General features: G+C 30.9%; 6 protein-coding genes across 6 annotated transcripts; all 6 read right to left on the minus strand.

Annotated features, from left to right (window-relative positions):
• Positions 1–1,044: 1,044 nt before the first annotated feature.
• Positions 1,045–1,979, minus strand: LOC117910069. Its single transcript, XM_034824125.1, has 2 exons — positions 1,891–1,979; positions 1,045–1,546 (listed from the first exon to the last, which is right to left on the minus strand). Exons 1-2 carry the CDS (start codon positions 1,977–1,979, stop codon positions 1,045–1,047), a joined length of 591 nt encoding a protein of 196 aa, XP_034680016.1.
• Positions 1,980–19,988: 18,009 nt separating this feature from the next.
• LOC117910070 (probable disease resistance protein At1g61300) lies at positions 19,989–22,682 on the minus strand. Its single transcript, XM_034824126.1, has one exon. It carries the CDS (start codon positions 22,680–22,682, stop codon positions 19,989–19,991), a length of 2,694 nt encoding a protein of 897 aa, XP_034680017.1.
• Positions 22,683–22,873: 191 nt separating this feature from the next.
• LOC117910073 (probable polygalacturonase At3g15720) lies at positions 22,874–26,128 on the minus strand. The gene is made up of 7 exons (XM_034824127.1): positions 26,099–26,128; positions 25,868–25,999; positions 25,500–25,634; positions 25,229–25,381; positions 23,321–23,528; positions 23,097–23,152; positions 22,874–22,960 (listed from the first exon to the last, which is right to left on the minus strand). The coding sequence occupies exons 1-7, from the start codon at positions 26,126–26,128 to the stop codon at positions 22,874–22,876; spliced, it is 801 nt and encodes a 266-aa protein (XP_034680018.1).
• A 12,072-nt stretch (positions 26,129–38,200) lies between these two features.
• LOC117910074 (probable disease resistance protein At5g63020) lies at positions 38,201–38,740 on the minus strand. The gene has a single exon (XM_034824128.1). It carries the CDS (start codon positions 38,738–38,740, stop codon positions 38,201–38,203), a length of 540 nt encoding a protein of 179 aa, XP_034680019.1.
• Positions 38,741–38,982: 242 nt separating this feature from the next.
• LOC117910065 (probable disease resistance protein At1g52660) lies at positions 38,983–41,070 on the minus strand. Its single transcript, XM_034824122.1, has 2 exons — positions 39,735–41,070; positions 38,983–39,632 (listed from the first exon to the last, which is right to left on the minus strand). Exons 1-2 carry the CDS (start codon positions 40,888–40,890, stop codon positions 39,004–39,006), a joined length of 1,785 nt encoding a protein of 594 aa, XP_034680013.1. The 5' UTR covers positions 40,891–41,070; the 3' UTR covers positions 38,983–39,003.
• A 14,185-nt stretch (positions 41,071–55,255) lies between these two features.
• On the minus strand, positions 55,256–57,332 carry LOC117910075 (probable polygalacturonase At3g15720). Its single transcript, XM_034824129.1, has 7 exons — positions 57,228–57,332; positions 56,919–57,053; positions 56,628–56,780; positions 56,294–56,501; positions 55,980–56,061; positions 55,789–55,906; positions 55,256–55,495 (listed from the first exon to the last, which is right to left on the minus strand). Exons 1-7 carry the CDS (start codon positions 57,330–57,332, stop codon positions 55,256–55,258), a joined length of 1,041 nt encoding a protein of 346 aa, XP_034680020.1.
• Positions 57,333–72,089: the final 14,757 nt, after the last annotated feature.

Raw genomic sequence — 72,089 nt, forward strand, 5'->3', positions numbered from 1 at the left:
TGGAATTACGAAATTGAATTCTTGCTTATTTTAAAACTTTTTAGAAAATAAGAAAATTATTAAAAATCGACGAAGGTTTATAAAAGATGTTTGCCGGAAATAAATGTGGCAGCCAAATTTATTAAGGAGTGGAAAATATTTAAAATCAATGAAAGAAAAAAATAAAAGTAAAATAAAAATTTGAAAATAAAATAAATAGAATAAAATAAAAGATAAAGATGAAAATAATAATAATAACAATAATATCAAATAAACAAATAAACAAAATGGAAGAGGACTGATTGGAAATGGCGAGAGTTGATTTGTTAAAATTAGATTTGTTTAAAAACGAAAAAGAAAATTGAAGAATTAAAAAAACATTTGAAAACAAGATTTTCGAAAATGAGTTTTGAAGGTATACGCGAAAATATAAGGGGTAAGACACATAGGTTTTACGTGTGACCCACCAAAGGTGGCCATGTAGTGTGACCCACCAAGGGTGGCCATGCAAGGGCAACTCCATCCAAGTAACCACCAGTTTGCCTCATACCACGTCCTATGATGACTGGGGCCCGCACAGAGGAGTTTGATGCATCATCAATGCCTGATGTAAGATGTAGGACGTCCTCAATCAGCAACCCAGAGCTTGATGTATTTTCAGAGTAGTAGTTTATAGTGTAAGGGCATAGCTGCTTAGGACTATCACAGTTTGGGCTTGATTCTCATAACTGATGGCTACAAGATAGGTGTTTGCTAGTGCTTGAACCAAATGGACTCTACTGATTTAGATCTCTACCCTGCATAACAGATGTCCCGAATATGAGAGAGCACCAGACTACCATAATAGCTAGCGGATAAAGGAGCGCATTGTATGCAATCACACGGAATCCATAGTAGATCACTCCCAGCATCCAATGCAACAAGAAAAGAAATATTGGGTGTCCCTATATCGATCCAAGCATAACGCAACCATCCATAGTCGTTACCGAACAACATCGTTTTGCTTCCCTCGGACGGGAACAGAAACTGATACTTGGACCGAGCATCACCTTCTGCCTCTCCAAATCACTCCTCACCAGCATTTTGTAGTACTCCATAGTCCTCCACTCCTTCATGTCCAGTAGCAAGGAATAGATTTGAGAAGCCAGGAACAGGTCCAATCAATGGTTTGCCATCAGGCATGTAAGGGCGTAATCCTACTCTCACTTCTCTGCTTCTAGTGATATCATTCAGAGGCAGCTCTTTTAAAGAGAGGAAGAACACCCTAGCCCGTTCCCATATGTGATCAAGTATGTACTCATTTACACTTGTATCAAATCCAGAAAATTGGCGGCTGCTCCCCAGAACAAGGTTTCCCGTTGTGTCCATGGTGGCTGTCATTGAAATAGACAAGGCTTGCCCTTGATCTCCTGATGCTGAACTGGTGGTATGCTGAGCTGTAACTTCATGATCAGTATATCCCACCTCCATCAGACCACGTTTCAGTTGGAGGAAATTGAAATTCTCTAGCACAAGCAGGTGACCCTTCCGGGGCTTTACAGGGACATCCAACACAACTTCTGAATTTCTAATCAAATCATGTATTAAAAAAACCACTCCAACAGCCAGCTGCCACAATAATGGCCTTCATCTTTTTGGAACCAATACCAGTAACTCACCAGCAAATCCCACTATTCATTCTCCGCAATTCTACCTTGTACGTCTTCTTCAAGTTATCGAGTTTGTTCTTGCATTGTATGGAAATAGCCTTTTTTTTTTTTTATATTCAATTTCCTCAAACTCTTCACGGCGGCCACTTGATGAATCCATGATGGAAAAACAGCTTCTATCGCAATATTTGGTGTCTTGTTCTTTACCCAGGGAGCTTCATTAACCCGGGCAACGAGGCGATCGAAAACTGTTCATGATTACGGAGATGAAACGGTGCTGTTTGGAGAGAATTTAGCAGAGAAAATGATGGGACCATCAGCAACTGGGATAACTGAAGCGAGTGCATTCATGTATGCATCTAGCCACTGATATTTAATACATCAGCAGGCTGCACCCTGAACTGTTGGGTCAATTACGCTGAACGACGAATGCTTGAAAACACACTTGAGGTTCCCAGGTTCGTCCTTGTAAGTTTCAACGATCGCCTGGACGTTACAAATCAGCCAGCAAGAGTGGCAGAAACGCCACGGGAGCCAGCCAAATGGTCAACTAGAGAGCCGACGTTGACTGTGACGCGACATTACCATCCCCAAGTACATCTAGCCCACTGAATTGGCCAGCTTCTTCAGTGAACTCTCCATCATCGTCTACAGGAGAAAGAAATAGGCAGTCCATATTTCATGCCAGTTACATAATCTTCCTGACCATGACCTGGAGCTGTATGGACCAATCCAGTTCCCGATTCTGTAGTAATATAATCTCCTCCGATGGCAACAGGGCATTCCCTTCTCATTCTGTTTGGACTTTGAAACATCTTCCAAGGGTGAGTGTACTTCTACCATAGAGTATTGAAGCTTAGCATTCACTGCAATAGCAGCATTGACCGGAATAGTCCAAGGGAGACTCCCTATCAAAGTTTCTACAGCTCCATTATTTCAGTCTAAAAGCACACAATGGCTCTAGGTTCAAAGCATAATCTTCTATCTTCCAGAATCGGTTTATCCTTGTCAACCCATTTGCATTAACTTGTTATCTGCTCAAACCTCACTTGCAGAGATGCCACGAGTAGTTCAAAGAACCAGACTCATCAACCCAAACCAAACCGCACCACTCTCATGACCCATTCAATTAAGAACAGAGGAAAACGTGAAAGCATCATTTACAAAAACAGAGTATAAAGACAGAAAATCAATGAGTGAAGCCCTATTTCATTGTTCCATCCATGGGCTTGCAAGAGGGTTGACTGTTGAGAGACTACGGGTTCATAAAAAACAGGGGGAGTAAATTCTGAAATGTCTCACAATGAAGCTAAAAAACAATTCAAGTTACTCTTCAGCAAAGCCAAGAAGAAGAGAATGATAAAACAATGACAACAAACCCACAATTATTCCAGAGGTCTGTGGAAGCTAAACATACGGCCTAATGTTCATACCCAAGACAAGCAATAATATCGAGAAACAAGATGGAGAAGATAATGAAAAAAAGGGTTCATACCTGAAAAGCTTCCTCTGAAACCTCTCAGTTGCCCTTCCTCTCAAGCAACCAGCCACCGGAATACCTCTCTTTTACTAGCTCTCTCAAAAGCTCACCTCTTTCTCGCGAGCTTCTTCTCTGGTTCTCCTCCATCTCTCTCCCTCTGCTCCCTTGAAAACTGGTTCCCCCTCAAAATATCTCCTAACCAACACCTAAAAAGCATCCTTTCTGCTAACCCTCTCTCTCTCTCATCTGCTCCTCTGAAAAAAATCAGCAACCAAATCACCACCCCCCTCCACTCACTAACAGCCTGCAGCTTTTAGAATATCCTCTTGACAGGTGTCCTATTCTGATTGCTTCCACCAGGTCCCTCTCAATGGCAAGATGCATTACCTGGTGACCAATCTTCAAGCTCCACGTGGCTCCCTGAAATCTGGACATTTGGCAAAACAGGTTGCATGAAATGCACCCCAACATGGGGGTCTACGGTTAGTTTTTTTTAAAGTCGATACTTGGAGATTTTAAAATTTTGTCCTACTATTCTGAACATGAATTTAGTAATTGGTAAATTTTCAGTTACAATATGAATGTTAGTGTCATTTCCACTTTAAGTCTTTAGGTTTGAGGTGTGAAATGACCGTCATGCCCTTGGAGTGGGTTTTAGGGCATGATAGAGTGGTATTAGAGCACTAAGTTATGATCTTGTTGGGAACTTGAATCGGTTTAGATTGGGGATAAATGAGTGATGCATTAGTTTAAGTTTTGGTTTCATTTAATATAAGTTACAATGTTTGGAGATTGTCTTGTGATGATTCGTTATAGAAATATGTCAATTGACTTGGTACTCCCTAACCTTCAAGATTTTGGTGATAGATTTGTTAGCTTCCTGATATGTCTATGTTGATTGTTTTAGGCAAAGTGTGACTTCCCACATTTCCGGTAAGCTTGAGTTTAGTTTTGAGGGAAAACATGTGATTAGACCATTGTGTATGGTCTTAACTTTATGGGCTAGTTCCTAGCTTAGAAAGGGTTGTTAAGGGTTATATGCTTATGTGGTGCATGATAGAAAAAAAAAATCCAATCTATTATTGCCAAGTTGATAAAGGTTTAATGATGCAATCTTAGTATTCAAGAGGTCACTTAGGAATTAGAAAAGGAGATAAGAGAAAAGCATCCTCATTATTTGAAGATTTATGGACGTCAAGTTTAGAGGACTAAACTTTTGTTAAGGAGGGGAGGATGTAACACCCCAAAATAAACTTTAGGGGCAAAATAGTAAATTAAAAATTAATTAATTAAACTCATTGAAGGTAAAAGAGTCATTTTACAATTAAAAATCCTAAGTATAAATTATATTTTCCTCTTATCTTCTCTATTCAGAAAACTCTATTAACCAAAAATCAAAGAATTGGAGAACGAAGAGCTTAAAGTTTGGAGGTCTAGAGTTTGAAGTTCATATTTTTCCAAGTAAGATTCTAACCCTAGTTAATATATTATATTCGTTAGTTTGTTTTGAACACATTAGATATTCTTTAGAAAATTTTAATTTAGATTAGAGTTAGTTTAGTTAATCTATTTTAAGATCAAAAGATTGAAATTATGACTATAGGTTCTTTCGTTGATGAAAATAGGGAAATTTGAAATTTTTTTAGATGAATAGATCTAAACAATGAAATTTTAAAACTTAAATGAGAAAATAAATCTATGATTATATGTGGCTTAAGGGATTGGAAAATAATAAGAAAAAGAACTACATGTTTCCAGATTTTGGATTTGAGGCACTAAAGAAAGAAAGAAAGAAAATTAATATGTAATCGTGAGAGGTAAAGAGTGGTAGTGGAATAAATTAAAATAATAATAATGAGTAGAATTGGTGGGGTTGTTGGAGTTGTTGGAGTTGTTAAAAGTACATGGGGTATTTTGTTAAGTAAGAGGGGACATTGGGATTAATAAGAATAATGATAATAATAATAATAATATTAGTAGTAGTAGTAGTAATAATAATAATAATAATAGTTGGGATTAATAAGAATAATGATAATAATGATATTAATAATGATGATAATAATAATAATAATAGTAGTAAGAATTGTGTGATTTGGATGCTTGTGAGTGACTTACAGTAGGGCTGTTTGGATGTTATGGGGTATCGAAAAAATATAGTAATAATAATAGTAATTGTTTTTAATAAAAGTTTTAATTTAGTTTAAGTAAACAAAAGAAATAAATGGTTGAATAAGATTTGAAAGAAATATGAGTTTATAAAAAATTTGGAAATTCATTAAATTATATTATTATTGTTAAAGAAGTTGAAAATAATATTTGGTAGTAATAATATTAGCATGAAAAATTAATTAGGATTCCTAATACTAAATAAAATATTTTTAGGATTGTCAAATTTTTACCTTTAGATAATTGTGTATGATATTATGTTAGGTGAGGAGTAAATTCGTCAAGCTAAATATTTCAAGTTTTTTAACGCTTCTTCAAGGTAAGGGAAATTAATGCAAATTTTTACAAAAGAAAATAATTTCATTTTTATATTGTATTTTGAAATATGTAAAAATATTATTTTTTTATTTTTTCGCATGGATCAAATATGTGTTTTGTTTGGAAATTATAATTGAGAATTTTCTTTGTTTATGAAAAATGAAAAATTTTAAAGATATGATATTTTGTTTTGCAAGTTTGAATTAATAAAATAAAGTGTTTGACTCTGGTTTCTATGGCCCTAGTCAACGAGTTATTATTGTTGACATATTCAGCCCTAATCAACGGGTTATAATAGTTGATATTATATGGCCCTAGTCAACGGGTTATAATTGTTGACATTTGGTTTTTTTTTCACCATAACTAGAACAAATTTAAAACTAGCCACTCATTTGTGAAGTCCCACCTAATTGGGCCCCATTTGTTATTTGATAACCAGAGTAAAGATATTTTGAATGCATTCGATTTGATTTTGATGAGAAATTGTTTTGAAATGGATATGAGAAAGGTTGTTGAAAAGTTTGAATGTATTAGTATTTTGAACTCAAAAGTTTTTTTAACTCAAAAGTTTTTTGAAAATAAGTATATGTTATATCTCTTATTTGCAAACATGATTGAAAATGTTTGATCCATGAAACTGTATTGATGTTCCTTATTGATCTTTAAGCTCATGCCCCTTTGTTGATAATTTTTCAAGTACTCTCAATTCGGGCGAGGAGTGATGGCTAGGCTGGGGAATTTTTCTTTGTTAGGATTTTGGTTCAAACTTTATTTTGGACATTGTTTAGATGTTAAAATTTAATTCCTCATTTAAATTATTTGAATTTGGAGTTATTTGGAGAATAACACTCTGGTTGATGTGTTAGTTTTTTTTAAAGTCGATAATTGGAGATTTTAGAATTTTGTCCTACTACTCTGAACATAAATTTGGTAATTGGTAAATTTCCAATTACAATATGAATGTTTGCGTCGTTTCCACTTTGAGCCTTTGGGCTTGAGGTGTGAAATGACCGTCATGCCCTTAGAGTGGGTTTTGGGGCATGACACCATCACTCATATTCCTCTTCCTTTGTTGTTTCCTATATTGATGAAGCTCTTCATTATTTTTTTCTGCAATAAGGGCTTTGTCCACAATCTCTAAATAGATACCAAGTTTTAGAATAGATATCTTGTTCTTTAGGTAGGGTTTTAATCCATCCTAAAACTTTAATGTTTTTTCCTCCTCCATAGCAATCAACTGTGGGGCAAAACGTTACAATTTTGTAAATTTGTCCTCATACTGGGCCATAGTCATCTCCCCATGTTCCAAACGAACAAACTCTCCCACCTTTTGTCATCTAACACTATCAGGAAAGTACTTTTTGTAGAAGGCCTCCCTAAATTGACTCCAAGTTATAGGTCCCTAATCCTCTAAAAGCCTCTTAGTTATACGCCACCAAGGATCTGCTTCTTTCTCTAACATAAATGTTGTATAAGAGGCCTTTTGCTCCTCAGAGCAATCTATGACATCAAAGAATTTCTCCACCTTAAGAATCCAAGCCTCTACTTCTGTTGGATTTGAAGTGCTAGAAAAATAAGAAGGACCTAGTTTCTTAAAGTCATCAAAGGAGCTACTCCTAGAAGATGAGGATTGTCCTTGACCATTAGTCTCAGCAGCTCTAGCTTGACAATCAACCAAATCAGCGAAAGTTCCGAGATACTTATAATGCCCTTCTGCATTCATGGAAGGCAAACCCTCAAGTGAAGGAGGTACACCATCATTAGCCTGGCTGTTTTGGGAAGATGTGGTTCTTCTTGGTGGCATGATCTCCTATAAAGCATAAGGTATAGCTAAATTAGTCACTAAGAAACCAAGTAGACAATTTGGATTTATAAGGAAGAAAGAGTTTATAAAAGATGAAGTTAAAACTTAAACTAATGTGTCACTCATCTATCCCCAAATTAAACTAACACAAGTTCCCAACAAGATCATAACCTAGTGCTCGATACCACTCTGTCATGGCCCAAAACCCATTCCAAGGGCATGACGGTCATTTCACACTTAAAGCCCAAAGGCTCAAAGTGGAAACAACTCAAACATTCGTATTGTAACTAGAAAATTACCAATTACCAATTACCAATTACCAAATTCTTGTTCAAAGTAGTAGAACAAAAATTCTAAAATCTCCATATAATAATTTTTGAAACTAACACATCAAACCAAGTGTTGTTGTCCGAAAAACTCCCAACTCAAATAATTCTAATGGAAAATAAATTTTTAACATCTAAACAATGCTCAAAATAAAGGAAGTTTTGAAAAAAGTCCTAGCAAAGCCATATCTCCTCCTAACCGTCACTTCTCACTAAGGGTACCTGAAAAGTTATCAACAAAGAGAAGGGGGGGGGGGGGGGGGGGGGGGTGTGGAATGAGCTCAAAGCCCAATAAGGAATATTAATATAGTTTCATGGATCAAATATTTTCATCTATACTTACAAATAGGAGATATAACATATACTCTATTTATAAAACTTTTGAATTAAAACATGCTAATGCATTTAAACAGTTCAACAAACATTTTCATATATATAAAAATCATTTCATATTCATTCCAAATCAAATACATTTCAATTGTTTTTACTCTGGTTATCAAATAGTAAATAGTGCCCATTTAAGTGGGACTTTACAAATAGGTAGCTAGCCTCAAATGTTCCTTTTAAGGTGGACAGAACCAAACACTACTAGTACTAATAACCTCTAACCAAACTCCTAAAGGTTGGGGTCCAAATCAATTACATTTCCCGCCATAAAAATGTAAAGGTCAACTATTATATCCCATTGACAAGGGCTAGAAAGTCAACTATTATATCCCGTTGACAAGAGTCAAACAAACTAGAGTCAAATTCTTTATTTTATTTATTCCAACTTACAAAAGCAGAAAATCCCCAAGTATTTCGATATAAATAAAATAATTGTTATAACACATTTTTTTCCATACAAAAATATATTTGATCCATGCTTAAAAGCAAAATTAACAATTACACATTTCAAACAACATATATATATATATATATATAATTATTTTCCTTTGCAAAATTTGTATTAATTTCCCTTACCTCAAAAGAAGTCCTCAAAAACTTTGAAGAAAAATTGTCCTGAAAAAAATCTACTCTTCACCTAACAAAGTATAAGAGAAATAATCATTACTATTTATCTAAAATTATAGGTTTGACAATACTAAAATTTTAGGCATTCAAATTAATGTTTTTAATTATGAAAGATAATTTAATATATTCCAATTTTAGAAAAATTAATAAATTTCTAATTCATATAAAACTTAAATTTATTTTCAATTTATTTATTGGGACACAACATAATTTAATTAAATTGCAAATAACTTACACCCATCATTAGTATAATTATAATACCAAAAACTTTACTTCCTTTTATTTATAAATTATGTTCTTTGGCTTTTTTCAAGTTTTATTTCATTAAACATAACCTATACTTAATATAATAATATATATATATATATTAACCACCAAACACCATGCGTACACATCCTCCTTTATTATTAATATTATTATTTTCACAATTCTTAATCTTCCACATTCAACCACTCACACACTCCACGTGCATGCCTCTTTATTATTAATATTATTATTTTCATCATTCTTCATCTTCCACACACACGCATTCTTCTTCCTTTTTTTAAAAAAAAAAAAAAAAAAAAACCTTCCTCCGATGCACATGCGTTCTTTATTTTTATTTTTTATTTTTTTTTATTTTATATTTCCTAATATTTTCCAATCCCTTAAGTCACATATAATAATATATTTATTTAATCATTCTTTTTTTATTTTTTTTTAAATTTCAATGCTTGGATATATTCATCTAAGAAATTTTGAATTTCCCTATTTTCATCAATAGAACAACCTATATTCATAATTTCAATATTTTGACGTAAAAATTTTAAATAGATTAACCCTATCCTAAATCGAAATCTTCCAAAGATTTTTTTTTTTCCATCTAAAAACTCAAGATTTCCCAATTTCCAACAATGAATCAATCCATAATCTTAAATTTCCAATATTTTGATGTAAAAACGTATTTAAAAAAAAAAAAAACTAACCCTAATCTAAATTAAAAATTTTCAAAGAATATTTAGTGTGTTTAGAACTAACTAACGAATATAATATATTAATTTAGGGTTAGAATCTTACCTGGAAAAATTTGAACTTCAAACTCTGAACCTCTAACCCTTGAGCCCTAGGATCTCCAATTCTCTAATTTTGGTTGATAGGGTTTTCTAAATAAAGAAGGCAATAGGAAGATTTAATATATACCTAAGACTATTAATTGTAAATTGACTCTTTCACCCTTAATGAGTTTAATTAATTGATTGATTACTTTGTAATTTACTATTTTACCCCTAAAGTAAATTTTGGGATGTTACACAACGACTATTCCAAAATTCAGAATTTTGAATTAAAGAGAAATTTATTGTTTGGGCAGAATCCAAAAGCTATGGTTCTTTCTATATAAGACTTTGTTTGCATTATCTTCGATAGCTTCTAGGCTTTAGATTTGTATAGTGATGGCTTTTTCAAGTAATAGGTTTTGTGACTGTTTCCTGATTTAACATTTGTCCATTATGTCTTTTAGAGGGCTGAGTTTTGTTTGTCAAAAGTGGAACAACAGCCATGTATCTCAACAATAATGGCACTTTTACCTCTCATCGAAGCATTTGATCATAGATCAAATTTTAAAGCATGGAAATGGGGGTGTGAAAGTTTTAGTTGTCACCTCCTTATGAGAGATCATAAGGATTACAGCACCAAATGCTCCTTACAATGATAATCAAATGAAGGTACTCATAATTGAACTACTTAATATGCTAAATCATGCAATTTTCTTTTGTTTCGGATGTTAAAAGTTATTAATTTATTTAATTATTATATATTTATTTATTTAGTTACTACATCTCTTATTTATTTAGTTACCATATTAAAAAAAAAATTCTTTCCTTTTAGAAATAAGGATAAATTAGTCTTTATTTCCTTGGAAATGGTATAGAACACTAATTTAAAAGTCCTACCATTTAAATGCCCACTAGGACGTTTCAATGTTAGTCTTGATCCAAATTTTTTATTTTGCGTTTTCCATACCTTGTCCTAGATAATGAGGCTTAGAAATTCACTAACACTTTGAGGGGTCAACTCCTCCTAATTATACAACTCATAAATTGATAAGATATCAATTTCACATCTTATTCCATCAAAATAAAGACTTAAATATAGATAATTCTATAACTAATTTCCCTTACAAATAAGAAACAAACTACCAAATAAATAAAACCAATCACTTAGACATTCTCACCTTTAACAATAAAAATAAATACTTCAAAACAAAATAAGGAACATTGAAACAAAACAAACAAGACGGGTCTTCTTGCGCATAACTTGGCTTCCATGTGTATGACTTAGCAAGCACATTGAAGCCATTATATGCATCACTTATAATTAAAGGAAGTTATATTACAAATAGGATCCTAAGTTTTAGATGCTTCATCCATATTTTAAGAGAAAATTACAAAAATCATTTTTTAATTTTTACCTCTATCTCAATTTAGTCTCTAATTTTTGTTCTTTTAGTAATATCAATCATAAATTATACGTTGACATTAGGCCATTTGATTAAGATTTTTAATTTGTTAAAAAAAAATGAAAAGTACATAGATAAATTGAAAATATTCAAATATATGATATAAAAAGTCATACCAATATTTATTTGCTTGTTAGCAAAAGGCCCAATTTGACATTTGGATATAATTTATGATTGATATTATATATATAAAGTTTAAAAGACTAAATTGATATATAAGTGAAAGTATGTGGGTGATTTTTGGAATTTGTCCTAAGGTTTTTTTTTCTTTTAATCCAACACTATTGTCTTCTTAGTTTGCCTTGTTTTTTTATTTTTTATTTTCATAAATTCCATCAATTATAATTAGAACAAAGCTAGAAATTTTTAGTTTTAGTATTGGTCATTCTTTCAAATGATTAGATGGCCTAAAAAATAAATATATTATCATTTTTAGAGTTTAATCAAGAAAAATTACACTTTTTTAAGGTGTCATATATGTGTGTGTGTGTGTGTTAAATTAGTTTTTTTTTTTATATAATTGGGTGTAATATTTATTACCTTTATGGTAACTAACCCAAAATGAAGTTGTCCATGATAAAACATAGATTGGGGCATAGCAGCTAAGTTTAGGAGAAAACCATCATTTCCTATCATTTTTCATTGTAAATATTTAATGTTCATACCTTAGAACTTTTGTTCAAACATGAATGTAGCTATTAATTTATGTATTATATAAAATGAGGGAATTATTCTATTTTGAGTCATAGCTACTATTTATTTTTTGAGACAACTATATTTTACATGATTCTCCTTTCATATGAATAAGAATGAAAGAATTGTTGTCTTAATATATAAAATTACCTTGAAGGGATTAATAGGTAGTTGAAGTAATCAATCCTAAATTTAGTTTTCTCTGTCAATAATATCAATATTGAGTAAAATTTGATGGATCCCATAGAAATACACAAGAAATAATATGGAAAAACCAACTAGCAAGCTAAATGTTAAAAATCGTGGGTGGTATCTCAACCATTAAATAATCTTGATATTAAGTAAAATTTAATGAATCCCATAGATTCCCAATCACATAATAAACACGGGATATAATATGGAAAAACCAACCTGTGGCCTAAATGTAAAAAATTGTGAGTTTGGTCTCTCAACCGTTAAATAACCTACTAAATATGAGAAAACAATATATATATATATATATATATATATATATATATATATATATATATATACTTGATTACCTATTCTATAGGGTCTTATACCAATCGTACTTACATTCCTTGTCCAAATTCTTGATGCAATATTCCTTGTGCTCTTTAGTAGATATCTTAAGGCCCTTATTGAAGTTTTGTTGTATGAGCCTTAAACCTTCATTATAGACAAGAGGTTCTTTTAAGAAATATCGTAAAAGGTTCATTTAGACCCCATATAGGGCTAGTTTTTTCTCACATTTCTGCAGTTCAAAGATGACAGGTGGAGGGCTCTTCAGTGAGCCACGTGTCACCTCCTTGGTGGCTGGTGAGAATCAGACGATGATTTGCACACACCAATCAGAGAGTGACACCTGGAGGAATATTCAGAGATGGGTACATTTCTGTTAGAGGGGGAGCGTAAGAGAGAGAAGGTTCTCAGGCAGCTACAGGGAAGGTGCTTTTTGGTTACGGGCAGAGAGGATATTTTAGCAGGAGAGGATTTTTAGCTTGAAAATAAATAAAAAAAGCTACTACGAAGGGGGCATGTGGGGTTTTTGGTTACAGGAATAGAGACGTTTGAGGTGAGGGAAGAGGTGAGGAGTTGCAGAGAGGTGAGTTTTTGAGAGCTTAGAGAGAGGTCTTAGCTGGAGGAGCAAGCTGGATAGAGAGGTTACAGAGCATTTTTTTAGAGTGAAAACCAGAGAGAAATTAAGAGAAAACAGAGGGAAGAAAGGGAGCATCCTCAGGTACGTTTGCTAAACCACATTTTGATTGCTATAGATATCCTTTGGTTTGTTGTGACTATGTGAGAATGTATTCATGCTTTGTTCTTCACTGAAAATTTGTTTTAGAGTAATCCGATTCCTTTATAGCTCTCATTTGGATATTTGAGTCATATCTTTGAGATCTTAGTTCCCCTTGGTTTTTTCCACCCATGCATAAGCCCATTGACTGCAATATGAAATGGAGCTCGGGTCGGTGTTTTCCTGGGTTCAGTTGATACTCTGTTTTTGTGTTTTCTCCCTTGCTGTTGATACTCTGTTTTTGATGGCCATTCGTACCCTCAAGGAGAAGGGTATTGGTACAGCATGAGCTTTTGGTTTTTATATAGGCACAGTTTCTAAGCTAGGGACCAGAAGATGGTTTTGTAGAGTGGGCTTCCTGAGACGGGAAATTTTCTGCACATGAATGGGTTTTAAGAACTTCTGGGTCTGCTGTAAAACCCCACTTTCTGAATCCAGATCGTAGTCCACCATCACCAAAAACTATGGTTTCTTTGCCTGGAGTGCTACCCATATGCCATTGGTCAAGCAGATTTGGAGTTTATAGGAAATGCGAAGGCCTTGAACTGGAGGTCTCATGGGCAGAAGAGAAACATCGTCTGTGTTGGTATGACGCCTCCCAGGAACTTGGGCATGGATGGATTCACTGTCACGAAATTCGATGATTCATCTCATTTAAATAATCCCAGTGCTGATGGGTCTATGTTGCCAATTTGGGACTGCCTAAAGCATCCACAGGGTGCACCTTTCTGATTACTCTCTCAATCCTCTGCATGGAGCACCCAAGGAAAATGCAAGCAACAATGAGAGCTATGTCGTTTCTAGGCGTCGGAAGGACCTCACAAAAGAATCCTTGTACATCTTCACATAGTCCCCTTGGCACGCAAAGCGGGATTTGAAGGGCGCCGCTTCAGTAAGGCTCTGAAATGGGGACCATGGGCCACTGTGTGGAGTCCATATTCATGCAGCGGTAGTGACCGTACCTCTCATCTGAGCTATCGACCTTTTCCGGCCATGGCGGCGTCCGTCGGAGCGCCTAGCGTCGCCGTCTTCAGGGGTCCCAAGACTCAGATTCAGATTCATATTTTCAAAGCATTCAAGCCTTGGACTCTTCTTCTTGTAACCGCTCCATGCTCACGGCCATGCTCGTGCCAGGATTAAAAGGTTGCTTCGAGATCAGCAAGCAGAACGGCATGAATTAGATGATTTGATGAAGCAAGTTGAAGATAAACTGCTTAGGAAAAGTAGTAAGGAACAGGACCGAGTCAATTCTGCAGTTCCGTCTGTGAGGGATGAACTGGAGAACGAGAGAAAGTTGAGGAAACACTCAGAAAGCCTGCATCGCAAGTTAGCTCGCGAACTTTCTGAGGTAAAATCTTCTTTTTCTAATGCTATGAAAGAGTTGGAAAAGGAGGGAAAATCACGGGAGCTGTTGGAAGACCTCTGTGATGAGTTTGCTAAGGGAATAGAGATTACCAACAGGAAGTGCATGCCCTCTAAAACAAAAATCTGACAGTGACTGGGCTGGCAGGGCTGATCACGATCGTTTGATTCTCCATCTTTCTGAATCATGGCTTGATGAACGGATGCAGACAAAGCTAGTAGAAACTCAACTGGGTTCTGCAGAAAATAACCCAATACTGGACAAGTTAAGCTTTGAGATAGAGACATTCCTTCAAGCTAAACAAATGCATACTTCTGAGACCAATAGCAATATGTTGCCAAGAGAACCAATGAAGGAGAGATATCTACGCCGGAATTCTCAAGAATCCGTCCCTCTACATGATGCTGTGAGTGCATCTCAAGATGCAGGTGATGAAGAAGCTTCTGCCGGAAGTGATACAAATTGTTTCGAGCTAAACAAGCCAACCACCAGCAACTTCAAACCACATGGAGATTTTCGTCAATGGCAAAAGACTATGATGGAGTCCTTCCAGGTTTGGATGCCCTTTTCAAAGGATGTTGACGTCAAATTCATAGTTACATGTTGATAGTTTGGATGATAGCATGAGGGGCACAACTGCAATAATAGTATTGGTTCGTGGTTGGACTATATATGTTGCTAACTCAGGGGATTCCAGAGCTGTTATAGCAGAAAGAAAAGGAAAAGAAATTGTGGCTGTTGATTCATCAATTGATCAAACACCATTTCAGGCTTATGAATTTGAAAGAGTTAAGCTTTTTGGAGCGAGGGTCCTCACTTTGGATCAGATAAAAGGGCTGAAGAACCCAGTTGTGCAGTGTTGGGACACTGAAAGGGGGGATGGTGGCAATCCTCCTAGACTATGGGTATCCAATGGGATGTATCTGTGGCACCTTTAGGACCCATTCTCTCTTTCTAGCATGGCATGCATGGCCACCTTTGGTGGGCCACTCCTGAAACCCACGTGTCTCACCTCCATATTCCCATGTATTATTTTCAAAAATAGATTCTCCAAAAAAATCTTTTTTTTCAAATGTTTTTAATTCTTCAAATTTTCTTTCTTTATCTTAAATAAATCCATTTTTTATAAATCAATTCTTATCATTTTTCACTTGTCATGCATCTTTTGCTTTATTTTTATTGTTATTTTATTTTTATTTATTTATTTATTTATTTTATTATTATTATTATTATTATTTTCTTTTCTTTCTTCATTTCTCGACTTTAAATATTTTAAAAAAAAAAGAAAATTGGTTGCTGTATTTATTTTTAGCAAACATTTTTTATAAATCCTCCTTGATTTTTAATATTTTCTTAATTTTTTACATTTTTATATAAGCATGAATTTAATTTCGTAATTCCGAATAATGGGGTTATTGAAATTGATTCATGCAAAAATAAAATGGGCTTTGGTGGGGGCCCGACATATGAGATTTTATGATTGATTGATTGATCGATTTGATTGCCATACATGATTGATTTATTCTGTTCCATGATATGCACATAATCATCCTATGTTTATTCACTGACCTTAGCTTCCTATGAAATAAATCAGGTCATCACTCAGGTACATTCTTTGCCTCTCATATTCATTCAGTTATTTTGTTGTGATTTTCATTTGATATTCACTGATTTACTAATCAATTGTCATGTTTGTCTCATTTTATTAGTAGAGACCCGACTTTAGAGATTTAGAGGGGTGTTATGGTTTTTTTTACTTACCTTCCCGATAAGTAACCTGACCCCTGAACCCGATCCGATTTTTCACAAACTACCTTTTCCAAAATAAGGAGTCACACTTAGAATTTTCTTTCTTATTTTATTTACCCTTTAAAATAAAAATAAAAATAAGTAGCGACTCCAAGTCATTTTTTTAATTAATAAAAATCATTTTTCAAATAAAAATCGAGCTCGCCATCGAGTGGAAAACGCATAAGCCGAAATGCGGGGTCCACGGTTCAAAAGATGGAGTTACAAACTTTAAGAATGATTATATTCTCTAAAGTTTTTGGGAGTTCACAAAATTTCAATAGAACAAACTATTTTATATTAGAAAAACCTTAACAAACAATTATAAAGAGTTTCTTAATTTTAAAACATTTCAAAATTGAGATTTTTGAGTTAGAAAAAAAGAAGGAAACTAATTTGAAAGTCCCAACATTTAAATGTCTACAAGGATGTTTGAATGTTGTCTTGATCCAAATATTTTATTTTGTATTTTTTTTCATCCTTATCCTAGACAACAGGGCTTAGGCAAATTAGGAAAATCAATTCATAATGGAGGCCCAATATTAAGCCCAAAAATTCTAACCAATTTTAATTCTTTTAATTCGTATTCAAACATTAATTGTGTTATCATAATGTGTTATTACACATGACAAAAGATACTATAAAAAAAAAATTCTTTTATTTTATATTTAAACATTAATTGTGTTTTATAAAAGATTCTGGTAGAAATGTTACTAACAAAAGCTTAAACCCGACACCCTCTAAGATCCAACTAGATCCATCTTCCTTTTTAAAATCATTCCTCTACTTGCTTAATTTTTTAGTATACTTGATATGCTCATAAGTGGGTTGAGAAAAAGATAAGAAAATTAAAAGATATTTTATTTAAATTAAAATAATTTTAAGTACATATAATTAAAAATTATTAATATTTGTAATATTATGTATTCATTTTTATATAGATGTATTAACATTTTTTATTTATTGAACAAAATATATACAATATTTAAATATGAAAAGAAAATGGTAAAAATCATATTTAAATATTAAATATATGAAAATATAAACAAAATTGTATTATGTAATTTTCTATATATATATATATATATATATATATATATATATAATATATATATATATATATATATATATATATATTTGTATTTATATTTATATTTATAATTATTTTTTAAAATAACCTATATAGTTTTTCCTTTTAAATTTCAGCGAAAGGATGGTTGTAGCAAAGTGGATAATATCGTATTGGGAATCTTGAGGTCTATGGTTGAAGCTCTCCTTCTTGCAACAAAAAAAGTTGAGGTTTTCCTTAAATTTCTTCACATTGATCCCACATCGGGAGTGAGAGGAAGCATGAATAGATTTATAAAACTCTTTCCATCTCTTACAAGTTAATTGGCTGTTAGGCTGGGCCATAGGGCTCATTGCAAAAAAATTTAGGCTATTTTGCTAAGAAGACGCCATCATAGGAGTAGACACTAGGCCAAGGGAAATGTGGGCCATTTTGCCAAAAAGAAAAAGAGGTGGTGGAGTTGACCCATGCAGTTCTGTCCAGGTCACCGGTTCGAGGCCGGTCTACTTAGTAGACGGTCCAAAGAGGGGAAACGGGCCAGAATGCCCTCTGAGTGGCGACCGGACCGGAACGGACCGGTCCGGATTTAAAACATTGGTTAATGTTATTAATTAAATAACTCCTTAAACATGTTAGTTTTCCTAATTCAATAATAAACTTTTCTTATGGATTTATTTTTCCTTGGTTTTTGTAATATTTTGCATTATTAAGGTTTTGTTTGGATACTCTTCTCGATTTTCTTTTTCAAAAATAGAAAGTAGCATAATTTCTATATAAAAATTAGAGAATCTTGTACAAAAAGTACCTACTTTGTGTCCTTTTGAACATATTTTGTGTTTTCTATTTTTAAAAATAAAAAATAGTATTATCTTTTATATAAAATATAAAGACTTTAAAGACTTGCATTAAGATTGTAATGGTCTTTTAAAATTGATTTAAAAAAATTAAGATATTAAAATCTCTTTATTACCTCAATTTAAAAAAAAAAATTAAAATAATTTTTAAAGGGATAAGGTAAGTTTTATACGAGAGTTTTCGCATTTTTATGTAGAAGTTTATATTTTGAAAACAAAAACTAGAAAGTGTATCCAAAGGTTTAGATTGTATGTTTAAAAATTTTAAATTTGAGAAATTAAAGCTTTTTAATTTCTTAGTTTTTTCAAATATTTTTTAAAAATTATTAGCTTTTTAAATCTTATTTTATTAAAATTAAAAATAATTTTAAATACATATAATCAAAAATTAATAATATTTGTAATATTATTTATTCATTTTTAAATAAATTTATTAACATTTTTTATTTATTAAACAAAATATATGCAATATTTAAATGTGAAAAGAAAATGGTAAAAATCGTATTTAAATATTAAACATATTGAAAATGAAAAAAAAAAATTGTATTATTTTTTAAAATAAGCTATATAGCTTTTCCTTGTTAAATTTCAATGTAAGCGTGGTTGTAGCAGAGTGGATAATATTGTATTGGGAACCTTGAGGTCTATGGTTCAAGCTCTTCTGAGTTTTATAAACCTCATTGGAAGTGAGAGGAAGCATAAATAATTTATAAACCTCTTCCCATCCTTGCAAGTTAATTGGCTATTGGGTTGGGCCATAGGGCTCATTGCATAATTTCTTGGCCCATTTTGCCAAGAAGACTCAATCATACGAGTAGACACTAGGCCAATGGAAATGCGGGCTGTTTTGCCAAAAAGAAAAAGAAGTGGTGGAGTTCACCACGTCACTAGTCCAACCGTCGGTTTAATGGCCATAGGGCTCATTGCATAAGTTTTATATGAGAGTTTTTTGCATTTTTATGTAGAAGTTTCTATTTTGAAAACAAAAACTAGAAAGTGCATCCAAAGGCAAAATTTTTTTTTTGCATTTGTATGTTTAAAAATTTTAAATTTGAGAAATTTTACTATCTCTATTCTTTCAAATAGTTTGTAAAAATTATTATCTTTTTAAATTAAAAAGGCAAAAAATAGGAAACATATCCACTTTGACGCTAAATTATACATTTATTTTTTGCTTTTTCCCCTCTAATTTCAAACTTGAGATAGCAAAAGTGGAGTGAAATGGAAAGCCAAAAAACCAAAAGCATAACTGAGACTTAAATTGAGTGTAACATTTTTTTGTAATCAACCTGATAATTTTGCAAAGCACAGATTTAATTGATGCCATAGTATAGGATCATTTTTTATTTTCTCATCGTAATTGGATTTGGAACTTCAAGTAAACATGTCAAAAAAATAAAAATAAATTTCTAGAGAGAAGTATAAGGCAAAACTAGAGATTACCCTTGTACCAAGATTAAGCATGGCAAAAACTTGAAACTATAATCTCAATCAATTCCATAAATATTAATCAGCCAAAAAAAAAAGTCCTGAAAAAATGGAATTTAAATCCACAACAAACACCAAACATTTGTCATTCCTTCAAATCCTGCCAACGATAGGCATCTAATTATAGAATGAATTAAAGAAAAATACACATTCCAATTATATTTGGTTGATTTTAATTGGAATCTTACCTAAGCCCCTTGTTCTTATATTGCTTTGAAACTGGGAAGGAAAGTAGTTAGAGTAGCTTCATCCTCCCATTCTAACTCATTCCACCACTCTTGCTTTCCTACCGTCACAACTCTACCTTGATTGGCACTGTTGGAGTTGAGTGGCAGCTTCTTCAGCTTTGGACACCCAACTACTTCAATTCTGTCAAGGTAAAGAAAGGGCAAGGGATTCCGGTACACATTCTTCAGTTGGGGTAAACCATTTAACCCCAGTCGTATGAGTTTTGTGAATGGGCTCAGATTTCCTCCATCCTTTGCACCTTCACCTATCACTTCTTCCATTTCATCACATTGTCCTATTGTAAGATATAGGAGGTTTGGGGCAAAAATAAGCCATGTCAAATTCTTCAACATCTTGCATCTATTGATGGCCACTTCGCCAAGGCCATGGAAGCATTCGACCTTCGGGTTGAGACTGCTATACCCCACTGTTTCCTTTCCTTTCCCTGCCCAATCAAACTTAATCTCTCTCAAATTATCCAAATCTTCCATCGTAAGCCCATAGAGATGCTTCATATTTTCGAGAGATGATAGGTTGAGTGAGCTTGAACCTTTGAACATCTTGAGGCAGATTGCTACAGTGCAACTCGGTAACTTTCTGGAACTTAAAAATCTCTTAAACACAGAGGCACTTGCTATGGTGACACTTAAATGCGTCAAGTATTTCAAACTCTCCAATTCCTCTACCAAGGACTCATTACCATATGATTCAACGCCTCCTTCAGCTTCTTGATCATAAAGTCCACAATTGTACATGGCAAGCCCTTGCAACATTAAAAGACTTGATATTAGTCCTCGTGGAATTGAAGAGACTTTAGATGAACTCAATATCAAAATCTTCAATTGTATGAGATTCTTCATCTCAATCGGCAACTTCTTTATCCCAGTACCATATAAATCAAGATATTGCAATGAAACCAAATTAGAAATATCTGATGGTAACTCAACTATTTTGGTGTTTGATAAGCTCAACACTCTTAGATTGGGCATAAATTGGAAAAAACCATTGCTTATCATCTGCAAATCACTATTCAAATCTAGACGAAGTGTCGAGAGATTGGGACATGTGGGTGATCCTGTTAACTTCTCAATTCGGTTGTCCATCAGTGAAATCCTTTCTGTCGTCGTCCATTTGACAAAGTCAGGTGCTTGGGTCAAACCGGCACTTGCTTGTACCAAAAACTTGCCCTTCATCTCCCCCATTTCACTGGTTATCCACAAGACCATATCACGTACAACATCATGAAATTTTACAAATCTAGTATCTGAAGATTCCTCAAGTAGACATGCATGAACAAGAGTACTGATAATATTAAATCCCTGATTTCTGGCTCCATCCGTGTCATCAAATTCATCTAAAAATCCCTCACAAATCCATTGATATATCAAAAGGTCTTTAAGTATGAAAAAATCTTCTGGGAATAAAGAACAATATAAGAAGCAAGATTGAACTATTTTGGAGGGCAAACTATCATAGCTGTATTTCAAAAGTGGGTACACTCGGTGCCCCATACCTGGAAATTGTGAAGCACGTGTTTGCAGTACTCTAATTGCATGCTTCCAATCTTGGGGTGTCACTTTAGAAGCCATGGCTCGCCCTATGGTAATTATCGCCAGTGGCAAACCGCAACACTCTTTTGCAACCATTTTAGCCAGCTCAGGTATTTCTGGATCAGAATTAAGGGCGTCCTTTCCCACACATTTTTGAAACAGATCCCACGAATCCTTCCATGCCAAATATTTCACTTGGATCTTCTTGTGAGCTCCCATTAACCCGCACAAGTCCTGAGATCGAGTGGTGAATATCAGCTTGGACTTATTTTGTTGGTCAGGAGGTGGAATTCCCACTTCTAACAGATCCATTTGTTCCCACATGTCATCCAACAACATCACAAACCTCTTTTTGCTCAAGGCTCTCCAGATGTCTTTGGCTTTCTCATGGTGGCTTTTGCTTTTCCATTTATCATCACAGAATCCCACCTTCTCCCAAATCTCATTTTGAACCCGCTCTAGATTTGGGGTTTTTGAAACCACTACCCAAATTACGACATCAAAATTGTGGTATGTTTTAAGGAAATGATTGTTGATTTGTGTCAAGAGGGTGGTCTTCCCAACGCCCCCCAACCCATATAAGCCGATCATCCCTACATGTTCTTCTTCGAGACTCCTCCAAACTTTGTCAAATGTTGATTCCAAGCCCACAGTGGGTCGGCCGGGTATTTCCTCCACAGGAGCTGGAGGTACAATATCAGCCACCACCTCAAAATTACGTCCTTCGCTCTTTAGAGTAGCCATATCTTGTAGCTTCCTGGCCACTTTTTTTCCCAACGTGTAGCTGGGGATGCAATGCTTGGGATGGCAAAAACCACGTAATCGTTTCTCCTCAATGGTCTCCGCACCATCTCCAATCAGTTGACCGACTTCAGTTTCCATGGCTTCCACCCTGGAAAGCCAGCCTTGTACTTGATCCAGACGCTTCATCTGTTGTCTCTCAGCCACATCCACCTTCCTATTCACATCGTTCTTCAGCTCCCTTAATTTTTGAAGCTCTGTTCTCAAAGTAACCCGATTTTCTGCAAGCTTGCATATGTAATTTGCTCGAGCAGCAGTGCAATCACAATAACCAGCGATGTCGTTGGTAGAGATTGAGACTGAGAACACGTTTCCCATTGATGTATGAAAAACTCCAAGGAGAAGGTAAGAAAGAGGAATGACAAATTCGAAGCAGAAAAGGAATGCATTTCATTTGCAGATATTGGGAAATTGATGAGGAGAAACAAAGGAAAAAGGTGATGGGATCGAGGATGATGGGGCACACATGATCCACGCCTTACATGGTTTTTGCAGACATTGTTAGGACATTAAAATTGATCAATGACAACTGGGTAGCGGACATTGTCAAACATAATGTCTTTATATGTTACTTTCTTTACTTCTCCCTGCCCTCCCTGTAGCGGACACAAAATTATAAAAAATTTGTGCTTTCAGTTCCGAGTTGCCAGCTAAGAACTATGTTGTAATAAGTAATAACCACCAGCCCTGTCTTGATCCTAACTCCAGTAGTGTTGTTTCCTGTAAAATTACAACTTCGCACATGTGCTTCTGACACCATCTTGCGCTAATGGCAATGCAGTCATCACCTACATTATACAAATTGTAATGATGGTGACTGTTGTAATACTAATGATGATGTCAAACAAGCAAATATGGATAAAATGAAAGAGAATGAAAATAAGAAAAAAAGAAAAAGAAAACTTAAGGTGGGCTCGGGTGGAGTTGGAGGGCTAAAAAAGATCTACAAAAAGTACCTGTTCCAATTTTGCTGTTCTGGACTTGAACATGGTTTGAACCGCCAATGTCGATACCATCCGTGTTCGGGGCATCTTCAGGTGCACTTATAGTGATGTTATTGATGTTTGCTCCATCACATTTTGTCAAAATGATATGGGCCTTTTGGGGATTGATATGTGTCAATCCTTGAAGTACTAGGTCCGGGCAAGTATAAATCTTGAGTGCCTGTCCCAAGACATGAAAAATCTTAGGGCCTATTTGATTGCTGTTTTTTAAAACTATTATGGAAAACAATTTTTGAGAACTATTTTTTGTGTTTTTAGAAAAAAAAATTGTGTTTGGGAACTAAATTTTGGAAAACAATTTATGTTTTCAAAACAAAAAAAAAAACATGTTTGATTGAGTTAATAAAAAAGTTTTTTAGAACAAGTAAAACAAAAAACATGTTTGAAAAATGTTTTTTTTTCTTTTCCAATTAATAAAATGTTTTCTTCAATTAACTTTATATTATAAATTTATAAATAATTTTTAGATGCACAGTTCATTTGAATTAAAAAAATTATTTATTTTATTAATTTTAAAATAAAAATATTTTTTATATTTTTTAAAAATAAATCAAACGTGATAAAATCATTTTTATTAACATTTTTTTTCTTGATTTAATCTTTAATTTTATTAAAAATTATAGTATATTTTATTAAGATGAGATAAAAAATTTTTAAAAAGAATTAATTGTTGTAAATGAAGAGTAGTGAATGACCACATTGATGGTCATTATGAACTCCATTTACTCATCTTTAAGATAAGTAATGGGAGTTCATATTATGAAGCCTATAAAAGGCTTTTTACACCCCATGTAAGAGCATCCCGAGAAAAAGAAAGAAAAGTTCTTCCTCTCATTCTCTCTTTCTTTCACTTTCTCAATTCTCTTCTTTGATTCCTTCTTCCATATTATATATCAAAGTAAGATATATTTTATCTCTACTACTTTGATTTGCATTATATTTGTCCTTATTTTACAAAATTAATTTAATTTTTATAATTAATTTTCACCTAACAAGCTTGTAAATAAAATAAATAGGACATGAAAATAAATGCAAGGAAAGAGATGGTCACTTTCCAAGGGATCCCATGGCTGAAGATGGTGTTTTGCTTAGGTTGACCAATAGATTTTACCACCTAATATGCTTTGAAATTTGCACTTTATGTATGAATTTTTTTTTTCCAACCATGTCCCTTCAAAATATCTCTGCCCATTCCACTATTGAGAAAAGTGTTTACCCAATATTATTACCTTATTTACAAATGACTACCCTCACCCTCAATCGTCTCTCATCTTCTTCAAAATTGAGAAAAAGTCACCTGCAAAACCCTCTCAAAGAACTCATTTTCTTTCTCTTCCATATCCTTAAGAAAATTTTTTGTTTTTTTTAACAAAACAACTCAAGAAAAATCAAAACTGAGAAACGAGAAAAATCATGAATTTTTATTTTTTTTTTCATTCTCGTTTCCCACTTTTCTCTGCATCCAAACAGGAAAATATAAACAGGAAAAATAAAAAACTAACAACACATGATAAAAAAAAGTTCAGATCTGAAAAAAAACACAAAGAACATATGTTCTCTTTATGGCTTATTTTGTTCTGTAAACAATAAAAAGAACGGGCAAAACACCATTTTTTTGTTCTCTAAAAAGTGCCATTTTGAGAACACGGAGAACAAGAAAAACAAAAACAACTTTCTCAACCAAACAAGTTTTTAGTATTTTTTGTTTTCAAGAACAGAAAACGGTTCTTGAAAACACCAATCAAACAAGCCCTTATTATTTGTCGCATTGTTAAGCCATGTATAGGATTTTGATTTCGATATGACATTTTCTATCCGAGCAAAAGCGATTGAAAAATAATGAAAACGTTTTCTACTTACAAGTACTCCCGTTCGGTCTTGCCATGAACCTGCCCCTTGGCCATCTATAGTTCCACTTCCGGTCAAAGTAAGCCCTTTCACATATGAGAAGAGGATCCAATGATTGTTCTCAAATAGGGATTTATTGGTGCTTGCTATAATTTTTCTTGCCACCTGTGGAGAAATCAGTGAAAAATGAAACCTTCCAATTGAGGTTTTGAATTCTGTCAAATGCTATATTAATTTGAATAAAACATTGCTTAGTCCTCCATATTTTCAACAAATTAATCACCTGAAATTTAATAGAAGTGGGCACACATGGACCCGAAAATTCGATAGGATTTAATAAGAATGTCTTCGCTGGTACATTAAGGGTAGCACACTGTTGTTGAACGTTGCAGGTTTCATTCCATGCCTTTAGAAATGCCTGTACATACATGGCACATAAATGATATCTTTTCTATCCGTTCTATCCTTTATGGTGAAGTCTCCCACGTAATACAAATAAAAAGAGCTTAAAGTGCAGTATCCATTAGTATCTAAATTTTTTGTGTAGTACCAATGGACATAAAAATATGATGATATTTCTAATTAAAGGAATCAAATGCCATCCTCTTCTAGCTAAATTCTCAATACCAGCACAGAGAAAGCAGTAGTTACCTGAGAATCATCGGTTTTTCTATCACCAACAGCTCCATAATTCATCACATCATATAAAGGCGAGCTTGCATTTGTATTACTGCTGAAGCTGGATAATGTTACCATGCATAAAATGAAGAAGGAGAAACGATCCTGCATGCATAAGCCATTAATGTATTCCCACTCGTAAGAATTCTTGTAGTCCTCGAAACATTTAAAATTTAGTAGCAGTAATGTCATTCTACTATGTACCTTCATATTGATGAGAAGGATGCTCACCATTCTATCGTCACAGCAAGCAACACAATCGGTATGTAGTACTACAAAGTTCTACATTTGGGTTATATCCATTGATATTCCTTCATATGTAATAGGTTTTGAAGCTGTAGGGTTGTGGTATACATTGGATATTTCCATAAATATATATATTCTAGAAATTTTATAAATAAATATTTATTTGACATAAAAAATTTTCTCCATATTCATTATTTTTAGAAAATTATTTTAATGTTCATATCTTAGGACTTGTTTGGTTGTTGTTTTTAAAAATTATTTTGAAAAACAGTTTCTGAGAACAGTTTTTAAGAACAGTTTTTTGTATTTTAAAAAAAAAAAAAAAAATTATGTTTGGAAACTGAATTTTGGGAAACAGTTTTTGTTCTAAAAAAAAACATGTTTGGTTGAGTTAATAATTTTTTTTTTTAGAATAAGTAAAACAAAAAACATGTTTGTAAGTTATTTTTTTAATTAATAAAGTGTTTTTTCCATTAACTTGATATTATAAATATATAAATAATTTTCATATGCACAATTCATTTAAATTAAAAAAAAAAATTATTCCATTTTGAAATTTTTATACCAGTTATAATTTTCTTAAATAAATGATAACTTTGTTACCATGTGTAAGTATATTAATTTCAATAATTTAAGGAAGAAGAAAGGGTTTGTGAGTGAGGGTGTGGTGGTTGGGTGGAACTCATCTTTGTGGAAACACAAAAAACAACTAAGAAAACACAAAAAGAATGAAGAGAAAATATGAAAAACAATATATTCTTTGAATGATGAAAAAACAATGAATAGAATGGATGTCCAATTTGATAATGTTTTATTATGTAAAAAATAAAGGGACAATTGTGTTTTGGACCCAACTGGGCCCAAAAATTAAGATTTGGTCCATGAAAGTTGCATAATTGATGGAAATGATATAAAATGTAAAGAGACCAATATATCCTTCAAAACTATTTTGAGTATTTTCTACTACAATGTTTGACAAACTTTTTTATTTTAAATTTTTTTAATAATTATTCTGAAAATTTATTATTTTTAGAAAACTAATTTAAAAAAAAATATTCTAAAAATATATCATTTAAAAAAAATTGACATATTTTTAGCTATTTTTACATACATAATTTAAAAATATATATATATTCCAATATGTTTGATTTTTAAATAATAATAATAATAATAATAATTTATTTTTTATTTTTTTGGAAAATGGTGTATTTTTTTCCAAATCACTAAATTAAATTAAAATTTATTAAGGTTTAAAAAATGAATAAAATTTAAATTAATGTTTTTCTACTCTCTTTTTTTCATAGTCAATAAATGTCATTTTTGGAAAGATAAAAAATTTATATCTTTCTTCTCAATTTCCATATTTTATCTAGGTCTTGGGCTTAAATAGTGAACTTCTATGGACCAAAACTTAATTTTTGGGTCCAACTAGGTCCAAAACATAATTGTCCCAAAAATAAATTAGCATAGTTTTATTTCTATATTTGTTGTTTTACAAATTGGGACAATTGTGTTTTCAACCCATATAAGCTTAATAATTAAGGTAAGGTCCTCCAACCACCCATAATTGATTATAAGGATATGAGATAATAATTGACAAAAATACCCACTTAACTCATTTTTGTCTTTATTCTATCACTCTTCACATGCCACTATTCTTTCTTATTTAACCATTTTTGGATTTTTCATTATTTTTTTAAACTCTTTTATAAATAATTGAAAAATCAATATTATTTTTTATTTTTAAATTTTAAATATAAAAAATTATATTAATGATTCAAAGACTATTTTGGAAAATAATTTCTAAAAAAATATTAATTTAAATAAATAAAAATTATCTTTTACATTTATTCTTATCTTTTACATTTTAGAAGTAAACAATTTAATGATTAAAATACTGTTTAAAATAAACATATTCACTATTTAATTTTTTTTATACTACAAAGTATTTTAAAGTTTTTTTTACTATTATAAAATAAAAAGTTACTTTTTTTTTTAATCTTCTTTCTTCCTCATTTTAATAGCTTTTTGAACATGACTTTTAGTAATAAATTGTATGAAGTGTTACAAATTTGTTTATTAAGGATTTTTTTTTAATGATTTGAATTAATTAAAAATTTATTAAAATAAGAAAAAGAAAAAAAGATGATGGATAAAGAGTTTTTATTTTAAGTACTCAATTAAAATGTTTTCATATGACCTATAAAAGGTTTTTAGTTTGGAAAATATTTTTTTTTAGTTTTTTTTTTTAATTTCCTAAAAAGGTTTTAGTTTCTATTTTTCTTTCTTGAAAATGTAATCATCACGAAAAGTAAAAATTGTTCTTAAAAAATGAAATTTATAAAAATCTTGTTTTCTCCCATGTAAAAGAAGGAAATATATATATAATTAGTCAAGAACTAAACAAAATATTTATATAATATTTTATATGTGATAATGTTTCATTAATTGGTAACTACTTTTTTTTTATTTGTATATATATATATTTATGGGTATCACAAGGTCTTTTATGTAATTTATTTCTTTTTTCATTTCAATATTTTTACTTTTTGATCTGAACAAAAAGAAAACAAATTGGAGGAAATATTTAAATACTATGACATTGTTTGGCTACTACTTTTGAAATAATTTTTTGTTTTCCACAACAAATACCCTATTTTCTATTTTTTAAGAAAGAAAGCTATTCTATTTTCTAATTGTCAAATTGGTTTTTCCATTTTTTTTTGTTTTCCAAAACAGAAAATTGTTTATAAAACTAGTTATCAAAAAAGATTTTATTTTCTATTTTCATTTCCTAAAAATGAGTTTAAAAAATGAAAATTTTTGGAAACAACAACTTGGTGTTTTCAAAATTTTCTTAGAAAAAGTAGGAATGATTTCCTAGAAAGCAGAAAAAATAGAGGTGAATAAAATAATTTAAAACACATAAAAATAATGTATATATTTATCAACAATACCACAATATTATGATCTTGTAACTTTTTTTTTCAATTATTAACATTTGAGGAGGTAGGGATACAAGAAAAGAAATATGAAAATAAGTTTAGACCATCAATATTTTTAATAAATATTTAAAAATTGATAACTTTCAAATCATCTTTAATTATTAATAATAGTAATAAATAAATAAATAAATTGAATTATTGTGATTGTTGTTGTTATTATTATTATTATTATTATTATTATTATCATCATTATTATTAAAAAGGAAGAAGTATAGAGAAGAAAGAAAAGTTAAATTTGCCAATATCCGGACTCCATATCAAATTTTAAGAAAATTGAAACATTATGAAGGCATCTAATAAGGTCTCTATTGTTAGGTATTGGATACCTTATCCATTTGATAACCTTATTCAAAGGCTTGTAATTAATAAGAAGTCGATGGGCACCTCGTTCAATTTCCGAAGGTTTTTGAACATAGAAAGCAACACAACTCCAAGGAGAGTGACTCTTTCTAATAAGATTTTTATCAAGCAAATATTTTATTTCTTGTTTACAATACTCAAGTAATTGAACATTCATTTGAATTGGTCTTTCCTTAATAGGAATTTGATTTTCATCAAATCCATCAACATAGGGCAAGGAGACCTTATGTTGCTTTCTACTCCAAAAAGCATTGGGAATAGAAGAACAATAAATCTGTCTCAATTTGATTTTTGATTTTTTCAATTCTTGTTTACACATCTTTTTGCAAAAGATTTTCCTCAAGAAGAAGAGTTTGAGTAAAAAATACTCAAAATTCAAAGAAGAATCCTTTTATAAGAAACCAAAGCATAAGAAATATTCAAATAAAAAAATATCAAAACACTTCAAAGAAAATAGATAAAGAAGACATTAAATGTTTCAAATGTGGCAAGAAGGGACATATAGCCCCAAATTCCAAAATCAAAGAAATAATTACTGACCTAGATCTAGGAAAATGCCTCAAACAACAAATGATTAATCTTATCAAAACAAAGTCACAATCAGATTCATCTAGTCAAACCTCAGTAGAATCATCTAGTGACAATTAGCTTCTTCTAATAGAAGATAGCTCTTCCAATGAGTCAAACAAGTCTTCCTCATAGTCATCTTGTGATTGTGTAGAAAGTTGCCTTTGTCATAGCAAACAAGTAAATGTAATAACTAGTGAACAAAACTTCTTAATGGAGTTAATTGACAAACTTCTTGATCAAAATCTTCAAAGAGAATACTTTTAAAAAAAAATTGGAAATTCAAAAACAAAATAATGAAAAAAGCATAGAAAATACAAATCAATACAACCTAAAAACTATTTTAGATCAATTTTATACGCCTAAACTTGTAGGAATTCAAGATCTTCAAAATGAAATAAGTCAAATAAAACTTCATATTAATAAGAAGCAAAACCAAAATCAAGATGTAGAAACAAGACTTCAATGTTGGAACATGCAAAACTTCAAACTATAGAAAATATATAAAATGAACAATTAGAAGAAGGAGAATCTTCTCAATTGTTTGTAAATACTATAACAAGAATGATTACTCAAAAATGACATATCAAAGTAAAACTTTTTATTAAACCTGATTTCTCAAAAGAATGATTATGCCTTCATAAGGCGTGATGTTATCATTGATAATTGATGAATATTTATATATAAATAACATTAAGGGGATGAACTTAAACTTTTACTCTAATTCAAACACTATCTCCAACTCTAATTCAAATTAATAATAGTATTTCACTTAAGTTAAACTAATAATAGTTAAATATTAATGTTTTAATTAAAGACAAACATTAACTTTCACTACCGTAGTCATCCTATCTCTGATTTTTCTTGGCCAAAATTGCTATATATTTTAGGCTTTAGTAATATTATAATAGACATTAACAGTCAAGAAATAAGTGTTGTTGCTAAGGATCAACATTGTTTAGTTGTTTATAATCAAAATAATTAACTATTTGCTATAGGTTAATATAGGTATAATTTTTAGATTTGGTTGCATTATTTAAATTTTTGTTGATATATCATGAGTCATTTGATGAACCCTTATGCTAATTTTGTACCTTCATAATTCAATCAACATCAGTCAATTTCCTCAAAGAATTTAATAGAAAATATTTGTCAAAAATATTGTGACGATCTTGAACAATGTTGGTTAAGATAAAAGGGGTGGCTAGATGATAATCCACCACATAATATAGAACTTTAGGATATTTTGCATATTTTCTTAAGGGTTGGGTTTAACTCCCTCAATCTCATCAATTTCTTTTGATCAATTTCATGATAAAATACCAGAGGAGTGTTACAAGTTTTGAAAGCTTTTGCAGGAGGAAAGAATAGCGCCTTCATCGATTGTATATCATTAACAATTCTTAATTGTGACAGTGGGGGTATGCATGTAAATTCAGAAAACCATAGAAGGCCAGCCCACAGTCTATTAATAATAGCAATGGCAAAGCAAAGCCACGTAGAAACCCACTGGCAAGTGCAACGACTATTCCAAAATTCAGAATTTTGAATTAAAGAGAAATTTATTGTTTGGGCAGAATCCAAAAGCTACGGTTCTTTCTATATGAGACTTTGTTTGCATTATCTTCGATAGCTTCTAGGCTTCAGATTTGTATAGTGATGCCTTTTTTAAGTAATAGGTTTTGTGACTGTTTTTTGATTTAACATTTGTCCATTATGTCTTTCAAAGGGCTGAGTCATGTATCAGCTGTTAATAGAAATGGGGGTGTGAAAGTTTCAGTTGTCACCTCCTTATGAGATGCTCCTGACAGTGATAATCAAATGAAGGTACTCATAATTGAACTACTTAATATGCTAAATCATGCAATTTTCTTTTGTTTCGGATGTTAAAAGTTATTAATTTATTTAGTTATTATATATTTATTTATTTAGTTACTACATCTCTTATTTATTTAGTTACTATATTAAAAAAAATTTCTTTTCTTTTTAGAAATAAGAGTAAATTAGTCTTTATTTCCTTAAAAATGGTATAGAAACTAATTTAAAAGTCCTAACATTTAAATGCCCACAAGGATGTTTCAATGTAGTCTTGATCCAAATTTTTTATTTTGCGTTTTTCATACCTTGTCCTAGACAATGAGGCTTAGGCAAATTAGGAAAACCAATTCCTAACGGAGGCCTAACATTAAGCCCAAACATTTTAACGAATTTTAATTCTTTTAATTGAACAATATACTTCTTGATTTAATGGCTTACATGTTTCATATGTTTAAAGACTTTTGTGGTAAGAGGGTATTTAAAAATAACCTTGAGAGTATTTAGAGCATTACCTAATGCTTGAAAGCAACTTAGGGGGCTGTTTGGATATGCTTCTTGTTAACTTCCATATAATATACAAGAATTCTTAAAAAGTTACATTGAAAATAAAATAGTTCTTAAAAATTGATTAAAAAATATTAAGGTATTAAAAAATTTTATTATTTCGAATTTAATTTTTTTTTAAAAGTAATTATTAAGGCCATAAGATAAGTTTATACCTTTTATAGAAAAGATATATATATATATATATATATATATATATATATATATATATATATATATATATATATATATATGTATGTATGTATTTTTTTAATGTGTAATAATACATGATAAAAAATATTATCAGAAACTATTTTTTATTTCATATTTAAATATTAACTAGGTTATCATAAAAGCTTTTTGGTAGAAACATTATTGACAAAAGTCTAAACCTTAGACCCTCTAAGATCAAACTACATCCATCTTTCTTTTTAAATCATTCCTCAACTTGCTTAATTTTTGGAGTTTACATGATACACTCATAAGTGGCTCAAGAAAAAGGTACAAAAATTAAAAGATAAAAAGAAATTCACTTACACTTTGAGGGATCAACTCCTCCTAATTATACAACTCAAAAATTGATAAGATATTAATTTCACATCTTATTCCATTGAGATAAAGACTTAAATATAGATAATTCTATAACTAATTTCCCTTACAAATAAGAAACAAACCACCAAAGAAATAAAACCAATCACTTACACATTCTCATCTTTAACAATAAAAATAAATACTTCAAAACAAAAGGAACATTGAAACAAAACGAACAAGACAGGGTCTTCTTGCACATAACTTGGCTTCCATGTGTATGACTTAGGAAGCACATTGAAGCCATATATAATATGCATCACTTATAATTAAAGGAAGTTATATTACAAATAGGATCCTAAGTTTTAGATGCTTCATCCATATTTTAAGAGAAAATTACAAAAATCATATTTCAATTTTTACCTCTATCTCGATTTAGTCTCTAATTTTTATTTTTTAAGTGATATCAATCATAAATTATACGCTGACATTAGGCCCTTTGATTAAGATTTTTTGTTAAAAAAACAAAAAGTACATAGATAAATTGAAAATATTCAAATATATGATATAAAAACTCATACCAATATTTATTTGCTTGTTAGCAAAAGGCCCAATTTGACATTTGGATATAATTTATGATTGATATTAGATATATAAAGTTTAAAAGACTAAATTGATGTATAAGTGAAAGTATGCATGTGGGTGATTTTTGTAATTTGTCATAAGGTTTTTTTTTTCTTTTGATCCAACACTATCGTCTTCTTAGTTTTGCCTTGTTTTTTTTTTTTTTTTTCATAAATTCCATCAATTATAATTAGAACAAAGCTAGAAATTTTTAGTTTTAGTATTGGTCATTCTTCCAAATAATTAGATGGCCCTAAAAAATAAATATATTATCATTTTTAGAGTTTTATCTATAAAAATTGCACTTTTTTAAGGTGTCATATATATATATATATAAGGTCCGTGGTTATGAAATTAGTATATTTTTTTCTTAATAATTGGGTGTAATATTTATTACCTTTATGGTAACTAACCCAAAATGAATTGGAGTTTCCTCTTTGTAAAGTTGTCCATGACAAAACATAAATTGGGGCATAGCAGCTAAGTTTAGGAGAAAACCATCATTTCCTATCATTTTTCATTTTAAATATTTAATGTTCATACCTTAGAACTTTTCTTCAAACATGAATGTAGCTATTAATTTATGTATTATATAAAATGAGGGAATTATTCTATTTTGAGTCATAGCTACTATTTATTTTTTGAGACATATATTTTGCATGATTCATCCTTTCATATGAATAATGAAAGAATTGTTATGTCTTAATATATAAAATTACCTTGAAGGGATTAATAGATAGTTGAAGTAATCAACCCTAAATTTAGTTTTCTTTATCAATAATATCAATATTGAGTAAAATTTGAAGAATCCCATAGAAATACATAAGATATAATATGGAAAAACCAACTAACAAGTTAAATGTTAAAAACCGTGGGTGGTTTCTCAACCATTAGATAATCTTGATATTAAGTAAAATTTAATGAATCCCATAGAATCCCAAATCACATAATAAACACAGAATATAATATGGAAAAGCCAACCTATGGCCTAAAAGTAAAAAATTGTGGGTGTGGTCTCTCAACCGTTAAATAACCTACTAAATATGAGAAAATAGTATATATATATTCTATAGGGTCTTATACCAATAGTATTTACATTCCTTTTCCAAATTCTTGACGCAATATTCTCTGTCCTCTTTAGTAGATCTCTTGAGGCCCTTATTGAAGTTTTGTTGTATGAGTCTTTAACCTTTATTATGACAAGAGGTTCTTTCAAGAAATATCTTAAAAGGTTCAAAAGATAGAGTTACAAACTTTAAGAATGATTATATTCTCTAGAGTTTTTGGGAGTTCACAAAATTTCAATAAAACAAACTATTTTATATTAGAAAAACCTTAACAAACAATTATAGAGAGTTTCTTAATTTTAAAACATTTCAAAAATGAGATTTTTGAGTTAGAAAAAAAGAAGGAAACTAATTTGAAAGTCTCAACATTTAAATGTCTACAAGGATGTTTGAATGTTTGTCTTGATCCAAATATTTTATTTTGCATTTTTTCAACCTTATCCTAGACAATAGGGCTTAGGCAAATTTGGAAAACCAATTCATAATGGAGGCCCAATATTAAGCCCAAACATTTTAACCAATTTTAATTCTTTTAATTCATATTCAAACATTAATTGTGTTATCATAATGTGTAATAACATATGACAAAAGATACTATAAAAAACAATTCTTTTATTTTATATTTAAACATTAATTGTGTTTTATAAAAGATTATGGTAGAAATGTTACTAACAAAAGCCTAAACCCTAGACCCTCTAAGATCCAACTAGATCCATCTTCCTTTTTAAACCATTCCTCTACTTGCTTAATTTTTTTAGTATACTTGATATGCTCATAAGTGGCTTAAGAAAAAGATAAGAAAATTAAAAGATATAAAGAAATTTGCTAACCCCTTCTAATACAACTAAAAAATTGATAAGATATAAAGTTCACGTCTTATTCCATTGAGATAAACACTTAAATATCCATAATTCTAATATTAGGTTCCTTACAAATAAGGAACAATCTAGCAAAGAAATAAAGGCAATGACTTACACATTCTCACCTTTAACAACAAAAATAACATCTTTAAAACAAAAGAACCATTCAAACAAAACAAGCAAGACTTGGTCTTTTTGCATATAACTTGACTTCCACATGTATGACTTAGCAAGCACATGAAATAGTACTTCTCAAATCTTATTGGTTTTCTTCAAGCTTTGATATATAATTTTCTTGGACAATACTGTAGTAACGATAGTGTCCAATGATGTTGTTAGTTGAGATTGGGTCTGAGCATGCATTTTCTATTAGTATGTAAGAGATTCCAAGGATGATAGGATGAAGAATGAAAAATTTAAAGGAGAGTTAACTACTTATAATCAAACCTATGTTATCATGTTGACAGCTTCCATTATTTTGTTGCTCAAAGAAAAATAAACATATATTTCATGGTTGCATGGAAAGAAGTATAGCGACTAGTTCTCAAAGCCCTTTATTTATTGATATTGCTACCCATTGTGATTGGTTCCCTTTATTTATTGATATTGCTACCCATTGTGATTGGTTGTTGTTGCTTTTTTTTTTTTTTTTTTTTTTTTTTGCCTTTCTTTTTTAGCCTTTTTTTTTTATGACTTAAACTTATATGCTATTTGGATAGTAATAGCAAAAAGCCTGACCTTGTGGTTTCTTTAATTGACAATATTGAAACATCCTCAATGTACAAGCTAATACCAACATAATTTTTCTGAGGACATTTATACTTGTCAAAGATATCAACATAATTTTTCAAATGATATTTATACTTGTCAATGATGATAAAAGATGAACAAAATGATCTTATCATTAAACTTTAGTAGAGAATTTCTCTTTTAAGTTTTTTTTTTTCTTGAAACATGTTAATGTTAATGTTTTCATAATCAGACTAGATATTAAACCGAAAAAGTTATTGATACACGGTTCACTGGTCGAACCAGTGGTCGAATCGATGATGTAATAAATATATAATTTATATTTTATTTAAATTAAAAATAATTTTAAATACATATAATTAAAAATTACTAATATTTGTAATATTATTTATTCATTTTTATATAAATGTATTAACATTTTTAATTTATTAAACAAAATATATGCAATATTTAAATATGAAAATAAAATGGTAAAAATCATATTTAAATATTAAACATATTGAAAATGAAAAAAACAATTGTATTATATATATATATATATATATATATATATATATATATATATATATATATATATATATATATATATATATATATATATATATTTGTATTTATATTTATAATTATTTTTTAAAATAAGCTATATAGTTTTTCCTTGTTAAATTTAAACGTAAGTATGGTTGTAGCAAAGTGGATAATAATGTATTGGGAACCTTGAGGTCTATGGTTCAAGCTCTTTGCAACAAAAAAAGTTGAGATCCCACAATAGGAGTGAGAGGAGCATAAATAGATTTATAAACCTCTTCATATCCCTTACAAATTAATTGGCTGTTGGGCCGGGCCATAGGGCTCATTGCATAATTTCTTAGGCTATTTTGCTAAGAAGACTCCATAAGGGAAATGTGGGCCGTTTATTAATTAAATAATTCCTTAAACATGTTGGTGTTCCTAATTAAATAATAAACTTTTCTTATGGATTTATTTTTCCTTGGTTTTTGTAATATTTTGTTTGGATACTCTTCTTGATTTTATTTTATTTTTCAAAAGTAGAAAGTAGCATAATTTCTATATAAATACTAGAGAATCTTGTACAAAAAGTACATATGTTGTGTTCATTTGAATATATTTTGTGTTTTCTATTTTTAAAAATAAAAAGAAAATAGTATTATCTTTTATATAAAATATAAAAACTTTAAAGACTTGCATTAAGATTGTAATGGTCTTTTAAAATTGATTTAAAAAATTAAGATATTAAAATTTCTTTATTACCTCAAATTTAAAAAATTTTAAAAATAATTTTTAAAGGGATAAGGTAAGTTTTATATAAGAGTTTTTGCATTTTTATGTAGAAGTTTCTATTTTGAAAACAAAAACTAGAAAGTGTATCCAAAGGTTTAGGTTGTATGTTTAAAAAATTTTAAATTGAGGAATTAAAACTTTTTAATATCTCAGTTCTTTCAAATAGTTTTTAAAAATTATTAGCTTTTTAAATTAAAATGGCAAAAAATAGGAAACATATCCAATTTGATGCTAAATTATACATTTATTTTTTGTTTTTCCCCCTCTAATTTCAAACTTGAGATGGCAAAAGTGGAGTGAAATGGAAAGCCAAAAAACCAAAAGCATAATTGAGACTTAAATTGAGTGTAACATTTTTTTGAAATCAACCTGATAATTTTGCAAAGCATGGATTTAATTCATACCAAAGCATAGGATCAAGATTAAGCATGGCAAAAACTTGAAACTATAATCTCAATCAATTCCATAAATATTAATCAGCACAAAAAAAAAAAAAAAAAGCCCTGAAAAATGGAATTTAAACCCACAACAAACACCCAAACATTTGCCATTCCTTCAAATCCTGCAACCGATAGGCTTCTAATTATAGAATGAATTAAAGAATAATACACATTCCAATTATACCTAAGCCCGTTGTTCTTATATTGCTTTGAAACTGGGAAGGAAAGTAGTTAGAGTAGCTTCATCCTCCCATTCTAACTCATTCCACCACTCTTGCTTTCCTACCATAACAACTCTACCTTGATTGGCACTGTTGGAGTTGAGTGGCAGCTTCTTCAGCTTTGGACACCCAACTACTTCAATTCTGTCAAGGTAAAGAAAGGGCAAGGGATTCCGGTACACATTCTTCAGTTGGGGTAAACCATTTAACTCCAGTCGCATGAGTTTTGTGAATGGGCTCAGATTTCCTCCATCCTCTGCACCTTTACCTATCACTTCTTCCATTTCATCACACTGTCCTATTTTAAGATATACGAGGTTTGGGGCAAAAATAAGCCATGTCAAATTCTTCAACATCTGGCATCTATTGATGACCACTTCGCAAAGGCCATGGAAGCATTTGACCTTCGGGTTGAGACTGCTATACCCCACTGTTTCCTTTCCTTTCCCTGCCCAATCAAACTTAATCTCTCTCAAACTATCCAAATCTTTCATCGTAAGCCCAGTGAGATGCTTCATATTTTCGAGAGATGATAGGTTGAGTGAGCTTGAACCTTGAACATATTGAGGCTGAGTCCTATAGTGCAACTCAGTAACTTTCTGGAACTTAAAAATCTCTTAAACACAGAGGCACTTGCTATGGTGACACCTAAATGCGTCAAGTATTTCAAACTCTCCAATTCCTCTACCAAGGACTCATTACCATATGATTCAACTCCTTCAGCTACTTGACCATAAAGTCCACAATTGTACATGCCAACGGCTTGCAACATTAAAAGACTTCATATTAGTCCTCGTGGAATTGAAGAGACTTTAGATGCACCCAATCTCAAAGTCTTCAATTGTACGAGATTCTTCATCTCAATTGGCAACTTCTTTATCTCTGTACCAGATAAATCAAGATATTGCAATGAAACCAAATTAGAAATATCTGATGGTAACTCAACTATTTTGGTTCTTGATAAGCTCAACACTCTTAGATTGGGCATAAATTGGAAAAAACCATTGCTTATCATCTGCAAATCACTATTCAAATCTAGACGAAGTGTCAAGAGATTCGGACATGTGGGTGATCCTGTTAACTTCTCAATTCGGTTGTCCATCAGTGAAATCCTTTCTGTCGTCGTCCATTTGACAAAGTCAGGTGCTTGGGTCAAACCAGCACTTGTTTTTACCAAAAACTTGCCCTTCATCTCCCCCATTTCACTGGTTATCCACAAGGCCATATCACGAACAACATCATGAAATTTTACCAATTTAGTCTCTGAAGATTCCTCAAGTAGACATGCATGAACGAGAGTACTGATAATATTAAATCCCTGATTTCTGGCTCCATCCGTGTCATCATATTCATCTAAAAATCCCTCACAAATCCATTGATATATCAAAAGTTCCTTAACCATGAAAAAATCTTCTGGGAATAAAGAACAATATAAGAAGCAAGATTGAACTAGTTTGGAGGGCAAACTATCATAGCTGTATTTCAAAAGTGGGTACACTCGGTGCCCCATACCTGGAAAGTTTGAAGCACATGTTTGTAGTACTCTAATTGCATGCTTCCAATCTTGGGGTGTCACTTTAGAAGCCATGGCTCGCCCTATGGTAATTATCGCCAGTGGCAAACCGCAACACTCTTTTGCAACCATTTCAGCCAGCTCAAATATTTCTGGATCAGAATTAAGGACTTCCTTTCCCACATATTTTTGAAACAGATCCCACGAATCCTTCCATGTCAAAGATTTCACTTGGATCTTCTTGTGAGCTCCCATTTGCCCGCACAAGTCCTGAGATCGAGTGGTGAATATCAGCTTGGACTTATTTTGTTGATCAGGAGGTGGAATTCCCACTTCTAACAGATCCATTTGCTCCCACATGTCATCCAACAACATCACAAACCTCTTTTTGCTCAAGGCTCTCCAGATGTCTTTGGCTTTCTCATGGCGGCTTTTGCTTTTCCATTTATCATCACAGAATCCCACCTTCTCCCAAATCTCGTTTTGAACCCGCCCTAGATTTGGAGTTTTTGAAACCACTACCCAAATTACGACATCAAAATTGTGGGATGTTTTAAGGAAATGATTGTTGATTTGTGTCAAGAGGGTGGTCTTCCCAACGCCCCCCAACCCATATAAGCCGATCATCCCTACATGTTCTTCTTCGAGACTCCTCCAAACTTTGTCAAATGTTGATTCCAAGCCCACAGTGGGTCGGCCGGGTATTTCCTCCACAGGAGCTGGAGGTACAATATCAGCCACCACCTCAAAATTACGTCCTTCGCTCATTAGAGTAGCCATATATTGTAGCTTCCTGGCCACTTTTTTTCCCGACGTGTAGCTGGAGATGCAATGCTTGGGATGGCAACAACCACGTAATCGTTTCTCCTCAATGGTCTCCGCACCATCTCCAATCAGTTGACCAACTTCAGTTTCCATGGCTTCCACCCTTGAAAGCCAGCCTTGTACTTGATCCAGACGCTTCATTTGTTGTCTCTCAGCCACATCCACCTTCCTATTCACATCGTTCTTCAGCTCCCTTAATTTTTGAAGCTCCGTTCTCAAAGTAACCCGATTTTCTGCAAGCTTGCATATGTAATTTGCTCGAGCAGCAGTGCAATCACAACAACCAGCGATGTCATTGGTAGAGATTGAAACTGAGAACACGTTTCCCATTGATGTATGAAAAACTCCAAGGAGAAGGTAAGAAAGAGGAATATATTGAGTATCTTCGTTAATTGAACAAACGAGATGAAAGACTAAGGTAATCTTTGATGTTAATTTACAAGAAGGCTTCGAAAGAAAAGAAAGGGTCTTTGGATGCCAATTGGTTGCTCTTCTCCTTGGCAAGCAATCTTTTTTGGGTTGAAGGCTAGAAGGAAGAATGAAGGTTCTCTTAGAATATCCTTTTCCAATTGTGGGGCTGCCACTACTGTTCATATCCTCAAACTCCCCTAGATTGAGTGGTTCACAGGAGTCAACAACTCGCACCAACAATATATGACACTTGCAACTCCTTTCTGTCTCAATTTTCTTTTATTTTCCTCCACCTACCATTCAACAACCAGAACTCATCCTTTTATACAAGTGTGCGAATACCATTTTCTTGCATTTTTTTTTTTATTCTTTTCATTAATTTTGATTTTTCCAATGAAGTTGCGAGTCAAGTCTTTAATCTCATTTGTTCAATTAATGACAATTTTAATTGTTGGGTTTTTCTCTTAAAAATGTGCTTTAAATTTTTTTATTCTTATGCTTGGTTTGTCATGATCAAGTACATATAATTAAAAAAAATTAAATTTTATAAAAATTTAAAATTATTTAAATTTTATATAAAAAAATAAAAAAGAGTGAAGTGAGTCTAAAAAGTATTTTTCCCATTGATGTATGAAAAACTCCAAGGAGAAGGTAAGAAAGAGGAATGACAAATTCGAAGCAGAAAAGGAATGCCTTTTATTTGCAGATATTGGGAAAGTGATGAGGAAAAACAAAGGAAAAAGGTAATGGGCATCAAGTCGAGGGTGATGAGGCACACATGGGCCCCTTGGCAAAGCTAAGTTCTCTGCGGTTTTCTTTCCTTTTTTTTTTTTTTTTTTTTCTTTGAGAAAAAAAATTATTAAAGTGAATCAGTCAATGGTATATTACCGTGAGTTTTGAAATTTTAAAATTAAAATATAAGAATTATGTGGTATATTGAATCAATCCATAATCACCTAAAACTTGAAGAAAAAAAAAATGATAAAATGGTGAAATTGAAAATTATTTGAGAGTGCATTTGATTATTAATAGAATAGAATATATTGAGTATCTTTGTTGTTCTAAACTCGTTGATGTGGTATTATTTTGGATGCCAATTGGTTGTTCTTCTCCTTGGCAAGGAATCTTTTTTGGGTTGAAGGCTAGAAGGAAGAATGAAGGTTCTCTTAGAATATCCTTTTCCAATTGTGGGGCTGCCACTGCTTTCCATATCCTCAAACTCCCTTAGATTGAGTGGTTCACAAGAGTCAATGGCTCGCACCAACAAGTGCGCGAATACCATTTTTCTTGCATTTTTAAAAATTTTTTCTTTTTATTAATTTTGAATTTTTCCAATGAAGTTGCGTGTTCATTTGTTCAATTAATGACAATTTTAATTATTGGGTTTGTCATGATCAAGTACATATAATTAAAAAAATTTAAAATTTAAAATTATTTAAATTTTATATAAAAAAGAAAAAAAAGTGAAGTGAGCCTAAAAAATATATAAAAATCAGTTATTAATAATCTATTTTCCATTTTTCTTTCATCTTTTCTTTTCTTTTATTTTTTGTTGCGTTTTCTTTCAAATTTTTCAACAATTGATCATATATTGGATAAGAGTTCATATGCAAGGATAAAAATATTAGTTTTTAAGGAAATATAAATGATTGGATTTTATGAATATATCAAGATATATCAATTAAATAAAAAGAAAATTGATTAAAACTCATATAAATATTAAAAAAAAGTTTAAAAATTATAAAAGAAGAAATAATACTCATATTAAAATTCTTTTTATAATAAATATATGAATGACATAATTTGTGATGTTCAATTATAATATACAAAACTTAAAAACTTATTTATATTGATCTATGTAATTGGGATAATTTAATAAAATAAAATAAATAAAAATATGATTTTTTAATTAAAAATATTTCAACTTTATATTTCTCTTATTTTTAATTAATTAATATATATATAATATCATGATAATTTTTATATTATGAAAAGTGTGTTTTCATACACATTTGAAAAAAATAATAATAAAATAAGATAAGTTATTTGATTAAAAGGGTTTTTTAAATTCCAATTTTTGAAATTTAACATCTCACCCTTATTTTTGGTCTTATTTGGACAAAAATATACTCATTTATTTTTTTATAAAAATAACATTTTTTAAAAACCTATGTAAATACTTGAAATGGTAGAACGAATTCATGTCAAAAATAGTTTTTTTTTTTTTTTTTTTAAGAAAAAACATGGGAATAGTTAAATTCACAATTTAGAAATTATTTCATTTTTTTTTAATCAAATATTTCAAATAAGAATCCCAAAAATCCAAATATAATATATATTATTTAATAATAATTAAGATTTTACCTACTTTTCCATCAAAGGTTATTTTTTTTATAATCACAAATATTACCTTGACTTGGATGTACACTAAATTGAAATTATTTTTAAAGACTTCTAGTTTCTTTTTTTTTCTTTTTTTCTTAAATGTGTGTATAAAAGTACATTTTTCCCTTTTAGATTGCATTGCCCAAGTGCCACTGCCCATGTCCGTCGTTCCAAACTCAAATGCATGTGCCTGGGATCGAACCCAACAGCCGGCCCCCCACATTCTCTAATTTTCAAAAAAAGACCAGTTGACGTCCTGGTCAAAACGTGTGGCCACAATGGAGCGTGGACCGTGGGTTGGAAGCTGCGTGAAGGGCAGTGCTAGGCGTGGAGAAACAGAAAATTCAGAAGATACGGACGAAAAAATCCTCGAGATATTCAACATTTCTCATCATATTTTCTACTGACCTGGCCCCATTTTTTTGTCCTTGTCCATAGGGTAGGAGAAAATATTTTTATTAATTAAAGTTAGTTAATTTTCATGAAATATAATAAAATTAAATAGTTTCATAAGGTAAGACTACCCTTTTTCTTTTAAGTCAAGATTAAATAGAAATAATTCATTAGAAACGTTTTTTGAATAAAAATATTAATAATTTGTTTTTTAATATGATTTTTTACTATTTATTATTATTTTTCTAATGCACTTATCTTTATTTTTGTTTTCATTTTTTATTATTGATAAAAACTTAGACTTTTTTGGTAATTATTTTTTAAAACAATTTTTGAGAATAATTTTTTAAAACTATTTTATAATATTTTATAAAATAAAAGTCTGTTTGTTTGAAACCTAAAATATTTTTAATCTATTTTTAATACTTTTAACTTGTTTTAAAAATAATTGTTATGTGTAGTATTTTATTTTTAATCATTCTAAATGTTGGTATAATTACTTTTAAAACAATCCTTAGAAAACAAGTAAAAACAACATATAAAATAATTAAAAAATGTTTTTTGAAAATACCATGTTTTCTGTTAACAGAAAATGAAAAATACTTTGTTTTAATAGAAAACATAAAATAGTTTTTTATTGTCGAACGATTTTCAGGTTTTTTTTTTGTTTTGGAAAACAAAAAATTGTTTTAAAAAACGTTGCCAAACAAGGCGTTATCCTTGTGCATTTGTTTATTTTTTGTTTTTCCTATATGATTGACATTAATTTGTGTAGGACCATGCTATCAACTCTCCTAATTCCCCCACCCCCGCGACACTCTTGAGATTCGAATATCGTGGACATTTAGGTGAATGCACTATAAGGTTAGAGTATGTGTCTTTCCTAACAACAATTACTTTTAAGAGAGTTGGTAGCTCCTGAGGTCTTACAAGTGGTATTAGAGCTAGGTGTCACAAAATGCTTCAAATGAGTCTCTCTTGGGTTTATATAGAGCCCAAGAAGCTTCTGGAGACTCCTAGAGTCATCTACACTAAGTCATTGGTGGGAAGAGTGTGGAAGGTTCTAGAGATACATAGAGATGTCCACACATCTCTACACTATGGTGGAAGGCATTAGAGGAGTCAAAGGCTTTCTAGAGAATTCTAGAAATCTCTCGAATATTTTTGTACATAGAATTATGTAGGGTGTTCTAGAATCTTCTTGATTTGTAAGGAACCCTCCAAGGTTCCAGAGCGTTCCATTGGTGCCTATAAATAGGTGAGGGCCTCATTTGGCCAAGACACCATCCAAGAACCTAACCAACCAAGCAAGTGAGCTTCCAAGCATTGTATAGCTTCCTTTGAAAGCAATAAAGCTTCTATTCTTTAAGAGTCGCCTACTACGCCCTCTAAAGCTTCCGAGTCATGAACATCTTACCTTAACAAGCTAAGCATTGGGAGTCAGACTGACTTAGCAAGATCAAGTGTTTGGACTTGTCTAAGTGCTGCATGAGCTTAGGAAACGACTAGGTCCGTGACATAGGCCTCTTGTTTAAGATTTAACCATCTAAGAGAAAATAACTAATCCATTTAACTCATCTCACATTGAAAGTTTTACAACCAATAAACCTCAATTTTTTATGGGAACTAATTATCCCTATTGGAAAACTAAAATGACTTGGTTTTTACAATCAATCAACTTAGACTTATGGGATGTCGTTGAAGATAGCCCAACTTTTCCTTCAAAACTAATTGATGAAGTCATGATTCCAAAACCCAAACAAGAATGGGATGAGTGTGATAGAAAAAAATTTCAATTAAATGCTAAGGTCGTTTATACTTTGCAATGTGTTATGGATAGAAATGAATATAATAGAATTTGTCAATGCAAATCGACTAAAGAAATTTGGAAATTACTTGTACTCATGAAGGAACAAATCAAATTAAATAGTCAAAAATCAATTTACTTGTTCATAGTTATGAATTTTTTTTTTTTTGAAAAATAATGAAACTATTGTTAAGATGATTACTAGGTTCACCGACATTATCAATGACCTTGAAGCTTTGGAAAAAACCTATAAGGAATTGGAGAGTGTGTTTTCTCTATTAAGATTAGTCTTTATTTTCCCAATTTGTTTATGTGTTTTGACATCCTAATTAATTTTTATATTTTATTATACTTCATTAATAATATAGGAAACAATACTAAGAAAAATAATTTTTTTTACATGTTACCTTTTTATTTTTATTAAAAAGAGTTACTTTTTTATTTTTATTTTTCTCACTTTGGTATTTAACGATGGTGCAACCATTTATGGTTTACCTTTTTTTTTTTTTCAATTTTTCTACATGTTATTTGATTAAAAGGATAATTGAAAACCCAATTTTGAAAATTCAACCTTTCATCATTTTTCTTACCTCACGGAAGAAAATGCCTTTATTGTTTTCTTGTAAAAATAACTCTTTCTTTTGAAACATACCACTTTTATGCATATGATTATTATAAATCATGTTTTAATGTGCATTCCCTTTTCTTTTTTAGTTTTGGTGGGTTTGATGTACTATCGTTTTGTGAACATTTGATATACAAATATTACTGGATGATTTAATGTATTACAGGTTAATCCATAAACATTACAAAATATAAGTTAAATGTGATATGATTATTATATTTATGGACAAAATATGTACAAGTTAATCTTATTTATTAATAAGCATTACAAAAATCTACAGGCTAATCAACCAAAAACAACCATATCTTCCACAATAATTTACAATGATGTGACATCATAATTCAAAGGTGATTCATTTAACGTGACACCATAACTCAAAGGTGATGCCTTTAATATGACACCTTATATATCTCATACAACTCTATATCAAATTAAGCATCACTAAAAATATATGGTGTTGCTTCTGAATGTGTCACCATTTATCTGCTTTGGTGTCGCTTCCAAATACGTCACCAATTGGTACCCTCCTATGGTGTTAGTGGATAAGGTGACACTATGTTGTAGCGACACCCTATATTTATAGGGACTCATTATAAATGTTACCATATATCTTTTTCCTTGTAGTGAAAATAAAAAGCTTTTTATTTTTAACAATTTCAAAATAAATATTTTTTAACATTTTAATCCTATTGATATCATCTATTTCAATATTGGATTATCATATTGAAAATAAAAATCTCTTGAAATATTGGATTTGGGAGGGTCGTTTAGATTATGACTAAGGACTTAAGATTATCAGGAGTGTTAGGTTTAATGGTCTCTTGCAGGATAATGTATCAAAAAACATATTAGTCATTAAGATACACAAGGAAAAATATATGAATTTTAATATTCATCATTCGTTTAAAAGAAATATCGATCCTCATAATATAAAACCCATTTGTATTCAGAGACCACCTACATGAGCTGAGCATTAGCCATTGGGTCAGAATGAGAATTGCAAAGAGGCGCTTCAATTATGAAGGCAAACTGTAAGACCCCTAATATTGCAGGCTGTATTGTCCACAATTACCAAATGTTACAAAAAAAGTCTTTCAAGTGGCCCTCACATTTTGTTTTTGTTTTTTTTTGTTTTTCTGCTTCTTCTCTTTTTGGCGTGTTGTTGAAACAACTGCTATTCATCAGATCCATTACGACAACTCACCATCTCTTCTCTTTTCAGTTCTTCACTTGTCTTCCAACTCATCCTTTTTTTGTGATAGCAAGGAGGAGAAGGCTGCAGAAATGTTCAAGTTGTTGAAGGCCAAAAACTTTGGGATATTGCTTGATGATATGTGGGAGCGACTCAATCTCTTTGAGGTGGGGATCCCTGATTTGAATGATCAAACTAAGTCCAAAGTAGTACTCACTACCCAATCTGAACAAGTATGCAATGAAATGGAAGCTCATAAGAGGATGAAGCATTTTATCTATTCCGTAACAAGGTTGGTGAGAATGTCCTGAATTCACATCCAAATATAAAAAGACTTGCTAAGATTGTTGTTGAAGAATGCAAAGGATTGCCACTTGCCCTCATCATCATCGGGCTATCAATGGCTAGCAGGAAAACTCCTTGAGAATGGGAGCAAGCAATACAAGTGTTGAAGAGTTATCCAGCGAAGTTTTCAGGTATGGGAGATCAGATCTTTCCAATTTTGAAATTCAGTTACGATCACTTAGACAATGATACCGTCAAATCATGTTTCTTATATTGTTCTCTATTCCCTGAAGACCATGAAATTTAGAATGGAAATCTTATAGAACTTTGGATAGGGGAGGGGTTTTTAGACAAATTTGCTTATATATATGAAGCACATAACCAAGAAGAAGAAATTATTAGAAGCTTAAAACTTGCATGTCTCTTGGAAGGTGATGTATTGAAAGGCCGTTGTAAGATGCATGATGTGATCAGTGACATGGCTTTATGGTTATCATGTGATTATGGGGAAGAGAAGCATAAAAGTTTTGTACTGGAACATGTTAAGTTGATTGATGCCTATGAAATTGTGAAATGGAAAGAAGCGCAACGGATTTCATTATGGCATTCTAATATCAATGAAGAACTCTCGGTATCACCCTGTTTCCGTAATCTCAAAACTTTGATTTTGAGAAATGGTGATATGAAGTAGTTTCCAATTGGATTCTTCCAATTCATGCTTGTCATAAGAGTTTTGGATCTGTCGTATAATGAAAAAATGGTGGAGCTACCTTTGGAAATTTGTAGATTATAGAGTTTTGGAATATCTGAATCTGGCATTCACGAGTACAAAAAAGGTACCTATAAAGATGAGGAACTTGATAAAATTGAGGTGTTTGATATTAGACAATGTAAGGGCGCTTGAAGTAATTCCACCAAATGTGATATCTTGCCTTTCAAATTTGCAGATGTTTAATATGATACTATACACTGGTCGGGATATTAAGGAATATGAGGAAGGCCATGTTAAACTTTCAATAGGTTTTATAGTAGTGTTGTAAGAGTTGGAGTGCTTGCAATACTTGACTGATATAAGTATCACCTTACCTACAATACCAGCTGTTCAAATATTTCTCTCATCCCAGAAGCTATAGAAGTGCATACGACATCTAGTGATGAACACGTGTCGAGGTTTGAAGGTGGTGGAGCTGCCACTTTCGACTTTGCAAAGACTGAGTTGGCTTCGATTTGAAAACTGCAATGATTTGGAATGTGTGAAAATAAATATGGAAAATGAAGAAAAACAGGGATTTTCTCGAGGTCATATCTCAAACTCAAACTTCCACAACCTTGTTTATGTATGTATTGAAGGGTGTCGATTCTTGGACTTGACATGGCTTATTTATGCTCCAAGTCTTGAGCGTATGTTGGCTCGAGGTCATATCTTTATGTTTTCTTTTAAAGCTAACCTTGAAATGAAAAGGCACCAATTCATCTTTGAATTAATATCAATTGTGAAGTGAAAACCCATCCCAGTAAACGACCCTAGAGCCACTATGCTATGCTAGCTAAGGCTATCCTAGTACATGGTGTAATAGGTTATAAATTTTGTTGATTGCTCCCGTCTGAGGACTGAAATCAAGACACCAACTGGAAACGAATCAAATGGCACCACTATCAGGGACCATTGAGAGGACACGAATCAGCTGAGACACCAATTGGGAACGAATCAAAAGTCCTAGTGCATCAACAACCTTACAAAGAGATCTTATGAAGCTTTGGTCTTGATAAACTCTTCTCTTTGAGGTGGTCTTCTTCTTCATGATTTCTCCTTGGCTTGATTTGTCTTTGTGATTGCCACTTTGGAAATCGTCTTGCCTAATCACACTTGAAATATGATCATTAGTTCTAAACCTTGTTTTGTTATCATCAAAATCAAGATTAACCAAACCTTGGTTTCACAATAGTCTTATGTCAATAAAATATATGTCAACAATTGCTCTTTTTCTTGTAGTGGGATGTTTTCCAAATAGAGCCAGAATCACCAATTTTAATTGAATTTACCCTTAATCACTATATTCCTTCAACTCTACAAAATCAAGACACTATAACCACTAATCAACACCTAAATCGAGACTTTGCGCCATAGATCAACACTTAAACCAAGACACTACAACCATAGACCAACACTTGAACTGAGACACTATAGCCATAGATTAAGTCCCAAACACTACAACCATAGATCAAGACTCAGGTAGTTTAGGAGATGAAATTAATGGAACCATTAATCCTTCAATGTCGTAACATAAACACAAAAAAGTGAAGATGAGAGAAAAAACAAGTAAAACAAAACATGAGTTTCATGTCTATTCAAAGAAGAGACATCTTCAAATAAAAGAATATTCAACTTTGCAGCAACTCCATGAGTCCAATCTAGGTACAAATCAGAACTCTACTAGTTCCTCAGATGAGTTATTAGGTAAACTTCCTTTGGTGTCAAGCCATTCTAAGTCCAAGTTTGAGTCAATAAAAAATTTAGATGTTCCTATTGCTTGTTGCAAAGGTGTCAAACATGCACAAAGCATCCTATGTTTAACTTCATATCTTATGAAAAATTGTTACCCTCGTTTTATTCCTTTACCACTCAACCCTTTGGTGTTTAGAAATTCCAAAAAAATATGTGCAGGATGCTCTAAGGGTTCCAGAATGGAAAAAAGCTATTATTGAAGAAATGGGGGCTCTTGAAAAAAAATGATACTTGGGAAATAATTTATCTCCCGAAAGAAAAGAAAACAGTTGTCTGCAAATGGGTTTTTACAATCAAGTACAATGCAGATGACACCTTGAAAAGATACAAAGCTCAACTAGTGGCGAAAGGGTTTACCCAAACCTATGGTGTGGACTACTATGAGACTTTTACATCAATTGCCAAGTTGAATACAGTACAAGTACTCCTATCAATTGTAGTAAATTTAGATTGGACAGTCCAACAATTAAACATTAAGAACACATTCCTAAACGGAGATTTGGAAGAAAATGTGTACATGGACTCTCCTCTAGGATTTGATGGAAACTATAGTTCAAAGGTGTGCAAATTAAAAAAGTCTTTATACAACCTTAAACAATAACTAAGGGCCTGGTTTGATAAATTTACTCAATTAGTCAAAAAGCAAGGCTACACATAGAGACAAACAAATCACACCTTATTTGTAAAGTTTTCATCAGGAGGTAAAATTACAATTTTAATTGTTTAAGTGGATGATATCATTCTCACTGGAGATATTTAACAGAGATAGACAGGTTGAAAAAGAGCTTAGTTATTGAGTTCAAAATTAAGGATTTGGGTTCCTTAAAATACTTCTTAGGCGTGAAGGTTGCAAAATAAAAAAGAGGGATTATGGTTTCATAAAGGAGGTATATCATTGATCTCTTAAAAGAAATTGGTATGAGTGATTGCAAACCATCAGAGACACTTATGGAACCGAAGCTGATTGGGCAAGGAGATAATGACAAAAAGGTTCCAGTTGATACAACAAGATACTAGAAGTTAGTTGGTAAGCTAATCTACTTATCTCATACTCGACTAGAAATAGATTTTGAAATGAGTGTAGTGAGTCAATTCATGCACTCTCCATATGAAGAGCACCTTGAAGTCATTTATCAAATCTTGAGATACCTTAAGAGCACACTAGGAAATAGACTATTTTTTTAGGAATAATGAACAACGTGGTGTTGAAGCCTATACTAATGCTAATTAGGTTGGTTTAAGTTACTGATAGAAGGTTCACCTCGAGTTACTGCACATTTGTTTGGGGTAATTTGTTTACATGGAGGAGTAAGAAACAAAGCATAGCGGCTAGAAGTAGTGTTGAGGAAAAATTCAGAGCTATATCACATGGAATTTGTGAGCTGTTACGGCTAAAGCATGTCCTAGAAGAGTTAAGGCGGCTAATCAAAGAAGCAATTAAGTTATATTATGATAACAAAGCTACAATCAACATTGCACATAACCCAGTTCAACATGATAAGAATAAGCACATGGAGATCAATAGGCATTTTATCAAGGAGAAATTGGAAACTGGTGTTATATGCATTCCATTTGTTCCTACAACTCAACAAATAGTTGATATCCTTACAAAAGGACTCATCAACCCAAACTTTGAATTTCTAATAAGCAAGTTGGGCATGATAGACATCTATGCACCAACTTGAGGGGGAGTGTTGAAATGTTAGGACTTAGCTAGAGCTGAAAGTTAGGAGTTTCTAGTTTCTTTTTCTGTTTAATAAAATTCGAATTTTAAATTCGAATTGTTTAAGATAGGAAAATTTGTTTGTTATTTTGTTAGCTAATGTAGTTGAGAAATTTGTGGTAGATCTCAACTCTTGATGAGTCTATTTATTTGATGTAATTAGTTTCAATTTTCAATTTTCCAAAAAAAAAAAGAGAAAAATCTTTCCCTTTCAAAATTTTCAACTTGGATGAAAAGTTTGGATAAATTTAGTTTTGAAACAATTTTATGGGTGGTATGGTGTGTGTGTGTATGTAAAAATTTTGATGGTGCATGATATTTGAATACAAGAATTATTATATGAAATCTATTGCTCATGTTTGAAGTATACTCTATTTTATTGAGATACAATTTGTTCTTGTTGGAACCAACTTGTTGATAGCTAAGCTATATAGATGAGTACTTGGAGCATTGATGTAACTTATGAAAAGACAAAATAAAAATAAAACACTGGTGAAGGTGGCTTGAAATGAAAGATAAAAAGCAATAGGGAACGATCTATGGGTAAGAGCCCCTAAGGAAGAAGGGTAAAGTACCCAGGGTGGAAGACCCAAAAACTCCTCAAGAAGATCTCCGCATGGATAAGTGGGGGGAATGGACGCATGTATCTCAGTGAGAGCCCCTGATACTTTTAAGTTTATAATTTTTATAGGTTATTCAAATTAATTAATCAAGGTAAGTATATGATTTGAAAATTATTGGTTCATATAATTATATTTCCTATTGTTGAGTTAAATTGATGTTACAATAAATTGTTGCCTTATGGTGTACAAGATGTTTTAAGAACTTGTTTTATAACTCTATTGAGTTATATCTCACTCTTCTCTTTAAAATTATTTTCATACTAAGTTGAAGAGATTTAAGAAGGAAATGTACATTTATGTTTTGCGGTGAAGAATAATGTTTTGTTATTTCAAAGCCTTCTAATATTAGTAGAAAACTAAATTGATATAATTGTATATACAAGTTACTTTTGCTTTTGCTAGAATAGCTTGTACAAAGTTTTAATGAAGTAAATAAAAAGAAAATTTTGAAATGAAAGGTTTTATTTTGAATTTAGTTCTAGTTGGATTTTGGGTTGCTTTATGGTGTGTTTACCAAAAATATCTTAAGGTGTAGAAAGTCCTTTAATAGAGGAAAAAGTTATTGCAAAATTTAAATAAATATTAAAAATACTAAGCTAAAAATAGAGTTTGTGTAGGTGGGCCACGGTGTTGGTGTAGAAATCTAAAACAAAAAGAAAAGAGGATGTACAAGGAGGGGTATGCTGATGATTTAAAAAGGACATGTCCACAATTTGAGTTAAGGTACGCAATTTGAATTGATAGTGCATAGGAAAGAGGTGCGTTGTGTGGTGTTTATTTACTTTGCTTATTTACTTACTCTATAATACTATCACTTATTTACTCTATAGCTACATTATAAACATATTTTATTTTATCAAAAATGTAAATAACAAAATATCCCTCATTTAAATTCAATAAAAATACTTTCAAAACCTAATTCAAAGCAAATCAAATTTTGATTTTCCAATCTTAATTATCAATTGACAACTTTTACTGAATTTCTTTGAAAAAAAAGTTTACTCAGGAAAATTTTTAAAAGATAAAAATCTAGAAAAATTATTTTGAGTGTCATCAACTTAAAAACAACATAATCCACATCTTTTTTATCTTGAAATTTGAAACTTTTAAACATGATTTGTTTTCCACAAATAGTGAAATTTTTGCATAGATAAGTCAATGTATAGGACTTATTTGAAACCTCTCTTGAATCATGTTAGACACTTTTAAAACAAATAGAATTTTAAATTTCAAAATTGTAAAATAAAAGGGTTATGTTATTGTCATTATTTGGAAGAATAGTTATATTTTATAAAAATTCTAGTTGTTAGCTATACATTAGAATTAAAATTATTGGGTTTGAAAATAAATAGTTAGCTTAATATTATATTACTATCCTTTAAATTCACATTTCAAATTCTAGAATTATGGGTTAACATTTCAAATTCCGTAGTTTTAGAATTTGGGGTGTTATAGGTGTAGTGCATTAAGTGTTTCTGCACAGTTTTGTCTCTACATTAAGTTAACAATGCACATAATTAAATATCCCTCATTTGAATTCAATAAAAATATTTTTAAAACTTAATTCTAAGTGCATACAACATTTATTTTTCTAATTTTAATTATAAATTGATAACTTTGACCAATTTTTTTTAAAGAAAGGTTTGCCTAAGAAAAATGATCAAAGATAAAAATCCAAAAAAATTATTTTGAACATCACCAACATGAAAAAATCAAATCCATTATTTTTTGTCTTAAATTTTGAAACTTTTAAAAATGGTTTGTTTTCTATACTAAGTAAAATTTCTATACAACTAAGACAATATATATGACATATTTGAAAACTTTTTATTGGACCATATTATTTGCACTCTTAAAAGAAATAAAATTTTAACTTGGAAATTGTAAAATAAAATGTTATAATATTATTATTTGGAAATATATATTAGAAAACCTGGTTGTTATTTGTACATCTAAATTAAAATTTCTAGGTTTGAAAACAAATAATTAGCTTATATTTCAACTATTATAATAAATATTATTTTTTAATTCGCATTTCAATTTCTAGAATTATGAGTCAACCCCTTCATATCATAATTAAACTATAGCTTTAGAATTTAGGATGTGGCATTTATTATGTTTAGCATATATACATATAGATCAATACTATTAAAAACAACAAATATCATCCTTTTCTTGATGATAAACTATTTGAAAAATATTTGCAAACAAAATCCAACATCAATTAAAAAAAAAAAAAAAAAAAAGTCATAGAACAACAAGTTTTAAAGGCAAAAGAACACATACATTTATACATGCATATATATATATATATATATATATATATATACACGCTATTAGATAGTTCATGGAATAAACAACTATCAAGGGTAGTCCAAGAGTAAGTTCAACTTAAACATTCTCTAGATTTTTTAAAAGTAATTTCTAAACTTTTATTGAATGCCTATTTTTATGTAGAAAATGATTGCAAGTAATATAAAACTCTTAACCATCTTGTAATTACTCCTTACCAGACTCTTTATGTGTTTTTCATATATACTTTTTTTTTTTTTCACTGGTTGATTTCTTCTATAATATTTAAAACTTCAGCACTGAATACTTAATTCACTCTAGGTTATAGTGGTGAAAGATAATAAAGTTTCAATTTACAACATAAGATAGTTCGGTGAATCCAGTATCATGCGCAAACTGGGTTCTAAAATAAAACAACTCTTTACGTCTATGGAGTTCTAAATCAATGGTTGCTCAGGAATGCATGCATTGGTCAGCAGAAGGTTCTACATTTGATGCTCTTCCATTAACATTAAGACAATGAGCATAAGCCGTCTTCGTTGGATCTGAGCTCTTTAAGTGGATATCATCAAGCACAATATTGTTGCATGAATTTCTGGTACCACAATTCAAAGATATCACCTCATCTCCACTTGAGGTCCCAGTTATTCTGGTGTACAATACATCGCTTATTGCCAGTGAACCGGTACCGCTCTTCAATATTTCAAGACAATGAGAAAAAGAGGTCATCAGCAAAACAAGTCTCAAACTCGATGGAATAAAATATAAAAAATTGGGAAGGGATCCACGCCTTACATGGTTTTTGCAGGCATTGTTAGGACAGTAAAATTGATCAATGACAATTGGGTAGCGGACATTGTCAAACATAATGTCTTCATATGTTATTTTCTTTACTTCTCCCTCCCCTCCCTATGGGACACAAAATTATAAAAAATTTGTGCTTTCAATTCTAAGTTGCCAGCTAAGAACTATGTTGTAATAACCACCTGCCATGTCTTGATCCTAACTCCAGTAGTGTTTCGTCCTGTAAAATTACAACTCCGTACATGTATTTCTGACACCGTGTCGAAGTCACCTGATCCAGGATCTCCCAGTGATCCAATGCTGCAAAATGTGAATTTTAGTTCTTATTTTTCACTTCATTATTCTAAAATTTGAATACATGTATTCCACTTACCTAATACGATGGCCAGGTCCACATGTGACGCCAGTTATATTGATAAAGGAAGATCTTGCACTAATAGCAATGCAGTCATCACCTACATTATACAAATTATAATGATGGTGATTGTTGTAATACTAATGATGATGTCAAACAAGCAAATATGGATAAAATGAAAGAGAACAAAAAAAGACAAAAAAAAAAACCTTAAGGTGGGCTAGGGTGGAGTTGGAAGGGGAAGATGAAAGATATAAATGAAAGCGATTAAGTTCATAGCATACAAGAAAAGGTATGTAGTTGGAGGGCTAAAACAGATCTAAAAAAAGTACCTGTTCCAATTTTGGAGTTCCGAACTTGAACATGGTTTGAGCTAGCAATGTCAATACCATCTGTGTTAGGGGCAGCTTCAGGGGCACTTATAGTGATGTTATTGATGTTTTCTCCATCACATTTTGTCAAAATGATATGGGCTTTTTGGGGATTGATATGTGTCAATCCTTGAAGTACTAGGTTTGGGCAAGTATAAAACTTCAACGCCTGTCCCAAGACATACCAAATCTTATTATTTGTCACATTGTTAAGCCATGTATAGAACTTTGATTTTAATATGACATTTTCTGAGCAAAAAAATATTGGAAAATAATGAAAATGTCTTCTGCTTACAGCTACTCCCCTTCTCTCTTGCCATGAACCTGCCCCTTGGCCATCTATAGTTCCACTCCCGGTCAAAGTAAGCCCTTTCACATATGAGAAGAGAAGCCAATGATTGTTGGAAAATAGGGATTTATTGGTGCTTGCTATAATTTTTGCTGCTACCTGTGGAGAAATCAATGAAAAATGAAAAGGCCAATCTCCATCAATTACCTCCCAATTGAGGTTTTGAATTCTGTCGAATGCTATATTAATTTGAATAAAACATTGCTTAGTCCTCCATAGTTTCAACAAATTAATCACCTGAACATTAATACTTGTGGGCACACATGGACCCAAAAACTGGATAGGATTCAATAAGAATGTCTTTGCTGGTATATTAAGGGTAGCAAGCTGTTGTTGAACTTTGCAGGTTTCATTCCACGCCTTCAGAAATGCCTGTACATGCATGGCACATAAAAGATATCTTTTCTATTCGTTTTATAATACAATTTGTGTGTATGTAGTACCAATGGACATAAAAATATGATGATATTTCTAATTGAAGGAATCAGTTACCATTCTCTTCTAGCTGAATTCTCAATACCTGCACGAAGAGAAAGGGATAGTTACCTGCGAATCATCGGTTTTTCCATCACCAACAGCTCCATAATTCATCACATCAAAATAAGGCGAGCTTGCATTGGCAGTACTGCTGAAGCTGGATAATGTTACCATGCATAAAATAAAAAAAGAGAACTGATCCTGCATGCATAGGCCATTAATATATTCCCACTTGTAAGAATTCTAGTATTCCTCCAAACATTTAAAATTTAGTTGCACTAATGTCATTAGAGGGATACTCACCATTCTATCGTCACAGTAAACTACACAATCAGTACATAGTACTACCAAGTTTTACGTTTGGGTTATAACCATTGGTATTCCTTTATATATAACTGATAGACAACACCGAGCTGACCAACAAGAAGAAGACCCAAGCCACAAGAAGCTAACTGCCTAGTATCAGCTTCAACAAACCAAGATCAGCTGCAACAAACCAAAGTCGGTTAAAAACGTCTTCAGGTAGGAGGTTAGTTAGTTAGTTTGTTGTACAAATGAATATAAAAGCACTAGAGATATCTCTTAATAGAATGAAAATTATCCACTTTTTGCAACTCAGCTTCAGAAACTGACAATAATGGGTTGTGAAGCTAGTTGTAGGGTTGTCGTATACATTAATATTTCCATAAATAAATATATACATTTTCCTATTGCCAGTGATTGCTACAGACTAACTAATTAATAGTTGCCATTTCAATTTAGGAGTGACGCTCTTTTGAGTGTTGTAGAAGCGTTGAAGGAAAGCGTGCTCCATTTGATCTCAATTCTTATTCATAATCATAATAATAATAATAATGATTTTTGAACGGGTAGAGCATGATATACATCGAATTTGATAATGTTTTATCATGTAAAACATAAATTAGCATGTTTTTAGTTCCATATTTGTTGTTTTGCATATCCATCCTAGGTCCTAGATATCCTCTTAAAAACCATGCAATAGTTGACATCTTTTCCGTATATAAAGGTTATTGGAGATCCTCAATATGCATGGCTGATATTTCCACAAGTATATGAACAAGATCAACATATATATGGACAATGGCCAACATTTCCTATTTGACATTTGCTAGTTCCTTAATTTCATGTTTATAATAGATTTAACATATTTCTATGTACCCATTTACTACTCTTTTGTAATTATTATTTATATCAATAGTTTTTTTTTGTTAGAGTTTAAATAAATAAACTTTAAAAAATAAATAAATAATTGACAATTTTAATTTTGGATAATTACAATGATGATAATGATGATGATGATAACTATAAATTGGTGTATTCTACAATGATTTATTTTTATGCATATAGTGCTCAATGCAATCAGGTACTATTGAAATTTCCTTTGGAAAGTGATTTTCATGAGAAGGAAATTTCCAAATAAATTTTCATGTAAGTTGGAAGTGTGATAAAAAAAATTTTTAAACATTGTTATTTTTATAAAATATTAAAAATGGTTTTTTTCATTTACTTAAAATACTGTTTGTTCTTTGGAATTGCAAGAAATTGCCTATATTTGGATCCTTAATGTTTAAAGGAAAGAAATTGGAAAGGAAAAATAGAAAAAAAAAAAGAAAGAATATGTATATATATTCCTCTAACTTGTATAGAAAAGTTTCAAAAATATATATATTTCAATCTTGTAGTTTTTAAATAAAACACAAGCTAGGAAGGTTCTTATATCTATTGTGTTGCCCTGGTTACATTTATGTTGCTTTTGCTGTGGGCCTTTGGGTAGCTTAGCTAAGATCAGTGTCTTAGCACTGCACACTTAGAAAAAAATTGGTGGTTGTTTTCGATCGTGTGACAACTAGAACCAAGGCCTCTGACATCCTCAAAGCCCATGAACAGGAATGAACCATAAGTCCTCAGAGCCCATATTGAAGAACACGTATGGTCCTTACTTGGAGCTACAAACAACTGAGAACCAAAAGAAGAGAGGCTAGAACTTCGTGATAATGTGTGAATGCCTTAAACTTTTATGGCCCTCAAAACGACATCATGTCACTTGTCATCAATCATGAGTGAGATCACAAGGATAACAACATTAGATGCTCCTTACAATGATAATTAAATCCAAGGCACCTAGAACCTCTTGAACGCATTCTTATAATTGAACAAATAAGCCAAATCAAGAAATTATGTTTTTTTGTTTAAAAAACTCTCTTATGTTGACATGCGAAAATTACATATTTCTATGCTCCTAACTTGTCTTCTTCATTCATTAATACACTGGAATTTTTCCAGCTGGGTGTTACATCATTTAAGATCTCAATTGATATGAGAATCACTATCATTCCAAGCTTGGTGATGCTAGACTTTAAGTGAGACCAAATGGTTATTTATTAATTATGATTTTCTCCTTTCCCTATGTATGTCATGAGCATGATGCTATGGGAGAAAATATTGGGCCCATAAAATTGAACTTATATGTTCCCTTTTGCAAATGTTGGTTCTTTTTTTATAAAGGCCTTTTATTCATTTTGTATGATTTCAACTAAAGCCAAAAATTAAGTTGATTGTACTAACACTAAGTGATGGCAAATAGATATTAAAAACAATCACATGAAAGCAAATAGTAGATTTGTCTTGTGATGAATCATAATGATAATTTTTTACAAGAAATAGATTGATTATGTTAATTAGAAAATAAGATGATGGTCGAAGCTATAATATATTACTTCTTAGAGGAATAGGTTGAGGTCCTCCCCTAGTTTTGACTTAAAATTGATTTATGAAAGAATTTAATTATGGTGGATGTTGGTATAAGAAGCTCACTTTTTGCACATTTATGCATATATATATATATATATATATATATATATATATATATGTATGTATGTACGTATGTATGTATGTATGTATGTATATACATATATATACATATATTTTGTGAACATTTGATATACAAATATTACTGGATGATGTAATGTGTTATAGGTTAATTCATAAGCATTATGAAAATATAAGTTAAATGTAATATGATTATTATATTTATGGACAATTTCCACAGGTTGATGTTAATTATTAATAAGCATTACAAAAATCTACAAACTAATCAACAAAAAACAACCATATCTTCTATAATCATTTACAATGATGTGACACCATAAATCAAATGTGATACATTTAACGTGACACCATAACTCAAAGATGATGCATTTAATATGACACCTTATATATCTCATACAACTTTATATCAAATTAAGCATCACTAGAAATATATGGTGTCGCTTTTGAATGTATCACCATTTATCTACTTTGTTGTCGCTTCCAAATACGTCACCAATTGATACCCTCTATGGTGTCAGTGGATAAGGTGATGCTATGTTATAGCGACACCCTATGTTTATAGTGACTCATTATAAATGTCACCATATATTTTTTCCTTGTAGTGGGAATGTGTAAAAAAAATAAATTTGGTTTCTATAATTCACTTGGAATATCCATTATTAATTTTGGATGTAGATTTTAGTTTCTAAATTTTAAAAATTAACTTCTAAAAGTTTACACAACTAAGTTTGCTTGCAATCATACCTCGTTTAATAAGCTTAGGCCCAAAATTTTGCAACCAAAATAATTAGCATTTAATGATTGCACAACTAAGTTCACAATATACTTCATTTGACAAACTTAGACCCAAAATATAGCAAACCAACTAATGCAAACTGATAAAAGTTTTGTGCTATCTTAATACTTTTCTTAGGTTAATGCCTTGTTCTTTCACTAGACATGGTAACAAAATAATAAAGGTAATAATTTTTTTCTACCTCTAAATATAGTAATAAATAATCAACATTAGAATATTTTATCTTTAAAATATTTGAATATGATTTCTTTCAAATCTAATAAAAAAATTTAATATTAATAAAATTCAATTTGGTTTTTGGAAATATATTTTAATTTTCTTTTTCTTTATCTTTCATATTTTTCCAAAAAAAACTTAAAATTAATCAAAATGTTTAAAATATGTAAAATTATCTTAATTCTAATTGTTCAATAACATCTATTATCAAGAAAATAAAGAGACTAATTTTGCTTATGGTAGAAATATTTTAAAAACCACTAGGAAAAAAATTCTATATTGACTAAAGTAAATGTGATGGGATGAAATGAAAGAAATAAAATCAAGTCACTTTGTTTTCAAAATTTCCTAGAAAAACACAAAAAATATCTCTTAAGAATCAAATATAATTAGAGCTATAGTTTTCTTTTGCTTTTTATGTTTTGCTTTATAAAGAACGAATCTTTATAATATGTTTCCAAATAGTGAAAGTTTTGGCTATCCTTTTAATCAGCTCAGTCTCAGAAACTCTGAAAATTAAAAACCTTAATTATCTATTTGGTTCCTAAGAAAAACCAAAGAAACAAAAAAACAAATTTTCACTATCTCAATCAATTTGAGTCACCTTCTTTCTTAATTTTTTGGCAATTAAACCATCTCAATCCACCTATCTCTACATATTCTCCTCAATCCCCCAATTCCTCTATCTCTAAATTATCCCACTTTTTTTTTTTTTTTTTAAACCTTTATAAGCAATGTGTAGGCTCTTTGGTGAAGTTGCGCATGTCATCTCCCATGAGCTCTACTTTGATGTGTCTCTTACTACAGTACTCTCCATTTTTGCTTGAGTTTTCATTTTTTTTTTTTAGCTTAAGTTGTAGTCCTTTTTTTAGTATTTAATAAATTACCCGTGATCATACAATATAACATTTATGAGCTTTGAAAAATTGTAAGAGTTTAAGTCTTTATTGGTGAATCTATTGCCTTTTTGTTTTGACTAGTTGATATAAACTCTTAAGTTTCATTATGGTTTTCAATATAACATATTTGGATGAATAAAAAGCCAAAATTTAATAAAATAAAGAAAAAAATAATTCTCATAACATTTGAACATTGGAACTCATAAAGCGTAGCTAATAATTGCTCTATCGAGCCTACTTCCTAATCTTGTAGGTATATTTGGAAAATTTGACACCACATGATTAACTCAAAGGGTGAAAATTAAGCCTCCATCTTGTTTTTTATATAAAAATTCTATTCACTTGGGAACTCCTTTCATATTTAATTTTGATTTTTTTTAGTGGCTATCATATTTTTTTTAAGTGTTCTTCTCCTTATCAAAACCCTTCCATATGTAAACTATCATCATGAGATAATTATGGATTATGTCACTAATTAGAAGTTGGTAACAAAGTTTCTCTAATCTGATGCCCATTTTAATAATCTATGCTCACATAGAGAGTACAAAACATTATTTGATTCACCATTTCCTATAATTTGAAGTACTACTATCACAAGAATGTGATAATTGCACTCTAGGACATGATTGTTACTAAACCAGAAGCACTAAATGAGACAAATTCACCTTAAGGATACAGTCAAACTCTAGACTCATTTAATCTTACTTCTGATTTTTAATTTCTATTTACTTTATTTATTTAGTTTACATGGTTATTAGTGAATATATTTTTCAATCATTCGCACAACAATTCTTATTGAATCTAGAGAATTTCCTTAGAATATAATTCAAGAGAAGGTAACAAAACAAAGTTGTTATACTTCACAACTCTAAAACTTGCACATGTGTTACTAAATGGTAGACTCTAAGATAGTCATGATTGAAGTCTAAGAGTTACAATACATTTTGCAAGGAATACATATAGAAAAGATTGTGTTGAGTGACTTTTTTATTTTTTTCAAAATTATAGCTTGAATGGAGATATAATTCCCTATATATGAGTTATGGAAAGGATAAAGATCTTTCTATACGTTCTTGAAAAGTATTGGGGTATTTAGTTAAAATAGTTATCAATAATCCTAAAATGGTTCAATGATAAAAATTAGATATCTAATAGAAAGGACTTTGAATCTACTAGTGGTTATATTCATAATGAAAAGAGAGGTGATATCATGGAAGTTCTTAAAACAAAGGTAAAAATTACTAGATCCCCCAAAGGGTCTAAATTTTTAACAATAGATAAAGTAAGTCCAGAAAAAGCATAGTGACTTTGTAATTTCCAATGGGGCATATGATGCTAGCTAAAAAACTATGCTTAATATAAGCATATGTTGTGATAATTGATCAGTTATTGAAAGGACACAAAATGACATAAACAATGGTAAATATCAACATATGTGTTGAAAACCCAAAACTATGGGATAGTTACTTTTGAATGAAAACCTTGTGGATCCACTTTGGTTTATCAAAAGATCAAGTTAACTACTTATTAAAGGGAATGAAATAAAGTCTATGACTAAAAATAATTCATAATAGTAAACCAACCTAGCTTACTAGAGTACATAAATCAAAGCACTAGACATATTATCATACCTATTCCTAGCTATGATGAAATAGTTTTGTCTACACCATGAATTAGGCTAAACTTTGATTATAATGAGTCTTATTTGAAAAACCATATGGAGTATGATAGGCTTGGTTTTAATTAATACTATTTTGAGGTTGAAATTCTCTAGAACACTCATAAAAACTTGGAGTTGTTCAAGGCTAGAGTACACATAATTGTCAAAATCAGTGATGTCCGAGAAGAAGCTATGTGAATACCATTATCTTGGTTTATATACAAATTTAAAAGTTCAAGACATCACGTTATTCAATGATTTCCAAGAAATTTCAAAGCCAAAAGCTACCTATATCCTAATGCAACTTCTATCTAAATAATACTTTCTCAAGTGTCAACATATCATTTGCACATGATAATGAATTTTCCTTTCATGTGAGGGATTATTGTAAGAAATGGTTTTTTAAATAATGATAAAAGGATAACTTAGAACTAAATTTTGCGTGAGGCCCTTCAATATTTTCAAGTGGGACCAAATTGGAATGCATTCTTCTTGACAAGTAGATGAACATAATATATTGACATGATAAAAACCATTTATGGGTGAATGAGAAATGAGCTCAAAGTGACTTATATATTCATGTAAAATGTGATGGAAAAAAGTAATCCCATATATGCAGATCACTAGCTGAATTTACAAGCTTTTTGTAAACTTAAAAGAAACATGGCGTAGACCCACAATTTTGTCCTCCTAGCATATGTCTTATTAGATACTTATTCGATACTTTATAGTAGTTCCTTGGTGGCCCATAGCTACTCACACTACTTACCTTTCTTGAGCCACCTCGGAGACTCTGGTTGAGGGATTGCCTAGCCCCTTATTGTGACCCTTGGCAGTTTTGATTTAGACTTAAGCTTTTCATTCATTTTTAGGATAGTCCTTAGGCATGTTTAGGTCACTTAGACACCCTTTCAGAATAGGTCCAATTAGACACTTCATTGGACTTAACTTTTTAAGTAATCTCTTCATCATTATTGCATGCATTCGATAATTATATTTATTTTGTTTATTTATTTTCATTTTTACTCTTTACTTGTTTATTATTATCATTATCATTATTATTATTAGTACTATTTTTTTCACTTATCTAATTGAAAATTGCTTGAATTGTTTAGACTTCAAAATGTGCATGCAGCCCCCTTATTGAATGATGGAATTGTACAATCTGATATCTCATTTTCTCTTTCATTTTCTTTTAATCATGTTTCATTTTATTACCAATTTCATTAGTTTCTTCTCTTTTCCTTTAATTTTTAATTTAATCTTATCTTGTTTTGCATGAGGAGCACCATCTTGGGGAGTATAGAGGAAAGGGGAGGAATCGATTCAATGAGTAGAGAAAGAGAAAAGAGAGCATATTTCAGTTTGCATCTTCTTAAAGGGAAATCCTGCCGTCTGAGTTAATTTGTGGAAGATCTCAAGAATTGTATTCAAGAAATGAGTTCCCACTATCTACTGATAATGATGATACTGAATCGGAGTTATGACTTTACATTCTTACTTCATTGAAAGAACAAAAGGAGAAGAATGCCTCCAAGTTGGGGCAAGATATAGCATGCATAGAAGCAGATCTTAAGGAAGTTGAGACAAGGAATTTATTCAGGATGTCCTCCACTGTTTCTTGTACACATACTGGCTTTCCCCATGGAAGAGGAAAACATGGCCTCTATCTTGAAGTTCCTCTGAATTCCAGTGTTCATTATGAATCCATCCCGGGCACAAATGTAAATGAGGCAATATTGATGAAAAATATCAGGCAGCTTGAGAGTGCATACTTCTCACTGAGATCCAAAATTGGGCTTTTGAAAACTAATGTGACTACATGCCCAGATAAGGATTTGCTGGAAAAATGAGAATGAGGAGTTGAGCATGAATCCGAGGTGGCAGTTGAGGGATTGGAGCATGTGGAAACTGCTGGTCGCAATGATGGCTCCCAGATTATCAGTGAGGGGGTTTTGGCATCATGTTCTGAAGGTCCTCGTGGAAACGAACAGCATGCTACTGTTTTTGCAGCTTTTGTTGCAGGCACGGACTGACAGGGTCTGATGCAGAGCAACAAGAAGAAGACCCAAGCCACAAGAAGCTAACTGCCTAGTATCAGCTTCAACAAACCAAGATCAGCTGCAACAAACCAAAGTCGGTTAGTTAGTTAGTTTGTTGTACAAATGAATATAAAAGCACCAGTATATAAGTACTGGAGATATCTCTTAATAGAATGAAAAATATCCACTTTTTGCAACTCAGTTTCAGAAACTGACAATAATGGGTTGTGAAGCTAGTTGTAGGGTTGTCGTATACATTAATATTTCCATAAATAAATATATAACTGATTTTGTACATTTTCCTATTGCCAGTGATTGCTACAGACTAACTAATTAATAGTTGCCATTTCAATTTAGGAGTGACGCTCTTTTGAGTGCTGTAGAAGCGTTGAAGGAAAGCGCACTCCATTTTATCTCAATTCTCATAACTTTTGCTTGGTATTCATTATTTGCCAAAATTATTATTATTGTCTATATCTTATTCATAATAATAATAATAATGATGATTTTTGAATGGGTAGAGCATGATATACATCGAATTTGATAATGTTAATAATAATAATTTTTATTAACAATTGTTTCATAACCAGAAGCTTGCATACAATTTCTAATTCTCTTGTATAACCAAAAGTTATACAAAACAAAATTGTCAATGAACAACTATGTAACTAGAAGATACATAATTTTTTTTAAAATTTTGTTGTATATCCAGAACTTATATCATAACATAATTGTAAGTTGCTTAATGTTATTATAACATTACTCAAATTTTAATTATTCATAGCCTGAAGCTATGAAGAAAAAGTAAGTAAATTAATAATTGTTAAAACTCGTATAGCTAGAATCTATATGAAAAAATATTTTATTATAAACTTATATGATATAGCTAGAAGTAATATAAATATTATTATTCAAAACCTGAAGTTATGAAAATGAAAAAAATTAATATTCTTTGTACTAATCAAAGGTTATGCAAAAGTTGTTAATATGTACTTTCTTATAACTAGAAGTTATAAAGAACAAAATTGTTAACTAATAATTTTGTAAAACATTATGAAATTCATAGAACCAAAAGTTGTAATGAAATATATTATAGTTTGAAGCTATGATAACAAGCATATAGATAATATTTACATATTATCAAAAGATTAATATTTTGTATATCAAGCTATACAAATAGGTAAGTGCTTGATAATTGTTTTATGAACTCCTATTATTAGAAGTTATACTGTCATTAATAGAAATATTTACATATAAATGTGCAATTTTTGGGTTGAGTGAAATTATAATATTTATACTTAATATTCTTGTGTTAGAGGTGATGTTTTTTTTTTTTTTTTTAAATTCTAGTTGTTTAATACACAATAATCTTTTGATATAATACTTGAGGTTAATCTTAATCTTTATTTTTCAATATCTAATGTAAAATATGGTTGTTTTATATAAAAAGTTGAGATTTTTGGATAACATATGTACTTATATTTTGAAAATTTTGGATAACATCTTTTATTTGGATTTACTTGTTGAGAATTTAATAATGAAATTATATGTTGAAAATTTTGATTATTTGTTTTGGATACATGTCAAATATATGACTTGGTCATATGATTAATAATTTGATTTTGCATGTCAATTTTCTTTAAGATATGTTTTTATGATTGAAAATTTTTGAGTTATATAAAATAATATATATTATTGTATGTTGTAATATATGGTAATTTTATTAATGTAATATTTTCATTATTCAAAAAAATTATCAAATTACAATAGGTTCAACTATTGTTTTTAATATATTTTGATCTATCTTTACATATATATTTAGATGGATTTGTAGTGTTTGACTTAAAGTTTTGAGACAACAAGATGGTTTGAATCATGATATATTCTCTTGAAATTTTGATCTATGAATTAATTTTTGCACATTGATTTAGATCATAATAATATTTGAATAAAATTATGGATCTATCATTACAATTAGTTTGATTATTGAAATACTTCCTAGTTATTTCATGGATATATTGCTCCACACTTATAAAATCAAATGTGTGAGATATTTAAGAAATATATAACTTTAAATTTTCTTTTCTATATTTTTTGTGATGTTATATATGTTTGTGTTGCTTTTCAAGAACTTGTTGAAGTAAGTCATCATCAATGACTAGTATTTTTATTTTGATTTTAACTCTTTTTCTATAGTAATATTTCGTTAACTCTATAAGGATGAGGTCTTTATGACTTCTTGTTTTGATGAAACTTTTATTTCATTAATTGTACAACATTGATGACAAACAATGTTAATACTATGTCAGGTGATAAAAACCTGATTAAAAGCTCTGGAAGAGTTTATATTATGTCACTAGTAGTAATTGATTCCATGTGAATGACACTTTATACTATGCTAGATCTAGAAGAATCTAGTAAAACCAACTTGGTCCCCCGGGGTAAATGATGAAACATTAATTCATTATAAAAGTGTATGAACATATAGGACAAAAATTAGAAGTTTTTATCTAGTGACTAGTTTATTTGTACACTTGAAATGTTGAATGATATGCTGTGCAGATTATCATTTTAATGAGACAATTTTCCTGTCGTTAGGAGGAGAAGAGCCAGTTCAAGAACAACGACGTGAAATTATTTTGAATGCATTGACTTTGACTCATCTAGATCCTTGTACTAATCAATGTGAACTGGAAGTTCAAAAGATTATTCATTTGCAAGAACTTGCGAATTAACTACCAAATGTTTTCATTAGTGTAAAGAAAGTGAGAAAATCATTTTCACTAATCGAGAATATTCTAGTACAGATTGATGTCCTTGAAAAACAATTAAATAACGAGTTGATGTCCCTGAAGGACGATTAAATAATGAGTTGATGTCCTTAAAGGACAATTAAATAATAAGTCTAAGGCACTCTTGAAGCATGATAGATCTTAAAGAGGCAAACACATTCCCCAAAGAGGAAAACACAAGGAAAGATATATGAAAGGTGGCACTATTGAAGAAGTTGCATATAAAATGGGTTATTAAAATGATTGGTTAGTCTAAGCATCCCCTGAAGAGGCACAGTTTAAACAAATAGCTCTAGTTTAAGCATACCTGATATTGGTGAGATCTCAATTATCTACTTATATATGGAGAAAAATGCGATTGAAATATTCTTGTCATTGACAATATATTTTCTTTCCAAGTGATTATTGACATCATAAGAAACGATGAGGATCCCAAACTAGATACTATAGATGAATGCCAACATAGAAAAGATTGGCCAAAATGGAAAGAATATATCCTGACAAAATTAGACTCATTAGAAAAATGAGAAGCATTTGGACTTGTAGTCCAAACGCCTAAAGTTGTCAAGCTTGTTGGATATAAATGAGTATTTATAAGAAAGTGCAATGGGAAAAATGAAATCACGAGACATAAAGCATATATGACTTATAGTTCAAGGTTTCCTACAGAGACTTGATATTGATTACGAGAAAACATATTCTCTTATGATGGACGCAACTATATTTAGATATCTAATTTGTTTAACAGTATCAGAAGGACTGGATTTGCATCTCATTGATGTTGTTACTACATATTTATATGGATTTTTAAATAATGACATATATATGAAACTCCCTAAAGGATTTCAAATGCCTGAAACAACTAATTCAAAGCATTGTAGCATATACTCAATTAAGCTACAATGATCCTTGTATCGATTAAGCAATCCAAAGGCATGTGGTATAATCATTTCAATGAATATTTGAAAAGGGAAGTATGTATGTATTACCTTTTTTGTCTATGCTTATTAATTAGGTTGAATATTTGAATTTTGTTGGAACTCCTAAAGAGCTTATAAGAATAGTTGACTATTTGAAAAGTAAATTTGAAATAAAAGATCCTAGAAAATAAATTTTTTTTCCTTTAGCCGGTAGATCGATTACCTTTTCAAATGAAATATTAGTTTATTAGTCAACATATACAAAGAAAGTCTTGAAGCACTTTCATATGGATAAATTGCATTCAATAATTTCTCCTATAGTTGTTCATTCACTTGAAGTGAACAAGGACTTGTTTCATCCTAAAAATGATAATGAAAAACTACTTGGTCTAGAAGTACCAGATTACAATGTAATTAGAGTACTTATGTATCTTAGAAAATTATATAAGAGCATTTTTTGTTAACTTACTTGCGAGATATATTTTTACACTAACTCAAAGACATTGGAATAAAGTCAATCATGTATTATATTAACATAGGTCAATGTTATTGGAAAATACCATAATCTCAATTGTGTAGATGTTAGTTATCTTTTAGACCCCCACAAAGTTCGATCTCAAATGAGGTATGTATTTATCTATGGTGGTACTACAATATTGTGGAGATCAATCAAGAAAATAATAGAAACATGTGGACTACCCTTCATCAAAGGTAATGCTACCAAGTTATATAATGTTGTATGCATTGCATAGATAAACGAAGAAAGCATTAAGGGTGATAAAATTATCATATATTGCCCAAGTTTTTTTACATTCGTTAGCTCTAGAAGAGTGATCAAAATGCTATTCAATGAGTAAGATCAAGTGATAATTTAACAAATCTATTCACAAAGGCATTGTCAATTGCAATACTCAAGAAGCTTATTGGAATACTTCGACTCAAAGATCTCCATGTTGCGCTACCAGAGAGAATATAATCATGTCAACATGAGGGGTAGTTAATTGATAAGAATATCTCTACATTGTACTCTTTTTTCCTTCACCCAAGTTTTGTCCCACTGGATTTTACTGGCAAAGTTTGTAATCTAAAAGAATATTGTACACTTTTTCCTTCACTAGGGTTTTTCCTAGTAAGGTTTTAATGAGGCATATTCTTATGATCATCGAAGAGGGAGTGTTATAAAATATGAGATTTTATCGGATTATGGGAACTTGTGGATGATCATCCATATTGATATATATCTCTTTATGACTTCCTATAAAATGGGTGACCTATAATGAAAATTGATTTAGTTCTCTTCCATTTTACTTTTCTTTGAGGATTTATGTTTATTCTCTTTTTTTTTTTCTCATTCTTTTATTTTACAATAGTAGAATATTTTTTGAAATCATTAACTATTTATTTCTTTATTGGTTAACAAATCACTTCAACAATTAAGGTAAGCCACATTTCGTTCACTGCAGTGCTTGGGACGACAACCACAAAAATCGTGGTTGGCACTAACATCATATTGAATCATATCAACATAAAATCAATGTACTCAAAAGACATTTCTTCATATTGGATCAATGCCCATGGAAGATTTAGCAAAGGGTTACAAGTTCGAATCATGGGACTGGAAAAAATGCTTTTTTATTTAATAAAACTTTATAAAAATGAATTTTAATTTTTATATTCAAGTCTAAAAGTAATTAGACAACAACTTATTCAAATAACCATACCATGATTTGTTTTCGTGGCCAAAAAGTTTTCCCTTAAAAGTATTGTTCCTCAACTTATATTTATTTAGGTGTTGGGAACACAAAGTTTTTGCTACAAAAGTGCTCTTCCTCCACTTATATTTATCTATGTTTTGAGAACCTAAACACTTGCAACTCTCTTTGCAAGATGAATCTAATCTGTCATGTATGAAGAGAAATGGAATTGGTTAGACATTTATTTAAACATACATTTTAGGGCTTCTATCTTTTCCTTTTTCTTAAATTCTGGAAAAACATTATAAATAATATTTATTAAATAAATAGTTGTTGAAATGTGTATAGAGTTAGTAAATTTTGTTTTCCTTCTTGTATATATTATACTTATAGTGTTCATAAAATTAGAAATATTAATACAATCATATTTTATCCATTTAATTTTTAAATATTGAGTAAAAAAAATTTAAAATTTTCAACTATATATATGTATGTATATTTTCTCACTATCATTTCTATTTCTAATAATATATAATTATATATCACAATTCAATTGAATGGCAATGGCAACCCAATATTGTTTTGACCAATGAATTGTAACCCAATATCATTTTTGGTTCAATGAGTGATTTGATTCTTGAAACATTATTAATGATTGCATAAATTTTATATAAATAAGAGAAATTGAGTTACAATCCTCAAAACCCTTATTAATTGACTTACAACATAAGATTCACTAAATGAGACATGCAATAAATATCATGTGCAAACTGGGCTCTAAAATGAAATAACTCTTTACGTCTATGAAGTTCTAAACCAATGGTTGCTCAGGAGTGCAGGCATTGGTCAAGGGAAGGCTCTACATTCGATGCTCTTCCATTAAAATTGACACAATGAACAAAAGCCGTCTTAGTTGGATCTGAGGTCTTTAAGTGGACATCATCAAGCACAATATTGTTGCATGAACTTTCGGTACCACAATTCAAAGACATCACCTCGTCTCCACTTGACGTCCCAATTATTCCGGTGTATGATACATCGCTTATTGCCACTGCACTGGTA

Source organism: Vitis riparia, unplaced genomic scaffold (assembly GCF_004353265.1).
Source record: "Vitis riparia cultivar Riparia Gloire de Montpellier isolate 1030 unplaced genomic scaffold, EGFV_Vit.rip_1.0 scaffold573_pilon_pilon, whole genome shotgun sequence".
NCBI lineage: Eukaryota > Viridiplantae > Streptophyta > Magnoliopsida > Vitales > Vitaceae > Vitis > Vitis riparia.

What these genes read in the sequence shown, in the direction of transcription:
- LOC117910069 (XM_034824125.1), bottom strand. Translation starts at nt 1,979, where the DNA reads ATGAATGCACTCGCTTCAGTTATCCCAGTTGCTGATGGTCCCATCATT. An exon ending in AACAGCACCGTTTCATCTCC is followed by an intron (nt 1,547 to 1,890) that starts GTAATCATGAAC and finishes TGATTTGATTAG; the next exon opens with AAATTCAGAAGTTGTGTTGG.
- LOC117910070 (XM_034824126.1), bottom strand. Translation starts at nt 22,682, where the DNA reads ATGGGAAACGTGTTCTCAGTCTCAATCTCTACCAACGACATCGCTGGT.
- LOC117910073 (XM_034824127.1), bottom strand. Translation starts at nt 26,128, where the DNA reads ATGGTGAGCATCCTTCTCATCAATATGAAG. An exon ending in TCCTTCTCATCAATATGAAG is followed by an intron (nt 26,000 to 26,098) that starts GTACATAGTAGA and finishes TTATGCATGCAG; the next exon opens with GATCGTTTCTCCTTCTTCAT. An exon ending in GAAAAACCGATGATTCTCAG is followed by an intron (nt 25,635 to 25,867) that starts GTAACTACTGCT and finishes ATGTATGTACAG; the next exon opens with GCATTTCTAAAGGCATGGAA.
- LOC117910074 (XM_034824128.1), bottom strand. Translation starts at nt 38,740, where the DNA reads ATGAAGCATCTCACTGGGCTTACGATGAAAGATTTGGATAGTTTGAGA.
- LOC117910065 (XM_034824122.1), bottom strand. Translation starts at nt 40,890, where the DNA reads ATGGGAAACGTGTTCTCAGTTTCAATCTCTACCAATGACATCGCTGGT. An exon ending in ATGTGCTTCAAACTTTCCAG is followed by an intron (nt 39,633 to 39,734) that starts GTATGGGGCACC and finishes TATTCCCAGAAG; the next exon opens with ATTTTTTCATGGTTAAGGAA.
- LOC117910075 (XM_034824129.1), bottom strand. Translation starts at nt 57,332, where the DNA reads ATGGTAACATTATCCAGCTTCAGCAGTACTGCCAATGCAAGCTCGCCT. An exon ending in GAAAAACCGATGATTCGCAG is followed by an intron (nt 57,054 to 57,227) that starts GTAACTATCCCT and finishes ATGCATGTACAG; the next exon opens with GCATTTCTGAAGGCGTGGAA. An exon ending in GAACTCCAAAATTGGAACAG is followed by an intron (nt 56,062 to 56,293) that starts GTACTTTTTTTA and finishes TGTATAATGTAG; the next exon opens with GTGATGACTGCATTGCTATT.